Here is a 72,089-nt window from a genome sequence, read left to right as displayed (position 1 = left end):
ACACATAATCCATACGCATAACATGTAGATATAGGAAGAAGGATCAAACATACCATCATATTTCTCAGCTTAATTGAAGAGGCAGAGGAGATCGGTGAGAGGAGAGAGGAGGTGGTCGAATATCGTCATCGGTGGAGGGAGATCACCATTGCTAAGAGAAGAGAGGAGAGACAGAGAGGAAGGTTCTCTGAGACAGCGAGACAGTGGGTATACTACGGATTTTTTCATAAATACCCTTGCAACAAAAAAAAGACAAGGTATAAAGAAAATGGTAAAATCGACTTTTCAACCATTCAGAAAACCCTGTTCATCTTTGGCCGAAGTTATTCTAGCTACCAGAGTTTTTTTTTTAAAAAATCGGAAATGAGCCGCAGCTCGAATCTGATGGTTCGAATTAGCTCGAAAGAGGGAGAGAAGAGAGGAGGAAGAAGCAGAGGAGAAAGAGAGAGAGAAGAGAGAGAAGAGAGGAGAAAGAACAGAGGAGAAAGAGGGAGAGAGGATCGTCGCTGCTCGCCTCGCCACCGCCACCGCCACCGCCATTGCCGTCGCCTCGCTGTCGCCGATCGTCGCAGCACCAGCGATCGCCGGCTCTGCCTCGCCTCCGACCCCCGGCCCCCGCTTCCAGCCCCAAATGTTGGGCCCCCTCCAGTCCCTCCTCCTTCCTCCTCCTCCCTCCCCTGCTTCTGGTTCTGCTTCACCTTCATCTCAAAAACGAGACCGTTTTTGAATTCGAGCCATTTCGAGCCGCTCAGTTTCGAGCTACCTATCACTACCGGAAAAAAATATTCTAAACCAAAAAAACAAAAAAAAATTTGAAAAATTGATCCGCTTTTTAAGTTATTTAAGAAATTAATTTACTTTTTGAAATCATATTTTTAAAATATAATTTTAAATTAAAATTACATTTTTAACATGTAATTTCACTTTGAAATTGCATTTTAAAAATACAATTTTATGATGACATGGATTTCACATTTTTGACATCGATTTCAAGTTAAAATTATATTTTTAAAATGTGATTTCAAAAAGTAGGTTAGTTTCTCTAATAGTTTAAAAAGTGGATTAATTCTCTAAATTGTTTTTTTTAGAATATTAAAAAAAAACTCCTAGTTACAAAGGCTGGTGTTATTACGGTATATTTAAGTTTTATATTTTAATAAATTTTAAAAATGAGAATATTATTTTATAAAATTAAATAGAATAAATCATTAGATATATGATAGAATTATATAAATTGTATTATAAATAATAATAATTAGAAAAAATATAATAAGTCCTATCGTTTTAACATAATTATATTCTTTTCTTTTTTCAGTAAGACTAAATGTGAAGACATAAAGATAAACAAAATAAAGTATATATTTTAGTATAAAAGAGATAAAATAATTTCCCATCTAAAAAAAAAAATGAACTAATAAAAAAACAGAAGAGAATACATATATATACAAATGACCCATTTTATTAATAAATAAATCATACTCGCATAATAAATGATCAATTTTATTAATAAATAAATCCATAAGTCAATTAATAATTTTTAATGATATGAAAAATATTTTCAATTAACCATGTTGTTAATAAATAAAACATTAAATCAATTAACAGTTTTAAATGATATAAGAAATATTTTTCAATGAACAATTTTGATAATTTATTATTGCGTAGGAGAGTAGTTTTTTTTTCTTCTTCTGATTATTGGGTTAAATTAAAATTTAAAATCTCTAGCATTTTTGTAAAAAAAAATTAAACCCTAATTTTTTTCATTATTGTCACTTTACTTGTTATACACTCTATACTCCTCAGCTTGCAAATCAATACTCTCAAAATATCTGTCATATTGCTTTAATATCTAGGTTTATACTCTATTATTCATATCGTTTTCTTATTAGTTTCACAATTTTTGCTTGATTTTGATATGGAAGAATTGCAAACCAATGGAAGTTCAAACTCAAGCAAAAATACGTACAGTGACAGCAAAATCAATGATGAAAATATTAGTTTTTTCGTTTAGTATTTTATTTATTTATTTATTTATTTTTTGCGATTTTTCAGTTGGACCACCAATGTTGATTTTTTTTCATTAAATAAAAGAGAAAAAAAATTCATTCGGAACTTCAGTACCGAAACAACACACAATTTTCGGAACTAAACTATCGAAAACATGGCATCATTTCAGAACTACAGAACCGAAGAAATTCATCAACTTCGTAAACTAATAATCAAGATTTTTATTTATTTTTTTGGGAAGTAATTTGTCAAAATAATACAATTTATTCGGAAGTTATGTTTCGAAATCACTCTATTGTTTCAGAAATCCAGTGCTGAAAGCCCTAAACCGTCACTCACAAGACCGAAATCGAAGGTTTTATACCAATGGAGTGCACATAGATTCGAAAATGATAAATGCAATAACAAAATGATAAATGTAATAAGAAAATGGAAAATTTTCTTACCTTCAACACTATTTTGGAGGATTTATAATGGTCTTCAATAAAAGTTCAATGGAGGTCTTCTATACAAGTCTTCAATGGAGGAAATTTCACTTCAGACCAAAGTCTTTAAGGGCGTGGATGGGTCAATGTGAAAGTAGGGTCAATCAAAAGTGTGTGAAAAGAAAGTTAGTGGTGTATACAATGGTTATGAGCGAAGGGTGTAATTGTAACTTTAAATGTGTAGATTGAGAAAATTAATTGATAATCAAATTAATAGGTGTGTATTAAGAAAAGATGTGTCCTAAGCTAATTAGGTGTGTGAAAATAGAATTTCTCCAAAATAGGCAACCCAAAACAAACATTCTCAACCAAAGCAACCAAAATGTCTTACATAATACCAGAATGCCACCACTCATTGTTTCACCAACCAACTAAAGGGAAAAATAGCAATTTTAAAATAAGCTAAGAGCAAAATAGGAAATGAAATGACAAGCCATAGGAAAAAAAAGCATCTTATATATATATATATATATATATATAGAGAGAGAGAGAGAGAGAGAGAAAGGGATACAATTACATATAATTTAATAAGTGTCCGTTTTTTATATGGGATTCATCACTCTTATCACATCATTATGGATGTATTTATAGGCGCAAAATATAGGTCTCTAGCATTGTTGGTTTGGGTTTTATATATAAAGGATTGAGATTGTATGGAATAAGTTGTTGTATGGTAAGGGTGTGTTTGTTTGGAGGGATTATAGGGGGATTAGACTCAAGTTCGATAGATTCTAATCCCCCTTTATCCAATCCGTCCAATCAAACACGCCCTATGTTTATTGGATCATAGAGTTTATTGTTTGGTTACAAATTAGTAAGTCGGATTAGGAGTCCGGTTGAACTATCAATCCAACATATGCTAGACTATTGTATCCTAGAGGGTATGGTATAGAATTGGTGGGATAACTATTCCATGGGATTAAATAGTAAAATGATATATTTATTTGATTTAATTATGTATTTAAATGGTAAATTTTTATTGACGTTTTATTTAATTTCATTGTTTAATAATTATTATTATTTTTTTATTGATATTTTATTTATTTAATTAAAAAAATAAATTTATTTAATTTTTTAAAAATAAAATAAAATAAAATTTTATTTAATCTAGTCAAAAAGTTTAAAATATTAAAGATGGGTTTAATATTACGATCACTTAATAAATAATTGAAAATAATAAAATAGTCTTTTGAGTACATTTATCCTTTTTCATAATATTTCAATTAAATATTAAATTCAATAGGATAGCTATTTTCAAACATATAAGTCCATGAGAAAACAAACATTGGATACATATTCTTTCTGACCAAATAATCAAGGGACTATGGGAGTGGGCTCCTGTGAGGCCCGTTGAGGGCATGTCCCTAGTCTCTTTCGATAATACAAACCGTTCATATTATAAGGTTCGTCAAGTAGATCATCCATGCAAAAAATCAAGTAAATTGGATATTTATAGCCCGATAATAAGAGCACATTTGTTTTTTAAAAAATAAACGGTTAACAAAATTTTAATAATTTTTTAGAAATAATTTAGTGTGTTTGGTTTCAGTTTTCTGAAAATTGAATTTTTTTATTTTTAGTGAATATTTTTTAAATTTTAAGTAATTTTTTTACTTTTTTAGATGCACCTTACTTAGATGTATCTAAATAGTAAAATATTTGTAAAAAACTATTTAAAAAAATTAATAAATACATAAAAATATGAAAATGTACTGAATTTTCATTTTTTTTTTTGTATTTTTTGGTATTTAGTGTATTTTTTAAAGATTTTTTTCACAAATATTATACTTTTTAAGTGTATTTATGTTATATGTGTCTAAAAATTTTAAAAATACTTAAAATATTAAAAAAATTCATTAAAAACATTAAAATACGAAAAATAAAAAAGTTGAATTTCTGAAAATTGTTTTTTGAAAACTGAAACCAAACAAGGACTTGATCATGGGGTTACCGATATCCGATTAATTTGATTTTTTAAATGAATGATATACTCGACAAACCCTATAATATGAACGGTTCAGATTATCAAAATAAGCCCGAAAAAAAACCTCTAAATGCTCTCACAGTAGGGTTGTTGTGTCATAAGGCATAGCAACAACCCTTATTCCAGGGACTATGTATCCCAAGATTAACAGTCCGATGGATTACAATTCATCCGTATTTATTTCGTCCAAATAAACATGACCTAATGGTATATAAAAATTAAAGGGAAAATTACACTAACCTCCCTTTGAGGTCACTAAAATAACACTAACCTCCTTTCTGCTTTGCTATTTTCTTTCAAATTCACCCCTCCATAAACTTTCTATTAACTTACATTAACACAAAAGGTTGATACATCTATTAATTTTTTGAAAATATCAAATTTGCCCTTATTTATTTAAAATAATAATTTATAAATACTAATACTCTTGTTATATAAATATATTTTGTTATAAATACTAGGGCTTTGTTTAGTTTCATTGAATCAATTTCTTGATTTTTTTTAAAAAAATAAAATTAGCTTGACAAAAATAAATTATATATATATTTAAAATTTAAAAGTTATTTTTTTTAAAAAAAAAATCTTATAAAAATAATGAGTATTTGTGGTTTTTTCACAAAATTAATTTTAATTTAAAAAAAAAATAGATTATGAAATTCAAACTAAACTTGCCTCCATGCTTTCCTCTTTCCTTTATTTATTATTTTACTTTTTTTCCCCCTTTATATTATAGTGTTTCCAATGCTTACTCTTTTCTTTTATCAAATTTAAATTTGATGAAAAAAAAAAAAAATTCCAATTTTGGTGCTCCAATAATAACGTCAAACCAATATTAAATTGAAGATATCTTAAACTTTTCATCAAATTGAGGATGCTTGAAGCGTTTCATCAAATTTGTAGGTGATTGTTGGGCCGGACGTCCGCCCAGATAACCTCTTCCTTGCAAAATTGTCTTGCCGGTTGTGGTCAATTTGCACCAAACTGGTCGACCGTTCAAACATCTGTCCGGTCGTTCTCCCTATCGATAGGTGCTTTAATGAAAATTCAAAATTTTTCGTTGAAACACGCGATATCAGATGAAATTTTTCGTTGCCTTAGGGGTCCTATTGGCTTCGGCACATTGTAATATTGTTATTCTATTGGATGTACCACGTATAATGATTTGAATGATTATTGTTATCGCAATGAAATGATATGATTATTAATCAAATTGTTTTGATCATTGAAATTGATCGTTTTGTGAAAAGAAAGTTATGTTTTGAATCTTACTAGATTTCATTCATCTAAACGCTTTATATTGATATTACTCACTAGGCTCTGGCTCACCCCTCTCTTCTATATATACATATAGGTGAGCAAGTGGAGCATCAAGTTTAAGGCAGTCACAGAGTCTACCCCTGTGAAGCCATTTTTGAGGTGCCTCCATGATGGGGCTTGTTTGGACTCAAGTAGAGCCAAGCTTGGTCAAACCTTTCTTTTTGTTTTGTTTGCTTTGTTATTTTGGAACTTGATATGGATGAATGTTGTATAAGGAGTCTATCTTTGTGTATATGAACACATACAAAGTATAAAGTTTTAAATGTTTATGATCTTGGCATGTATGCATTGCTCAATGGACTATCTTTTATGTTTGATATTGCTTCCGCCATGCCCTGTTAATTATATTATGATTGAATTTGTCATTAAGGCCGTAGGTAATCTGGGATTACTAGCCGGTCATCCTTATGAACCTCTAGGTATGGGTTTGGGTCGTGACAGATATGGTAAGAATGGTGAACCCATATAAAAATCGGACACTTGTCAAATTACATCATTGTGAATTAAATTCTGAAAATTTTATAAGGGTGTCAAATATTTTCCAACCCAAACCCTACCATTCGTATTTCTATTGACTCTAATGTTTGACTAAAATATTATGAAAAATGATAAATACTCAAAAGACTATTTTTACCATTTTCAATTATTTACTAAGTAATAGTAATATTAAACCCATCTTTAATATTTTAAATATTTTTGACTAGATTAAATTAAGTTTTATTTTATTTTATTTTTTAAAAAATTAAATAAATTTATTTTTTTAATTAAATAAATAAAATTTCAATAAAAATAATAATAATTAAAGTATGAAATTAAATAAAATATCAATAAAAATTTACCATTTAAATATAATACATAATTAAATCAAATAAATATATCATTTTACCATTTAATCCCATGGGATAGTTATCCCACCGATTCTATACCATACCCTCTCTAAGATACAATATTCTAACATATGTTGGATTGATAGTCCAACCGGACTCCTAATCCGACCTACTAATTTGTAACCAAAAAATAGACTCTATGACCCAACAAACATGGAGTCCAATCTCCCTCCAATCCCTCCAAACAAACACACTCTTACCATACAACAACTTATTCCATACAATCTCAATCCTTTATATATAAAACCCAAACCAACAATGCTAGAGGCCTATATTTTGCACCTATAAATACATCCATAATGATGTGATAAGAGTGGTGAATCCCATATAAAAAATGGACACTTATCAAATTATACCATTATGATAATTGTGAAAAATTTATGAGATTCTCAAACATTTTCCAACGCAAACCCTATCATTCTTATTTCTATTAACCTATTTTTTTGTACCTTGTAAACAAAAAGCAGCCCCAGGGCGATGTAATTGTATCCTTCCCCTTCTCTCTCTCTCTCTCTATATATATATATATATATATCTTCAAGCAAGCTGAGAAATATGACGGTATGCTAGATCCTTCTTCCTATATCTACATGTTATTCATATGGATTATGTGTTTATTTTTGTATTTCTATAATTAAAATGTTTTTTTTTGGTTTAATAAAAAAAGAGTGAACTTAGGGTTTACTCTTCCCCAAATCTTCTACATAGGTTGAGAAATCTTTCAAAACTTATTTATATTAATTTACTGCTGAACATTTTCATGATAAACACAACTTTAGCTGGAGAAAGATAAATTTTAGGTCAAAATATCGCCATAAGCTACACAAAAGTGACATTTCCCCCCCTAAAGACACCTTTGTTGGGGCATTTATCTTCATTCGAAACAAACAGAATGCGAATTGTCACGACCCAAACCCGCCCCAATAGGTTTAGCGTCGTAACCGACCAATAATCCTTGGATTACCAAAGACTTCTGAACAAAATTATAAAATATAGCGTTAGGATCCTCTGAGTGATCCTCCTAAAGTCATCTCCTAGAGTGAATGAGATGGACCCGACACGTGTCCCACTAATGGAATCAAGGGTTGAGATTATTCCTCACCAAAATGACGTCGTTTTGGTGGAGGAAATTAAAAAAAAAAAAAAAAAAACGAAAAAAGTGAACAGAATGAGAAAGAAGCTTCAGACTATATCATCATCATGGATTTTGATCCGTGAGATCAAAATAAATAAAAAAAGAAGATTAAATTGATTCGATAATAAGATTGATTCAGATCTGTATCATAATCATCATCATCATCATCAAAAGATTGAAGAAAAAATGTGAACAAAATGAGAAAGAGGCTTCAAACTGTATCATTATCATGGATTTTGATCTGTGAGATCTACATAAATAAAAAAGAAGATCAAATCGATTCAATAATAAAATTGATTTAGATATGTATCATCATCATTATCAAAAGATTAAAGAAAAAACGTGAACAAAATGAGAAAGAGGCTTCAAAAGATTAAATCGATTCGTCGATAATAAGACTGATTCAGATTTGTATCACCATCATCATCATCAAAAGATTGATTCATATATGTATTTCTATATGCATATATGTATATTTACATATATCATCATCAAAATCAAAATGAGAGTATATATTTATATATGCATATATGTATACTTACAGATCACATATCATCTTCATCATCAAAATCAAGATGAGCAACAATTAGCAGATCCGGTCAATGAACATGGAGATCGGCGGAGGAGGTCTTTCAGATCTCCGCAGCAGCGGCGAAGCCATGCCTGTAACATGGCTGACTTGAACAAGGGCTATTTTCATTATCATCATCAAGGGCTGACTTGAACAGATCTACCCCCTTCAAGGCCTTATCAGAAAAGTCAACCATCACTACTATTCAACTGTGAGATTTCAAGAGGACATGAAAGAACAAGGAAAGAACAAAACAAAATCAAAGCTTTGGTCCTTTCTCTCTCTCTAACTCTTCCCAGAACAGAGTGAAAGTGAACCCAGATATTTGATTTTTTTTTTTTTTTTGAAATTCCCCCACCAAAATGACGTCGTTTTGGTAAGTGATTGATCTTAACCCTTAGTTCCATTAGTGGGACACATGTCGAGCCCATCTCACTCACTTTAGGGAGATCACTCCAAAGGATCCTAACGCTAAAATATAAGGAGCTGCGGAAGCAAATACTAAATACATAATGTCCATAGAGCTGTGTAGACATACATGGGATAGAAAATTTAAAACTTATATGTATAATGTCAACTTCAGTACTTTATGCATTGCCATTCAGATAATATCTTAAGGGACCTAGCCTAATGTACAAATAGACAAAAACAAAACAAAAACATCTTTCACATGATGCACAAAACTTGACTTGTCAAACGGGAATCTTCCCGAGAGGCACGGTGGCTGGCTGACAAAACTAAACTCTCCAGGCAGCAGCTTAAGCCTGGTCACGCGCCTGTTCATCTACATACATAAACAGTGAACGAAAGCCTAGTGCATAATAATAGAGTAAAGGGTTAAAGGAATGATGTCCCATAACTAATTCAGTAAACAGAAACAGATTCATATGTACATTCTTGTTAGAGACAACCCGAAATTAGAATTCATGCTGAATCTTACATAATACATTCATTAGCGTTAACAGATCACATACAGAGCATCAAGGGTCATACTTGTCAATTCCATATAGGAACCTTCGGCCGAGTATAGATAACTTGTTCGTTCCTCAAAGAAACCTCCGAACTAGGTACGGATAACCTATTAGTTCCATAAAAGAACCTCCGGCCGGGTACAGATAACTTGTCAGTTCCATAAAGGAACCTCCGGACCGAGAACAAATAACATACTTGAGCCACAGAATAGTTACCACAAATACTTGTCAAAAATTGGACAATCATTCATTGTACAAAACATAACATTTCATAGAACAGATCTTATTCCATATACAGAAAATAAATAAAGTTGAACATAACTTTACTAAGTTATTACTCACATATGGCTCTAGAGTTGTCAGACAAAGCAAGCAAATGAAATAGCTTACGGCGCGTGACCTACACAAACATAATAGATACATACTTGAAACACACACCTGAATAATGCTTAACTCATTTCACGTCTTTCTTAGTGTTTTTCTAGCCTTTATCTTCATTCCTATATCTTAACCTTGGCCTAGGAATGTCTAGGATGCAATGAGGATGCTAAAATGCACTTGCAAATACTTAACAAATCTTGCTGAAAATAGGGGTCTCGCTCGAGCAGACGTTCAAAAATGTGAGAGGTCACTCGAGCGTAACTTCCTTCGCTTAAGCGGTCTGTAAACTCAGTAAAAGTACTGGTTGTGTGAATTTTCCTCTCGATGCTTGCTCGAGCGCGAGACTGAGGTCTTTGCTCAAGTGCAACTCTTGTTGCTCGAGCGGTCTGCAAAACATGGAAACTTCTGGGAGCATGCAATTTATGCTCGAGCCAACTTTTGTCGGTTAAGCGGAGGTGCAAAAACAAAGGTGGTCGCTCGAGCGCCGTGTAACGCCCTCAAAATAAACCCATAATTCATACATTCATGATACAAGAAATTGACAATATGTTCAAGAGAATAAAGTGTACATCTATTTATCAGAATATTTATCACAAAAGTATTACATGTTGACAACAAAAGTAAATGCCCTACGGCTTACAACTTTCCAAGCCAACACTTGGTTACAAAAAAAAGAGAGAGTAATAACTCATACACATTAAGCCCTCAGCTTGAATTCACATGTAATACACAAAAAGGTGAACAACAAAAAGGGATCTTCAACCTCTAAGCCTCCCAAGTAGGAATGGCAACGGGGCGGGGCGGGGCCGGGGACTACCCCCCGTCCCCGATCCCCGAAAGTAATACCCCCCTGTCCTCATCCCTGTCCCCGATCCCCGACGGGGACCCATAGCCCGGCTCCATCCCCGCCCCCGATCGGGGATCGGGGATCCCCGACCTCGGAAAATCCCCGGTTTTTTTTTTTTTTTTTTTTTAATGTAAAAATCTGTAAACATCAATAAACATTCTCAATCACCTGTATAAATTTTGGAATTTATCAGTTGGAATATCAACCCTAATAGCTTCATTTTTTTAATTAATTAGAACTTAGCCACAACAAACAAAAAAAAAGAAAAAGAAAGAAAGATAGAAAGATCTTGAAACAACATACAAATTTGAATCCTGTAGCAACATCCATTTAAATCAATAAACATCAAAATTGAATCCTGTATAAACAAAATACAAATTTGAATCAATACACATCAAAATTGGATCCTGTAGCAACATACAAATTTGAATCCTGTATAAACAAAACATCCTGAAGCAACATACAAATTTGAATCCTATAGCAACATCCATTTAAATCAATAAACATCAATAAACATCCTGTAGCAAAACATCAATAAACATCCTGTAGCAACATCCATTTAAATCAATAAATATCAATAAACATTAATAAACATCTTGTAGCAAAACATCAATGAACATCAATAAACATTAATTCAGCAGCCCATACATACACAACCCACACACAAAACATCCTGTAGCAACAAAATAACACAAACAAAACATCTGTCCAGCAGCACACACAAGAAAACTCAACAAGTAGCAAAGAGAATAATTAATCCCAAACACAACCCGCAAGGGATAGGTTACCTAAAAATTGAAATTAAAAAAAAAAAATCCATTACAACATAAAAAAGCAAATCCATTGTTTCTTCAAACCCAAACAAACCACACAATTTCCACCATCTCCTTCAACTTGAATTCCTGTTAAATAACAAAAGGAAAAAAACAAATAATTAATACTAATAATAAAATGTAAAAAATGTTAACAATTAAAACAAAAAAGATGACAACTAACACAAAAGTGGCACATGACTGATCCGACTCGATCTCATCATCATCATATATAGTTGCATAGCCCACCGATTCCAATGTTGAATTTCCTAAAAAGTAAAGAATATAAATTCAATAGTGAAATTATTACATGGTAATATAAATAATAAAAAGTGAAATAATAATATGTAAATTGGATGAAATAATACCTTTCATCTCTTCACCCCACAACCAACTTTGTGCACACATTAATGCTTTTAATGTGTTTGGATGAAGTCTACTACGATGTGGACTCACCAACCTTCCATTAGTACTAAATGCTGACTTAGAAGCAACAGTGGATACAGGAATAGCGAAAATGTCCCTAGCTATTGCCTGTAAGGTCGGATACTTTGGTCCACTAGCTTTCCACCAATTCAAAACATCAAAACCTGAAGTTCTTGGCAAAACATCATCTTCTAGATAATGGTCCAACTCTGATCTTACATTCTTCATTTTTTTACTTCTCTTTCCACTAATAAACAAATCAAATTCTGAAAGGGTCTCTGTAACAATTTCTGGCTGAGCAGAAGAGTCACCAACAACATCGGTCTCCATACCAACTCGGTGCTGATACTCTTGCAACAAATCATAACAAATATGACGAACCCTATCAACTTCATCTTCAACTTTGTCTCCATAAAGTTTTTCAAAATAAAACTCCAATATACTCATCTTATACCTAGGATCAAGTACAACTGCAACCCCAATAACACCATGTATCACTAACCAATATTTATCAAAATTTTCCACCATTTTTGATGCCATTGTTCTGATCACTTCAATTTCACAAGAGAGCCATTGAGACAGTGTCATCCTAATCTCACATAAAGCTGGGAAACAAACATTGGCTGTGGGATACTTTGTACCAGAAAACAACTCAGTGATAGAAAAAAAAATCTTAAACCTCTCACTAATCTCTCTAGCAAACTCCCATTCTTGCTCAGTTGGCACAGTCTTATATAGGGGTTCTCTAATTTTCAACCTAGAAAAGACATCCTTATACAATAAGGCTGTCTGAAGCATCAAGTAGGTTGAATTCCACCTAGTTGCACAATCAAGTCCTAATTTCTTAGTATGTGGAATACGCAATTGGTTGACTGTTTCTTTAAATTTTTCTACTCTTTTTGGTGTTGCTGTCCAATAAGCTACACTCTCTCGAATTTTCTCCACACCAACTCGTATGACATCCAATCCATCTTTCACTATCAAATTCAAAATATGTGCACAACAACGCATATGAAACAAAGTACCACCCAACAAAAGTGATGAATTACTTAACTTATCCATCAACAAGGTAATCATGGCATCATTTGTGGAGCAATTATCAATAGTAACAGTCGAGATTTTTCTATCAATATTCCAATCCATCATACACTCAAGCAAAGTATCACAAAGAACTTCTTTTGTGTGTGGACATGGAACATAAATAAACCTAAAATATGATATTCATAAACAAGTATTAATAACATGCAAATTGAACTGAATAAGATAGAATTTTTAAATGATTTGCAAATTTACAAAAATATACCTCAAAATGCGACTTTGCAATGTCCATGAATCATCAATAAAGTGTGCGGTGATAGCCATGAATCCTTTCTTTTGATTGCTAGCAGTCCACATATCAGTTGTGATTGCCACCCTACATTTATTATGCTCCACCAAACTCAATGTCTTCACCTTCTCATAATCATAAATCTTTAAAATATCACTCTTTATCGTATTTTGAGAAGGCACTTTAAACAATGGTTGAAGTGCTGCTGAATATCGTTTAAAACCAACATGGTCTACGATAGAGAGGGGATATTCATGCAAGATTATGGCATATGACAACTCTTTCCTAGCAAAATCTTGATCAAAGATATAAGAATTCATTTTTGGAATCTCTCTACTAAAGTTGTTAGTTAACACTTTTTGCCTGATGTCCATCACTTTTTTCCTAGTACAACTCTTATGGTGATCATGCAAATGCCTAGTTCCATTTTTTGAATCACCTCCAAGCTGCTTATTACAATAATTACATATTGCCTTCCACACTCCATTGACTTGTTGTTTTTTAAAATGTTCCCATACAACACTTGATTTTCTTTTAGTTCCTCTACAAGTAGTATTAGACTCTTCTAAATCAATAACATGTTGATTAGAGAGGGGAGATGGTGAGTTCGTAGGTGCGTTAGTAGCTGGCGATGAATGTTGTGACGCGTCTATAGCGATTCCGGTTTTACCTTTCTGTATTTATTGTTTTCCGGACTTGGGTTTCGTGATGTTGGTGGTTGTATACCTTGTTGTCATCCTTTAATTCTGCTTAATTGAGTTTTAGGATGTATCGGGCAGAGTTGTTACAGGTTGGTTAGGCTTGGGTTTCAATTCCTTATTGCCCAGTTTTTAGGAGGTCCGCTCGAGCGGGTCTTCTTGCGCTCGAGCGGATATTGCATACTCTCAGTATTTTGGTGCTCTGCAAAACTTCTGTAAGCATATTTTTCACGCTCGAGCGGGTTTCTTTACGCTCGAGCGATCGCGCTCGAACGGGTACTTTGGCACTCAAGCGGGTAGTACATTTTTTGTGTAAGTTCTGGGAGGGGGAAATCTATGCTCGAGCGGACTGGTTTTCGCGCTCGAGCGGATGTACTTTATTCTTGTGTCTTGGAGCTCGAGCGGGACTTCTTGCGCTCGAGCTGACCTAGTTTTTTTGTTCTTGACGCTCGAGCGTTGTGTTTTCCGCTCGAGTGGGAATGTCGTATAACAGAGGGCAACTGGGCACTTTTGAATCATTTTTTTACACTTCCACTCTCTCTCTTACTTTCCCAAAAATGTTTTTGAGAGCCTCTCTCTCTAGAAACTCCCTTCTCTCTAGGGTTTGATCTAGTTAGAGTGCTTCCCTCTCCTTTGGCTTTTGTAAAAATTGTGTTGATCGTCGAGGGCTTCGTTTTGATCCGTGGATCTTGGAGTTTGGAGCATTTTGGTTTTCTTCATCCTCTTCTCTTGGGCTCCGAATTTGAGGTAGAGATTCCTACTCATTCTTATGGTCTTTGACATAGATTTTTGGTTGTTTTGATAAAGTGTTGAAGTTAGGTAAAATTTGGGACTTAGGGTTTCAAAATGTTAAAAGAGGGTTTTGTTATTTTGATTCTAAAATGTGTATTGTGGTTTCAAAATAATGGTATGGTTGTTGGTTTTTGATATATCGACCATTGGGTCAATATTGGGAAATGGGGTAGAAAACCCTAATTGGTTGTATAAATTAATTGGAATGATTAATTTGGGAAATTTGTGGTTATATGGAATTGAGTTGAAAATGATAAAATTGGCTCATTAAATAGTAGAATAGTGGAGTTGGATTTATTAATCGCTCACTTTTTTTGAAAACATTGATATTTTATCTATTGGAGCTTTTATTATCTGTTTAGAAATAATTGCTTGGGCTATCGGTGGAGGGTAGTTTTGATTGTTATGGACAATGCATGATGATTAGGGAAACTAAAACTAATCAATTAGATACGTCATAGAGTATGACGGTTGATAGAATACATTAACGTTATGTATTGATTGATTGTGTATATGACCTATGTGTATATACGTTGTGTGCGTGGGAGGAGATAGGGGATGTACTCCACAGTTTAGGGAAAGATAGGGGATAAACCTCTAAACCGGATGTTGTTTGGGAGGAGATAGGGGATGGACTCCACTGATACAGCTCATATGCTTGTCAGTTAACGTGTTGATATAGCTTATATTCTTATCTATGGAAGTGTTGATACATCTCATATGCTTATCTTTGGAAGTGTTGATATAGCTAATATGCTTATCTGTTGAAATGTGGATACAGCTTGTATGCTTATCTACTGAGATGTTGACACAACTAGTATGTTTATCTATTGAAAAATGGGAAACGTTTAATATGAGTCACTGTCTTATATAAGTGGTTGGCCAGGTTCTGAACTGTTGATATAAATTGTGAAAGTGATAAGAAATGGAGAATGAAATGAAACATGAACACTGTGGTCATGAAATGGAAATGGGTTATGAATTGATTTATGGAAATTGAACATTTATCAATTGCTAATGTCTTAGTTATTACTCATACTGTGTTTAACATATCTCTACTGGGCGTTGGCTTACCCTATATGGGACATTATTTTCAGGTACAGGTAGTATGCCACCTCCAAGGACATAGCTTGGATGATGATGAGAGTTGAAGACTCTTTTTGATTATTTTGTTTGTATTACATGTATATCAAGCCAATGGCTTATTTTGTATAGAGTTAGTACTCCTCTTTTGTATAACCAGGTGTTGACTTGGAAAGCTGTAAGCCCATAGGACATTTGCTTTTGTTGTTAACATGTAATACTGTTATAAGAACTACTCTGATGAATAGAAATGGTTGGTTTTTTTTATATCAATGCATGTCTAAAGTGATGGGTTTTATGTATTTTTTTGAGGGCGTTACAACTTGGTATCAGACCTACCAAGTTAGAATACTTTGGGTACGTGAGAAGTGATTAGTATCACAATGGTTTTGTCTCGCTTGATAGAGACTTAGATGTAGTGTCATATGCTATGTGTTTAATTGATAACATGCTTATGTGACTATGTGGGTATGGAATGTAGTTTCTAGGATGTTGATTGGATCCTTGGGTTTCTGGGAGTCTTGTTGGAAAGGCACTTGATCAATGTTGTTTCTAACCGGAACTCTAGTAACGCCTCAGGACTTTCATTATCCGGAAATGAAATTCGTAGTTGCTTACGTGATTATGTGCTTACGTGGAGTGAATTACAGTTGTCCATGCATTAGGACATGAGTGTTATAGCTTCGACACATTTGTGAATGTGCTAATAGTCTTGGTTACCTTTAATAGGATGTTAGGACGAGGACGTGGTAGGCGCAACAGGCGTGGTAAGCAGGAGATGCCTTTACCGGATGATATTCCGGCACAGTAGGAGGGAGGCCCATGTGGCCGAGCCAGCGGGTCAGCAGACTATGAGTGCCTTGGCCCGAGAGATAGCAGGAACTTTGGGTATTCTCAGAGCTGGGAATCAGGAACAGGCCCACGTTGCTGAGGCAGGGCCTTCCTTCTTGAAAAGGGAGTTCTTCTGGTCTAACCCGGACGAATTTGTTGGGGATCCGAAGGAGCCACTTAAGGCTGACGAGTGGTTGGAACAGATGGAGAAGACGTTCGAGATGCTTGGCATCGAGGGCGGGGCTTTAAAGGTGACCTTGGCATCCTTCCAGCTGAAGGGAGATGCGGGTCAGTGGTGAAAGTACGAGAAGGGCAGTGTTGGTGGTGCATGGGAGGCATTTGTGAATACCTTTTAGGAGAAGTTTTTATCTTCAGCTACTAGGGAGAAGCTGAGGGAACAGTTTTGCCAGCTTAAACAGCAGGGTTTGTCAGTGGCCGAGTTTGAGGCTACTTTTACTAGCTTGTCCAGGTTCGCACCTGAACTTGTGGCGTCTGAGGAACGCCGTTGCTTAGAGTTTGAGCGGAAGTTGAGGCGGGGACTCAAGTTGAGGGTTGGAAGGTCCTTTATCCGAGAGTACAGACGTTTGGTTGATGCTACAGCTCATGTGGAGATTATGATACAGGAGGAGGATGAAGGACAGAGAGGCTCCAAGAGGAGCCAAGATGGTCAGGGTGACGGTAGGAGACAGAGGGGTTCTAACCCTCAGCAGTCTCAGGGTGGTTTAGCTAGATCGACCTTTCCAATGCCAAGTGCGGGCTCTGGAAGAGGTAGTTAGGGAGGTTTGACTTGTTTTGCGTGTGGCCAGTTGGGTCACAAGTCTTTGGTTTGCTCGTAGAAGGGAGGGAGTTAGCGAGCCGCTTCTTATTCAGCTAGACCTCAGGGCCAGAGTTAGGGTAGGGGCCAGCCTTTGTCTTGCTATCAGTGTGGTCAGCCGGGGCACCTGGAGAGGTTTTGCCCGCAGTTGAGTGCCACTTCGGAAGCGTCTGGTTCTAGGCAGACGCAGAGCTATCAGCCAGCTCAGTCTGTGCAGGCCTCGAGGGCCAATCTGGGAGCTTCATCATCCCAGTCAGTGCAGCAGTCTTTTGCTCCTAGAGGTGAGCAGGTGGATCAGGGGCCTATAGGGCGCGTGCATGCTGTTACCGCACAGGACCTAGTACCGGCTTCATCAGTAGTGAGAGGTACCTTTCTGTTTTGCAACTCGGTTGCTAGTGTATTGATTGATACGGGTGCGTCCCATTCTTTTGTATCTGCTACATTTGCATCTGTGTTGGAGTTGGAGTTGGCACTGTTAGCATCTCCTATTTGTGTAATATCACATGTTGAGGGTGAATTGATTTTGAAACACGGATGTAGAGGTTGTGATATAGAGGTCGCCGACCATAGGCTTCCTTTTCCCTTTGTTGTTATGCCCATGAAGGGTTTTGATGTTATTTTGGGTATGGATTGGCTATCGTCATACCGGGCTGTTATTGATTGCTACCACCAGAGGGTCACAGTTTGTACCTTGAGCGGGGAGTGTTTCCATTTCTTGGGGGATCGGGTTAGTAGTGTGCTGCCACCGATGTATGATCTGCGAGGGCAGAATAAGCTTAGTGGTCTACTTGCTAGTTTTATAAGTGGTGAGTGTGATGAGACCCAGATAATATTGCCGAGGGTGGTTTGTGAGTATTCGGATGTTTTTCCCGAGGATCTCGTTAGTTTGCCACCTCACCGAGAGATAGAGTTTTCTATTGATTTAGTGCCCGGCACAGCGCCGATCTTTATGGCACCTAATCGTTTCGCCCCAACCGAGTTGAGTGAGTTGAAGATTCAGCTCCAGGAATTGCTAGATAAGGGTTTTGTTCGCCCTAGTGTTTCGCCGTGGAGAGCACCGGTCCTCTTTGCTAAAAAGAAAGATGGTGCCTTGAGATTGTGTATCGACTACCGAAAGTTGAATCGGGCTACGGTTAAGAATAAGTACCCTATGCCCCGTATAGATGATTTGTTTGACTAGTTGAAGGGTTCCCGTTGTTTCTCTAAGATATACTTGAGATCGGGTTACCACCAGTTGAGGGTCAGGGAGGAGGATATTTCGAAGACGGCATTCCATACGTGGTATAGCCATTATGAGTTTCTGGTGATGCCATTTGGGCTTACCAATGCATTGGCAGTCTTTATGGACTTGATGAACCAGATCTTCCGAGCATTCTTAGATCGATTTGTGGTCATTTTCGTGGACGACATTCTTATCTATTCGCCTTCTGAAGAGGAGCACGAGGAGCACTTGAGAGTGGTGCTTGAATTGCTTAGAGCCCCTAGGCTGTATGCCAAGTTTGGGAAGTGTGAGTTCTGGCTAGGAGAGGTCAAATTCTTAGGCCATGTGGTATCCGGGGAAGGGGTGTCTGTTGATACATCCAAGGTAGAGGCAGTGCAAGACTGGGCACAGCCTAAGAGTGTGTTTGAGATACGCAGTTTTCTGGGATTAGCTAGGTATTACCGTCGGTTTGTGAAAGATTTCTTTAGGCTAGCTTCACCGTTGACTAGATTGACGCGGAAAGGGGTCAAGTTTGTGTGGAGTGAGACTTGCGAAGAGTCGTTCTAGGAGTTGAAAGTTAGATTGACCACCGCTCCGATTTTGATTATTCTGGAGAGAGGGTTGGGTTATGCGATTTATTGTGATGCCTCACGAGAGGGTTTGGGTTGTGTGTTGATGCAAGAGGGGAAAGTGGTAGCTTATGGCTCACGTCAGTTGAAAATACACGAGAAGAATTACCCTACACACGACCTAGAGTTAGCAGCAGTGATCTTCGCCTTGAAGATTTGAAGGCACTACCTTTATGGTGAGAGGTTCGAGGTGTTCTTGGACCACAAGAGTTTGAAGTATCTGTTTACACAGAGAGACTTGAATTTGAGGCAGAGAAGGTGGATGGAGTTCATTGAGGACTATGATTTTGAGTTGCACTATCACCCGGGAAAGGCCAATGTTGTGGTCGATGCCCTTAGTTGGAAATCCATTAGGGATGTAGCTTGTATAGCCATCCGGGAATGGGAGATGTTGGGTGCACTTGGCGAGTTTGACTTGTTTCTGGGCGAATCTGTTGAGGCTGCGGCCGTATTTTCTGTTGTTGCGCAGCCTACACTTGTGACACGAGTGTTAGAGGCATAGAGAGGTGACCTTGAGGTAGAATCCCTCCGAGAGAAGATCTCCAGTGGGAAGGTTGAGAAGGGTTTGACGGTGTATCCCGACCTGAGTGTGAGATACCGAGACCATTTGTTTGTGCCGGTGTCTTGCCGAGAGGAAGTACTCCGAGAGTTCCATCATGCACACCTTGTGGTGCATTCAGGAGGCACTAAGATGTATCGGGATTTGGGTCGCCAGTTTTGGTGGCGGGGTATGAAGAGAGATGTGGCAGCCTTCGTGTCTAAGTGCCTTACTTGTCAGGAAGTGAAGGCCGAACATCAGAGGCCAGCGGGTTTGTTGCAACCCTTGCCTATTGCCGAGTGGAAGTGGGAGCATGTCACTATGGACTTCGTTGTAGGTCTTCTGAGGACTCAGTGGGGTAGTGATGCTATTTGGGTGGTTGTAGACCGGTTGACTAAGTTGGCACACTTTATCCCTATGCGCGTGAGAGATTCGGTAGATCATCTCGCCGACTTATATATTTGGGACATAGTGAGATTGCACGGGGTCCCAGTGACGATCGTCTCAGATAGAGATCCTCGTTTTACTGCTAGGTTGTGGCAGAGTTTGCAGAGTGCCTTGGGCACCAAGTTGACCTTTAGTACGGCTTATCATCCTCAGACTGACGGGCAGTCCGAGCGTACTATCCAGATCCTTGAGGATATGCTTCGAGGTTGTGTCCTTGACTTTAGTGGGACGTGGAAGAGGCACTTGCCCTTGGTGGAGTTTGCCTACAACAACAGTTTTCAGTCTAGCATCGGTATGGCACCGTTTGAGGCCTTGTATGGCCGACCATGTAGGTCTCTAGTGTGTTAGGCCGAGGTGGGTGATGCACCTTTGTTGGGTCCGAAGTTGGTTAGGGAGACGACGGAGAAAGTTGAGCTTATCCGTAGGAGGCTTGTTACAGCCTAGAGTCGCCAAAAAAGTTATGCTGACTGTAGGAGAAGGCCTTTGGCGTTTGAGGTAGGTGATCATGTTTTCTTGAAAATATTACCTAGGCGAGGTTTGATGAGGTTCGGGAAGAGTGGGAAGTTATCCCCTCGATTTATCGGTCCCTTTGAGATCCTTGAGAGGATTGGGAAAGTTGCTTATCGTTTAGCTTTGCCACCGCAGTTGTCCGGAGTGCATGACGTGTTTCATGTGAGTATGCTTCGGAAGTATGAGCCAGATCCGTCCCATGTGTTAGATTGGACCGACTTAGAGGTACATGAGGATGCCTCGTATGAGGAGAGACCAGTTCGAGTCTTGGATAGGCGGGATCAAGTTCTGCGTGGCAAGACGATTCCTTTGGTAAAGGTTTTGTGGAAACATCACGGAGTGGAGGAAGCCCCTTGGGAACGTGAGTTGGAAGTCCACGAGAAATATCCGGACTTGTTTGTTGATGTGTAACCATGCATTGGTAATTTTGTAATATCGTTGAACTTTAAGAGCATCGTATGTGTCTTAAGTTGTAAAACATTGTGAATGTTTTGGTTAATGGAGATTTGTTATAACATTGCATGTGTTCAATGTATTGTAGAAATGGAGATATATCATGAATGTTGAATATGGTATAAAATTGTGAAACATGTATGTGGAAATTATTGAATTTCGAAAAAAGCATGTTGTTAATACATATTGCGATATGTGGTGAATTGCCTCTTGAATAGAGATGGAATAACCGGTAATGGGTCGAGTTGTTGAATTTCGCCTGTAATACTGTTGGGAATTGAGAAAATCTTGTTTTTGAAAAACCTGTATTTAATTTCGGGGACGAAATTCTTTAAGGGGGAAAGGTTATAGCGATTCCGGTTTTACCTTTCTGTATTTATTGTTTTCCGAACTTGGGTTCCGTGATGTTGGTGGTTGTATACCTTGTTGTCATCCTTTAATTCCGCTTGATTGAGTTTTAGGATATATCGGGCAGAGTTGTTACAGGTTGGTTAGGCTTGGGTTTCAATTCCTTGTTGCCCAATTTCTAGGAGGTCTGCTCGAGCGGGTCTTCTTGCGCTCGAGCGGATATTGCACACTCCCAGTATTTTGGTGCTCTGTAAAACTTCTGCAAGCATGTTTTTCACACTCGAGCGGGTTTCTTTACGCTCGAGCGGTCGCGCTCGAGCGAGTGCTCTGGCGCTCGAGCGGGTAGTACATTTTTGGTGTAAGTTCTGAGAGGGGGAAATCTACGCTCGAGCGGAATGGTTTTCGCGCTCGAACGGATGTACTTTATTCTTGTGTCTTGGAGCTCGAGCGGGACATCTTGCGCTCGAGCTGACCTAGTTTTTTTGTTCTTGACGCTCGAGCGTTTTGTTTTCCGCTCGAGCGGGAATGTCGTATAACAGAGGGCAGCTGGGCACTTTTGAATCATTTTCTACACTTCCACTCTCTCTCTTACTTTCCCAAAAACGTTTTTGAGAGCCTCTCTCTCTAGAAACTCCCTTCTCTCTAGGGTTTGATCTAGTTAGAGTGCTTCCCTCTCCTTTGGCCTTTGTAAAAGTTGTGTTGATCGTCGAGGGCTTCGTTTTGATCCGTGGATCTTAGAGTTTGGAGCATTTTGGTTTTCTTCATCCTCTTCTCTTGGGCTTCGAATTTGAGGTAGGGATTCCTACTCACTCTTATGGTCTTTGACATAGATTTTTGGTTGTTTTGATGAAGTGTTGAAGTTGGGTAAAATTTGGGACTTAGGGTTTCAAAATGTTAAAAGAGGGTTTTGTTATTTTGATTCTAAAATATGTATTGTGGTTTCAAAATAATGGTATTGTTGTTGGTTGTTGATATATAGACCATTGGGTCAATATTGGAAAATGGGGTAGAAAACCCTAATTGGTTGTATAAATTAATTGGTATGATTAATTTGGAAAAATTGTGGTTATATGGAATTGAGTTGGAAATGATGAAATTGGCTCATTAAATAGTAGAATAATGGAGTTGGATTTATTAATCGCTCACTTTTTTTGAAAACATTGATATTTTATCTGTTGGAGCTTTTATTATCTGTTTAGAAATAATTGTTTGGGCTACCGGTGGAAGGTAGTTTTGATTGTTGTAGACAATGCATGATGATTAGGCAAACTAAAACTAATCAATTGGATACGTCATAGAGTATGACGGTTGATAGAATACATTAACGTTATGTATTGATTGATTGTGTATATGACCTATGTGTATATACATTGTGTGCGTGAGAGGAGATAGGGGATGTACTCCACGGTTTAGGGGAAAATAGGAGATGGACCTCTAAACCGGATGTTGTTTGGGAGGAGATAGGGGATAGACTCCACTGATACAACTTATATTCTTGTCAGTTAACGTGTTGATATAGCTTATATGCTTATCTATGGAAGTGTTGATACAGCTCATATGCTTATCTTTGGAAGTGTTGATATAGCTAATATGCTTATCTGTTGAAATGTGGATACAGCTTGTATGCTTATCTGTTGAGATGTTGATACAACTAGTATGTTTATCTATTGAAAAATGAAAAACGTTTAATATGAGTCACTGTCTTATATAAGTGGTTGGCCAGGTTCTGAGCCGTTGATGTAAATTGTGAAAGTCATAAGAAATGGAGAATGAAATGAAACATGAACACTGTGGTCATGAAATGGAAATGGGTTATGAATTGATTTATGGAAATTGAACATTTATCAATTGCAAATATCTTAGTTATTGCTCATACTGTGTTTAGCATATCTCTACTGGGCGTTGGCTTACCCTATATGGGACATTATTTTCAGGTACAGGTAGTATGCCACCTCCAAGGACATAGCTTGGATGATGATGAGAGTTTAAGACTCTTTTTTATTATTTTGTTTGTATTACATGTATATCAAGCCAATGGCTTATTTTGTATAGAGTTAGTACTCCTCTTTTGTGTAACCAGGTGTTGACTTGAAAAGCTGTAAGCCCATAGGGCATTTGCTTTTGTTGTTAACATGTAATACTGTTGTAAGAACTACTCTGATGAATAGAAATGGCTGGTTTCTTTTATATCAATGCATGTCTAAAGTGATGGGTTTTATGTATTTTTTTGAGGGCGTTACACGTCACTCTCAAATGGTACTTGAGAGTTAACCGGTGCTTCAGAGTTAACTGGTGCTTCAGAGTTAACATCTAACATTTTTAACCTTTATAAAAATAATATGGATTGAATTAATATAAATAAATTAAGTACTCATCATCTTTTAAACAAATTATGACATGATTGAAACAATTAGAAACAGTAGTCTGATTGAAACAAATTAAGTACTCATCATCTTTCTCTTAGAAACAGTAGTGTGATTAGTGGACAACACACTAAGCAACTGTTATATGAACAATAAGTTATAAATATGCACCATGAGCTATATTCATCACTTTTAACATAGTCAGCTACAGAACATACCAAGAGAAAATGTTTCATAGTCAGCTACAATGTAATCCAACTAACAGTACTAGAATGTTTAGTTCTTAGATTAGATCCATGAGAAGACAGTAAAGGGGATGTGATAGAGTGTTCAACATGCATTACAGAAGATGCAATATGGGTTCTCCGCTAAATAATAGTTGGAGAGACTCCTAATCCAGAAGAAAACTCATTATTTAGGATGCATTTTTCTTTCACATGCATATTTTTAAATATTCTTGATGAAGTAATTTTTTAAATGAAAAGGCCAGATCCTTGTCATCAGTTACAAAAGGGAAAGCAAACAGGTTCTGTCTGTGAACATTGATTATCACTAATGCAGCAAAACATGATTTGTGGCAATAATCATGTTAACAAAATGCAACCAAATTATATCTTCCATTAGTTCAAATAATCACTGTCAAACTATGTCTGATCAATATAAGCTCCACATGCAAGGAAGCAATAGAATCAAAATACCTCCAGTCCGTAGAGTTCAAGCAAGCACTTTGACTACAGGTCCTCTCCTCTGCTTGATGGCAATTCTGGCAAGACTCCAACTTCTGTCATTACCCAAATTCCCAAGACCCAGCAATTTGCATCAAAATACTCCCAAAACCCAACAATTTGCATAAATAATATAGACAGATTATTAATAATATCAACAGATCAAACCTGATGTGAAAGATAATGATTAACAGATTGTCAATAATTCACAAGCACAGATTATCAAGGTCTGAAGATAGATCTGCATAAAAAATACAACTGATTATCAATATAGAATAAATAAATTTAGAGAAAAAAAAACATATCTATATTGTATTTTTTACAGATCTATACTCAGATCTAAACACTCAGATCTAAACACTCAGATATATATATAATATACATATATGTAAACCTAGATCGAAATCCCTAGAGAGAGAGAGAGAGAGAGAGAGAGAGAGATACCTAAACAGAGATGGGAGGCGCGGTGGTGACGGAGGGAGGATCGCCGGTGACAGAGGGAGGATCGCCAGTGACGGAGGGAGGCGCGGCGGTGACGGAGGGAAGAGAAAGGGACAGACCAGTTGTCACGACCCAAACCCGGCCCTATGGGTTTAGCACCGTAACCGGCCAGTAATCCGAGATTACCGAAGGCCTGCTTAACAGTAATACAGTAAAACAGAGTACAGGGCCTGGCGGAAGCCAATACAGTAATTAAACAATGTCCAATGAGCTGTGACAGTCTGTATGCCAAAAAGATTTTTCATGCATTCATACATATACGAACAGTACAGTCTATACAAAATTTACAGTCACACAGTACAGGGACCTAATCCCTTGATAACAGTACAGTTAGCAACTGACAGTCTATACAGTAATCCAAACAGTATAGAGACAGACGGGGGAAACGAACAAAACACCCCAAAGCCATAGCATGGCAACTCGGAACCTCGCAGTGAGGCACAAAGGCTGGCTTGACAAAACTGGAGTTACCCTGACGCTCCTAGCTCCGATCTGGTGCCTGTACACCTACATATATATATGAGCAGTGAGCTAAAGCCCAGTGAATAACATAAAGCGTAAAGGGGTTTAGAATGAATGTCCTTACAGTAATGAAAACAGTTCAATTCAATCAGTATTTCAGTTGTTCAGTACAACAAACAGTCATATGTGGTACATCCATTAGCATAACAGTAACAGTAGGTCTTAATAGACCGAACAGTAATGATGGCCACCAGTCAGTAAACAGTAGTGGTTCCACGAGGGAACCGACAGAGATCTCTGTAACAGTAACAGTAACAGTAACAGTAACAGTAACAGTAAACAGTAGGTACTAAGGATGCCACAGTACAGTTCAGAAATAAAGGACATACATTTATTCAGTAATACCAGTTCAGTAAACAGTTCAGTTCAGTATTCAAAAGATATCAGTTGAACATATCTTTACACAATTGTTACTCACAGAGTTCTGGGCTACAGTATGCTAGAGCGTGTCTCCCCAGTTGCCAACCCTACACAGTTCACAGGTTGAGCACACACTAAGCTACACAGTTGGGAAATATCATAACTTAATCCTTAATTTGCCTTGGTGTGTTCTACAACGATATCCTCATCTAAATGTCTTAAACTAGGCCTAAGAATGCCTAGGATGGGATGAGGATGCAAAAATACACTTAGAAAACATTTCGTAAAGTTTGCTGAAACTAGGAGCCTCGCTCGAGCGGGACTTTCTCCGCTCGAGCGTAAGTCCAAAATCAAAGGCTTCGCTCGAGCGAGTAATCCTTCGCTCGAGCGGTCTGCAAAACAGTAAAAATACTGGATGCTGAGATTTTACGCGCGATGGTCGCTCGATGGTCGCTCGAGCGGAGCCCTGGACAAAGGTGCTCGCTCGAGCGGGGAACCCTTCGCTCGAGCGAGGAAGCCAAATCTGGAATTTCCAGATCTGCCTCCCAAGCTCAAACCAAGCATTCTACCACTCCAAACTCGACCTCTTGGGTCCAAATTCTGGAAAACATAACTAAATTCAATGTATAACAAGTTTCAAAGCTCAATTTATGAATTCAAGCCCCAAAGGTGAGTCAATTAAAACCATATTCAAACCCATTTTCAAGAATATGAAGAACATGCAAACATGCATGGATTCAAACCAAATTCAACCTTCAAAGCTTGTTCAAATGGACTCATTTCTTCAATAACATGATGAATTCATGGAGTATGACCAAAAGATGGACATGCATGTGAGGACACATGGACTTACAACCTCAAAACTTCAATATATGTACATGCATGCAACAATTAAGCTTCAATTCGACAACAATGAACCAATTCATGACTTAGTTCTACAATGAAGCATGAATCATGCAAGAACTAGCTCAATGACATCATTAAGATGATGAATGATCTACCTTAGGTGTAGAATTAGAAGTGAGGGAGCTCAAATTAGTAATCAACCTTCAATTCTTCAAGTAATTCTAGCCAATTCACAATGAAGCAAGTTGAACTCAACTCTTCTAGCTCCTCTCTCTCTCTAAGGTCGGCTAGAGCACCAGGAATGGGCTGAGGAAAATGTTTTTGGCTCAAGTATAATGAGCTCAAGGTATAGAGGTAGTGGCCCACTCAAGGGCAAAACGGTAATTAAGTCCAACTCTTTAATTGGCTTACTTTAATCTAATTTAATCATACCTAATCAGTTTTCAAATAATTATACCATAAAATCACATTAATTATAAGGATCATAAAACACTAATCAATTCCGGATTCGGCCGCCGATAAGGCCTTCAATTAGCAGTTTAAACATATAACACGAACAGGTCAAACAAACAGTCAACAGATAAAATGCAATTCAAACAGATGTATTCATTTAATTCAGTTTAAAGTTCGGTCAGTCAGTTCAGTACTTTAATCAGTTCAATTATCAGTCAGTTATCAGTCATTATCAGTTCCGTTTAGCAGTAATCGGTAATCAATCAGTCATTAATCAGTAAACAGCATGAGGGTTGTTACACCAGTGGCGAGAGAAAGAGAGAGAGGATCGGCGTGTGTGAGAGAGGCTTTGAGTGTGTGTGTCTGTGAAAAACCCTAACAAAGACAAGCATATGCATATATATATATCCAGGGACAAAAGGGTTATTTTACCTCGGGGACCATGCGGGGCGGGGCCGAGGCCGGGGGCCGGGGCCGGGCCGGGTCCAGTTCTGAAACACATATCCCCGTCCCCGGCCCGGATATCATAGGGGATGAATTTTTGAAAACCGTCCCCGGCCCGTAGGGGATATTTTTCGGTGAATAACCGCTGAATTCGGGGTTGGGGGGTCGGGTCACCGTCGGGCCGGTTTTAGATTGCCATCCCTACTCCCAAGCTATGTCCTTGGAGGTGGCATATCACCTAAACCTGAAAATGATGTCCTATATAGGGTGAGCCAATACCTAGCAGAGATATACTATACCAAATATGAGAAATAACTAAAACAATAGCATTTGATATATGGTTGACACTTATAAACCAACTTACAACACTTTTCAATTCAACATCAAATACATCCATTTTTCATTTCAGTTTCCTTCACTTATATAGTTTCGATTCATAATTATAGCTCAGAACCTGGCCAAACAATTCAATGAGGCTATAACACATATTAAAACACTTCTATACTTCACAATTCACATGAGAATATAACTCATATTAAAACACTTCCATACTTCAACACTTCCATATTTCAAGTGATACACAGATTTGCTATATCAGTGGAGTCCATCCCCTATCTTCTCCCAAACAGGTTTGAGAGTCCATCCCCTATCTCCTCTCAAACCATGGAGTACATCTCCCATCTCCTCCCAAACAATATACATATACAATGTATTTAAACACTTATCATATAAAATGATCAATCAATATACACATTTGCTGTATTATTCCAACCGTCATATTCAATGACATATTCAATGTGATTAGTTTCAGTTTTCCCTAATCATTATATAATGTCTACAACAATCAAGACTATCCTCCACCGATAGTGCAAAGCAGTTATCTCTAAACAGATAATAAATTTATCAACAGATAAAATATCGACATTTTCATAGGCGAGTGATTTAATTATCCAACTACACCTTTTACTCCCACAATTTTCCAATTTCATGAATTTCACTTCAATTTCACATTTCCCCAAATTAATTATTCAACATGATTAAGGCATTTTTCCCTTTTTCTCAATATTAGCCCAAAGGCTCAATTTCATCGATTTAACAACAACAATTTCATTTTTCAATGTCTCAAATACACATAGGTTTTAACATTTGAAAACCCCCTTTTTATAACCTCAAATCAAACCCTAACTTTCTTAAAATGACTAAACAACACCATCTAATTAAAATGACCAAAATTTATGTTAAAACTCATAGAATAGAGTAGGATATCCCTACCTTAATTTTCGGAGCTCAAAGGAGAAGAGGGGTGAAACTCAAAGTGCTCCAAATTCACAACCTTTCAGATTAAAGCGAAGCTCTCGTGAAGCTCTACCTTTCTTCCAAAGGGACTAGGGTAGAAGACCACTAGAACTAGATGAAACCCTAGACCACTAGAACTAGATGAAACCCTAGAGAGAAGGTATATAGAGAGAGAAAGAGCAGCTGGTCTAGGGTTTGTATAAAAGAAGATGATGAAAAAGTGACGTGTAACCCGCTGCTGCCAACTGATATATTCGAAGCTCACTCGAGCGAAGTAGTGGTCGCTCGAGCGACCAGACACAAAGAAACCTCGTTCGAGTGTAGAAAACCTCGCTCGAGCCAACAAATTGAAGCTTCAGGTCTGCAACCCAGAAGCATGCTCGAGCGAAGGAAAGCTCGCTCGAGCGAAGAAACCCAAAACATAGACCTCGCTCGCTCGAGCGAAGGAAAGCTCGCTCGAGCGAAGAATTGCAACCTTCAGGTCCAGAACCAGACGCAGACGCAAGCTCAAGCGCAAGACTTCTCGCTCGAGCCACCAGCCACAACACCCAACTCTCGCTCGAGGGAAAGAACCCTGGCTCGAGGGAAGGATCTAAAACACAAATCTCGCTCGAGCGACCAAAGTCTCGCTCGAGCGAAGACACCAAAATCTGGGCAGCAACCATTTGTTTCAAAACACTCCCAACCTGATACAAACCTACCCAACACAACCTAAAATTCAAATATAAGGAATTAAAGGACGGAAATGAAATGAATGCAACAATACTCAACCGCGGAACCAAAGTCCAGAATATTGTACATAAAGGGGAAAACCCGGGATCGCTGTAGCCTGATCTATCGCTCAAATGGATAATAGAATTCTGGAATTTCCAAATTGCTCTTCCCAACTTGAAACTCAAATTCAGAGCATCAAAACACATTCTCTTGGGCCCAAAACTTGAGGAAACACATGCAAACTTGTAAAATATGATGAATCAAGAATCATTTCATGAAATTATGGCCCAAAAGCTTGCCAATTGCCCAAAATTCAACTTGAAGCTTACGAATATGATATAGACATGGCATGCATGAATTGTTATGAACTTAAACTTTCCAAAACATGATCAATGAAGGTCAAATGGTAAGAAATGTGGTGAAAACTCAAAACAAAGTCAAGATAGACACATGCATGTGAGATTTGTTTGAAATCCAAACTCCAAATGTGATGAAAATGCATGCATGCATGGAATTCATCTTCTTAAGCTCAATTCTCAAATTAATTCACCCATCACACTTGATTTCATGTATTAACTAACTAAATTACAAACTAGGAGGTAGAAATTCTTACCTTAGAAGCTTAATTGTGTCTTGGATGTCCAAATGGTCGAGTCCCTTAGTTCAACACCTAGAATTTCTAATAATTCTCCTTTTTCCTTGTTGATCTCACTTGCTCACTTGCTCTCTCGCTCTCTCTCTCTCTCTCTCTCTCTCTCTCTCTCTCTCTCTCTCTCTCTCTCTCTCTCTCTCTCTCTCCACGTTTGAGTCCAAAAGATGAGAATGATAATGTAACTAATAGCCTTAAGTCCTCAAATTGCCTTAGTTTAAGAAGTTTAATTAATAACTAATTAATTGGCATTATTATATTCTAATCATTTGGTTCCAAATCGTATTTTAATTAAACCTACCATAATGTTCTGAAAATTTCAACTAACACATAATTTAAGTCAATTTCGTGATCGAATGCCATAAGGCCTTCAATTCACAAATCGAAATAAAAGCACAAATAAATATTTCTATGATAGACAGATAGAAACACAAATAATGCAATGCACTTGTAAGTAACTCATGATTTCATCTTAATTACTTATTAGTCATACTTAATCATGGCTTATCATGGTTTAACAGTTAATTATAGGTCGGGGTTATTACACAAAATTAAGCTAATGCATTGTAAGGAAAAAGATTGTACCCAGTAATGAAATTAGTATATCTAACCCATAATTTAAATGTTAAATTTTGAGATTTTACTATTTCTTTACTTTTGCTTGCTAGCTTCAGGACACCTAATCACATGGAATGAAGCCTTCTGGAAGGAAAAATAGTTTATTATTATTGTTATATATATAGGGTTTGGCTGTCATCTAAGTTTGTGAGAGTGTTTGGTCTTAGTACGCCCATTCGATAGGTGCATCCCCCCACATAAGTCAAACTAACCACCTATATATGATAAAAGGGTAGTGGAGTATATTACTCAATTATTCCTTCAAAATCGTTATTCTTATAAGTAATAATAAAATGTAATTTCCAAAGAAGGTTTACCTCGTCAATCGAAATACAGAAAGTAATTACTATAGGAAAAAAAGGTATTGACTCTCCCAAGTCGTGGTTATCCTAGAAAAAAAAAAATTGAGTTAGTAATTCACACGAGTTCTAATGCAAAGATGCAAGTATCAAATAGTTAAAATATATATATATATACATGCTATCAAATCATAAATATATGTATATATAAAGGCCATCAATTTGTGTGTAGCACGATGCATAAATTGACCATGAACATGTTTGAGCAAACAAACAAAGAAAAAGTCAAAGATATTCAAAGCATCAGGTTTTAATGATAACATCAACTAAGGTGACATCATGTTCATTTATCAACAAAGACTTGTTGTGCATCCCCACATAAGTCAAACTAACCACCTATATATGCTACACAAAGTACTAGATGGGTATTGATGCATAGGAAAATTATGACAATTTCATCAAACTCGCCTTGCTAGTGCTCTATACCACAACCTGTAATTGCTTTTGGGGTGCCGATCGATTACTGTGCGTGGACTAGATGATGGTGTCTTGTTATAAATAGGATGAGAGGAGTGCTTTGGGACTGCGCAAACCCCAGCAGGCCCTAGCAATACTTGTTGTTACTACCTTCCATATGAGGAGAAAAGACTAATCTTGCATAATCTTAAGGGAAAAAAAAAATCTTTGATCTTCATAATGAAAAAAATCTCCTCTTTTAGTTACATTTAGAGGACCACACACTTCCTTATTTTGGAAACAATGCATGGCTAGCCTTTGCATTTATTCCATAATTAAAATCCTTACCTTGTGAACATGACCAAGCTACTTCAAACCTCACCGTTGATACTAGCAAGCAAGCATCAAACCGGAGTCTTGAAATGGGGGCAACTTGTGGACACTTAAATTTTACGTGTCTTGATTACCATCTGATTAATGGAAATGGGATACCTACTGTGCCTTAAGGCACAACAGGCTGTTGTGAGGCCTAATAGGGGCGTGTCCCGAGTTTTTTTCGATGATTCGAACCGTTCATATTATGAGGTTTGTCGAATAGATCATTCATGAAAAAAATCAAGTGAATTGTACATTTGTAACCCCATAATAAGAGCACATTTGTTTTTCAAAAAATAAATGGCAAACATGATTTTAATAATTTTTTTTAAAACAATTAGGACTTGATCATGGGGTTACATATGTCCGATTAATTTGATTTTTTACATGAATAATATACTCGACAAACCTTACAATATGAAAATTTCAGATCATCAAAATACAGTCAAAAAATGACTCAATGGGACCTCATAGCAAGGCTACTGTGCCTAACCCTCAATCCCTGATTAATCATGAAAAATAAATTTTTCTTAATTAATCAAAATTAAGATGGTTAAAATTTTAAAATGGATGTAGGTCTTACTAAAATTATGAATCTTAATCCATTTTAAATTATGTGTCACACCAAGAGAAAAGTGAACTTATTTTGACAACTAGGTTAACTCAAAGGTATAGCCCATGAAGACATTTTGTCAAAATCTAATGAAATAGTTCAAATTCAAATTTCAATGCAAATTATTTCCGTAAAGTAAGATAAATTTCTACTCTTCTTGGAAATTAAAATCAATTTTGAAACTTCCAAAATTAACTCTTTCCTCCTAAGCCAATAAATAGAGGCTCTTACTATTGAGAGAGAGGACACATTTTTGGCTAAAGGTTTTGCAAGCTCCCAAGCAATCTTGAGACTTTGCTAAATTCTCTTCTTAAAATTCTTTCTAAAGCTCTTCAAACCTAAAAGGGAGGATTATCAAGCACTCCAAATTTGTGTCAATCCTTTCAAGTTACAAATACAAATTTGATCTCTTCTCTCAAAGAGATCATTTCAAACTTGTTCGAGACCAAGCCAATCAAGCCCGAGATCAAGCCTCTTTTCTCCAAGTTTCTCTATTCGAAGACTTAAAGAAATCCATCAACTTGTTCGATTCAATAGCAAACTTTTATAACCATTGGATTGCAACACATTTCGGAGATCGAACAAAAGGATATGCTCTTTTGTAATAGAACAAACCACGGAGGATTGTACCCATTTTTATTTAAATTAATAAAATTAATTAGTTGTGCATTTATTTCTTGTCTTAATTGCAGACACGAAATTTGTGTTTACATATACTAATCCAATTTCAATCATAACTTTTAATTATGTATAGTTGAAAATAAATTAAAAGCATGAGGACATAAATTTTAGAACAAAGGATAGGGCACCTTAATCAAATATCATATGACTTTTTATTTTACTTGTGATTCCAATCCCATGCTAGTTTGAAGATCTATATTGTCAATCATTGATGGATTTAAAACTTTAAAGCATCAATGTTCCAAGAAGCCTGTTGTTGAGTTTATATTCCTAGTTGGCATAAGTGAAATTTATTAATATAACATAAATAAAAATGACATGAAAAGGCAAGGGGTGCATCAATTTCTTTATGTCATTGTTACATCGGATATATCATTTGTGTGTGCTAAAATCTAACTACACAATCAAACTCTGAATCTTTACTAAGATTCTTGGAATAAAGTCGAAGAGCAATGGCACAAGATGCAGACACCACCTGAAAACAAGAATAGAATAACTACCTCAGTTGCTCTCAATCAGGAGGGCACTCCGACGATCAAGTTAATAATCTTTATCTCTCATAGATAATCAAACTAAATCACAATCAAACAATTACTCACCAATTCAAAACGTACCTTTGACTGATGGGCGTGCCTATCTTTATATACTAGTTAGTGCCTTCCTCATCCTAGAAGTCATAATTCACTAGGATTCGTATTCCCTTAAAGAATAATACTTATCTTGGACTTATCTTTCCTAATCAAGTTGGAGTGGATCTCTTGTAAGAGTCCTAACTCTTCTAACTTAGGAATCAGTTTTTTAACAAGGTTCAAGTCCTACTCCAAATATCTCGGATGAGGTAAGAAACATTAACCATCTTCAGCCTATCACTGCCAAACACGTGGCACCTTAGCCGTATAGTTAGCCACGTGGAATACACAAAATATATGTCCCTTAGCTTCTATTACTTCGGAGACCCCAAAGTGATGAGAGCTATTGCTTATTGAATGACCACAACATCGGCCACATCTTCTAGATCCTTTCATTATTTAGTGGTGCAAAGTGAAAGGTAAAAAGATAATAAGCATAACTTCTGTTAACGTTGTTGAGCCAATAACACTGACAGGAGAGGTCAGTGTTATTTTAGAAACCTCAGGGGAAGTCACTGTAATTTACTCAAAATTAAATGATTTGTACACGTTTCAGTTTGATTTTAATCCAGAACTGTGCACTCAAATTCAAAACCGATCTACAAAGATTGATTTCCTACTTTTTCAAATTAGAATTGAACTACAAATTACAAAAATCAAACCAAATCTATCAATTTGATGGTTATACAATTTTCTGAAAATTACATTTTTTGTTTTTCATATATTTTTGTTTTTACTAAATTGTTTTAATATTCTAAGTAATTTTTAAATTTTTTTTTAAATTTACCTAATCTAAATACATTAAAATATTTTTAAAATTCACAAAATATGAAAAAAATACAAAAATTAAGTAAGAGTTTAACAAAATTATTTTTCTAATGAACTCTAACCAAAAAATCCACAACCTAGCATCCCTTTATTTTTTGTATATAATGAACAAACTAGGGGTGCAACTTGGGCGGGCTCAATCCGAGCAACCCGAATCCAGCCCGAATTTTTTTAGGGCTTGGACAAGATATTTTCAAATTCGGTACGGGTTTGGGCAAAAATTCAGAAGCCCGAATTAAATTTGGACGAGCTTAGGCAAAGACATCAAACAATCCGAGCAACCCGAATCCCGAATTATACATATATAGTTATATAAAAAATATTAAATATATATACAAATTATTAGCCATTACATGATATTAAAGTATTTTAGACTATTGAATCATATTGAATATATTATATATATATAAATAACATAAAATCTTACTTTTTATTTTATTTTTATTTTCACTCCTAAATTGTAAAGACTACTATAGCGGCATCTCTCTTACATTATATAAATTATTTGTTTTGATGGTATTAATGATTTTCTATATATAAAAAAAAAAGTAAATAGAGTCAAATTTTAATAATTTAATAATGTAGCTGCAAAAAAAAAAAAAATACAATTCAGGCAATTCGGACAACTCGGGCAATTCAGGTTTAACTCGGGTCGGGCTTGGGCAGGCAACTTCGGGTTACAATTCGGGGCAGATCTCAACACAACTTGAACTGGGCTTGGACAACCTCCCAACCCGACCGAACCCGTCCGAGTTGCACCCCTAGAACAAACCCACCCAAATTTCCCTCTGTATCTATTCCTATCTATTAATAACTATCAAAGCCAATGTGGGACAATTGGTGAGGGAGGTGATAAAGGGCTAAATGAGACGATCGGGAAAGGAGCAGTGGCGGTGGAGATCGGTTTTGGTTTGAGGATGAAATCGTGGGAGATCGGATTCGCAACTATGAAAGGTCAAATCATGGTGGTGGAGATCAATTTTGGGATAAGGTAATGAAGGTGTGAAGGTCATAAACTTAGACCATTGTGGTTGTGTCAACCGTTGGTGGCGTTTGTTGGTGGATTTAGGGTGTTGTTGGTAGATGTAGTAGGGTGAGTGAGTAGCCGATTTAGCAAGGGATATGTAACATGAGATGGTGTGCCTTCTGCTTCAGCAAACCAAACTCTCTTTCAACAATCCCAGTCCTCTCTCTCTAGTTTTTTTTTTCCTCTCTCTTTCTCATCTTTCTTTCCCTAATCAATTTTTAATTTTTTTAACAAGTTTTTCCCAAGACAATTTGCAAGCTTGTTTTTCAACGGATTTGTTTTTATTTTGCTGTGAGGTAAAATAAGGCGATTGGATTATGTCATGGAGTAGGTCTAAAAGGATTGTACTACTGCCATGAAAATGAAAAGAAATATAAGAGTATCTCCAACGTTTATCTTTTTTTTTTCATTAAATTTAAGTAAAAGTTTCATCTGATATCACGCATTTCAACGATTTTTTTTTGAATTTTCATCAAAACACCTGCCGATCGGGAGGACAACTGAATGGATGTCCAAACGGTCAACTGGTTTGATGTAAATTGACCACAACTTGCAAGACAATTTTTCAAGGAAGAGGTTGTCTGGGAGGATGTCCAGCCCAATGGTCACTTACAAATTTGATGAAATGTTCCAAGCAACTTCAATTTGATGAAAAGTTTAAGACATCCTCAATTTGATATTGGTTTGATGTTATGATTGGAGCACCAAAATTGGATTTTTTTTCCCATCAAATTTAAATTTGATAAAAGAAAAGCATAAGCATTGGAAACGCTCATCGTATGCAACCAAGGTCCTCTCAAGATGATGTTGTATGGCGATGGTGTATCGATCACGGTAAACTCTGTCGTTATAGCCTTTGTCCCCTTCTGAATCTCCAAGTTCGTGGTCTTAGAGGCCATGTCAGCGTGCTATTGAATCTGACTATGGGGCTCTCGAACTGTTCTAGATCATCCTTGTGGAGGCCAAGTTCTTTGTAACATCTGACGTACATGATGTCACAGGAGCTGCCTTGATTAGTGAGAATTTTTCTTACCTAGCACCCTCTGATCATCAGGGTTACCACCAAAGCATCGTTATATGGATGCTGGACCACCTCCAAATCTTCATGTGTGAATGCAATCATTGGCCCCCCACATCCCTCTATTTAGGGTTTCTTCTGTTGAACTTGGAACACATACTGCAAATGTTTCACCATCTACATCTCCCCCTAATCTCGTTCGCATTGACGCTCGAGTGGATCACATTGATTACCCATGGTCCTTCTACCTGAGGTGCTGCTGGGGGAGTTGATGCTGCCACCGGTGCTTGGGCAAGCTTTGCTTGTTCTTCCCTCGTCTTCTCCTAATCTATTAGATCCCTTAGGTGCCCTTGTCTGACAAGGTCTTGCAGATACTTCTTCAGAGCCTGACATTCTTGGATCATATGCCGTGCTCATTGTGGTATGCATAAGTTCTCATGGGAAATCTACCCATGGACTCTGTTGGGATTTTTTGCGGAGGCCTGAAATAAGGTTGGTTTCTGGTTCTTTCAAAAATCTTGTAGATCAAGATCTTGAAGACTGTGCTTACCACCTGCATGGCTTTCAACCTTGGCTCCACTGTATTAATGTCCACTCCTCCTCAACTTCATTTTGGTAAGCCGCTTTGCTTCTTCTACTTAATTGTGCCTCCCTTCTTTGATTTCTTGTGTTCCTCTACCTTGGCATACTTCTCAATCCTTGCCATCAGATCCTCCATACTTTTCAAGAATAACTTAACAAGGGATTGCCGAAGTGGGCAGTCATCATCTAAGTCGTTCTTAAAAGAAACGACCACTAACTCCTAATTACATGCTGGAATCTGGTTGTAAGCCTCGTAGTATCTCTTAGCGAAGGCCCTAAGGCTTTTGTCATCTTCAATCTCTAGTGCCAATAAGGAATCAACCCTTAAAGGCTACAATTTGTTGGTCATAAACCTGGTCACAAACATCTCGACCAGACTTTCTCAACTCTTAACTGATCCCTTTGGCAACTTTAGAAACCAGTTCAATGGGATTTCACCGAATGTCGGTGGGTATAGCTTGCACAATAATTATTTGTTCCCACTCCACAAAGACATAGTATTGAAGTATAAACCAACATGAAAGTTAGGGTTAGACTTACCATCATACACCTGAAACCTTGGCATGGAGAATCTCTTTGGTGCTTCAAATGCATCTAGTTCCACCGAGAATGGTGACTTTGGCTGCGCGATGCATGTAACCTTACCACCTTTCCTTTTCCTTTGGAGGTAATCTCGCAAGTCCTCCTTCGATCTTCCTAGGGCTCGGCTGTCGACTGACTTTAGCCTCTTCAGCATGCTACTTCTCGTATTGGGATGTGCTCTCTTAGACTTCTCAACGTCCATCGTCTTTTTGGGACATAGTCCCTGTCTATTCATCTGTCAAGATCCCCTAATTTGGGACCCCGAGAATCGACTCCCTGTGATTCCACTTGCCTGATGTTTTGAGATTACCGAGAGTTTAAACGTCTTATCTCTTTAGCGATGAGTGGGTGGCACCACTGAACCTCCTGTCAGCCCTTCCTATTAGGCACTGACTTCCATGGTGACTGGTGGCATTGTCGATAATGTAGAGCTCAGCTGTCGACTGACTTCAGCCTCTTCAGCATGCTACTTCTCGTATTGGGATGTGCTCTCTTGGACTTCTCAACGTCCATCGTCTTTTCGAGACATAGTCCCTATCTATTTATCTATCAAGATCGCTTGATTTGGGACCCCGAGAATCCGCTCCCCATGATTCCACTTGCCTGATGTTTTGAGATTACCGAGAGTTTGAACGTTTTATCCCTTTAGCGATGAGTGGGTGGCACCACTGAACCTCCTGTCAGCCCTTTCTATTGGGCACTGACTTCCATGGTGGCAGGTGGCATTGTCGATAATGGCAGTGCCGGCTGCATCAATTTGCTCTGCATCATAAAGTTCACCATCGTCTACAGGTCCATCAACTTATTCGCCAAGTCCTTTACCTCGTTATCCCTCTACATGCATTGGTCCTTCCAGACTTGGTACTCGCTCTTTTTATAGTACTCCTCTCAATTGCCCCTCATCGAGCTGTTACAACCCTCGGTGGCATTATTCGTTTCTAGATTTGCATTCTGCACATTGTCGCCAGTTTTTTCTTCTCCGATGTTTGGATCAACATGGTCTTTGTCCTCGCTATGCATGTTACCCTCAATTCTTTCTTCTTGTTCGGCTTTAGCCATCTATGCCTATTAAGTTCCCACAGACGGTGTCAAATAGTGGGTGTTGATTTCCGACCTCACAACCAAATAGATCTCCCTGCTGAAATTTAAGGAACTTAGCCGAAACGCACACGGAAGAATATATTAAGCCAACACAAGAGAGTAATAAATATTACGGTGGCTCGTCCACCTAAGGGCACTCTGACGATCAAGTCTGTAACTTATCACAAAAGATATCGACACAAGTAAACTACTCTCAATTGAAGTATACCTTAGACCCACGGGGGTGCCTTACTTTTATAGCCAGTAGTGCTCTCGTCCCCTAGAACTCTCACTTCCCAAGACTCAAGAATAACACTTATCTTGGACCTTCAGCTAGATAAAAATGATCTCCCTTAAGAGCCTCATCTTCATCCAAATAGAGTGCCTCAACCCACCTAGGACTCTTGTCCCCTATCCGACTATCTCGGATTCCGATATTGCCGCATCACATATTGGCTATATCATAACAACCTCGACAACATGGTTCGTCCACGTGGCACCTTGGCTACGACCTTGGCCACGTGGGCTACCCAAAAAATATGTCCCCACAATTATAATATTAATTTTAACTTATTTGTAATTATTAGTTATGATCAAAATAATTTTTAATTTTGTCTTAAGTAATTTTTGGCAATAGTTTATATGACTAAAAATGACTTAGTTATAGGATAAAGGAAAATTTACCCATAAATTCTATATGGGGAAATGTTGATCCATTTAGTCTTAAAAGTTTTCTTATGAACCAATTAGTCCTTTTTATTTTGGAAAGTTGTATTTATTTGATTTAGTGCCATTTGAATTTAAATGAATGCCCTTTTATGATTCATTTTTCCAATTTTCTTATTCGTTTTTGGGATGGGATGAGATGGGATGGGATGGGAATGGAAAAGGAAATGTGAGGTGTGGAAGATTCTTTTTGGGGGGATTGGTGGCTAAAGTGTTAGTTGTTGTGCATAAAAATTTACATTTCTATTAGTGGAGTTTTTTAATGTTACATTGGAGTATTACATTAAGGTACTACGTTTGGAAAAAGTACACTAAGAAATTTTTGTGTGTTACATTGATTGGAATTTTACGTTTGGAAAAAATATACTAAGGAGTTTTTTTAGAATGTTATGTTGTTACGTTTGAGAACAATACACTAAGGAGTTTTTTAGTGTGTTACATTGGAGTGTTATGTTTGGGAAATGTATACTAAAGAATTTTTGTGTGTCACATTGATTGGAGCGTTACGTTTGGAAAATATATACTAAAGAATTTTTTTGAAATGTTACGTCAGAGTGTTACGTTTGGCAAAAGCACACTAAAGAGTTGTTTTTTAATGTTACGTTGTTATATTTAAGAAAAGTACACTAAGGAATTTTTTAGTGTGTTACATTGGAATATTACGTTTAGTAATTTCAATATTATGAAAAAACCCACATTTGTCCCTCAACACCTAACACACGCGCATTCATACTTGACTCTTTATGTAATTCACACCAGAATGAGACCTTTGGGTCCATAAAAAATAAAAAATAAAAAAATGAAGATCAAATAATTCATAAGATCACTATTTAGGATTTATTGATATTTTACCCTAAGATAAATTGGCATCAAGATTGCAAAATGTCTTAAATTCTCCAAATTATGCCCAAAATAGTAGTATGTATTATAAAATTTTTCAAAACTCAACTCATGGAAAAATTGATGAGAATGGTACACTTATTATATATATATATATATATATATATATATATATATTACCACATTTCATTTACATAGGAAAAGATTGTGAAGGGTTATGCCCTCTGCTTTGGATGCTGTTTGTCTTAAGATTTGAGATTTAAAAAAATATATGTTTAATGGCCCCTTAATATAAAAAGTATGGATGTCATTTTTTTCTCACCTTACATTATCTTCTTATTGTGCACTAGAAAAAAAATCTTTAATCAATCATAAATTGCTTCAATGGTGTTTGATTTATATATCATATTACACACATGTGTGTTGATGAAAATTATTTATTCAAATTTTAACCGGATTTTTGGCCATAACTCCTTCCTAGAGCTCATTTTTCTCGAAAAGGACAAATTCTAATTTTTTGGTTCATAAACTCTTCCAAAATAAAGAAATATTGTAAGAAGGGCAAAAAATTTCAGATTTATATTTTGTGTGACAAATTTACCCCTTCACACACACAGACACACACTCTCTCTTTATCTTTCTCATTTTTCTTTCTCTCTATCAATCTCTCTCTCTCTCTCTTTCTCCCTATCTCTCTCTAAAAGCTCTCTCCACCACTACCACCACTACCGCCGTTTCCATCGCCTCTACCGTCTCAACCACCAGTGTCATGATTGCCACCACCACCATCGGTGCCATTCAATGTCACTATACCACCGATAACCGCCATCATCATCATTTGCCTCCAAGACCTCAGATCCGAGATCTATCATCTCAGATCTATATGCTCTCATTCTCTTTCTCTTTGTCTCCTCATGATGCTCTGTTTTTCAGACAATAAAATTTTACTCTGGTTTGAACCAGATCTGAAGCAATATATGTGCTCTCTCTATTTCTCTATCTTTTTCTCTTTCTCTTTGTATGTATATATTTTTATTTTAGTGTATTTTTTTTTTGTCATTCTTAGTTTGAATAATGATTTTGAGATCTGAAACAAAAATGTTATTTTAGTACGTTTAATAGTGAAATAATAAAATTTTACTCTATGTAAGAGTAAAGTCTTACTATTAACGTTATTAATTCAATATTCTGACTGATTTCTCATTTAATATATATATATATATATATATATGAGTAATGGTAATAATTATAGTAAGTGTGGTGGTTAGTGATAACAATGGCAAAAATTCACTATTTATATGTTTAAAGTAAACAATAAAATTTTGCTGTCCAAATTAACAGAGTAAAATTTTATTGTCTAATAGAGTAAAATTTTACTGTCATCGGAAAATTTTCGCCAATCGATAGTGGTCATCGAAAAATTGTCCCCAGCCGAGGTGATCACTGGTGGCTAATAGTGGTCGGTAAGAGCAGACAATGGTCGGTGGTGGTTGTAGTAATGTAAGAAAATGATAGAAATTGAGGAATTATTGTCATATGTTTTATAATATTTTGAACTTTGTACTTAATGAATTAAATGTTTTTAGCTTATCCTTTTGGCAATAAAGTTTGAAATTGAAGGACTTATTACTAAAAACCCTAATTTTAACCCCTTCAAAAATGAAATCCTATTTTGTCCGTGCTTACGTGTGATTATAATCTATATCTATACAATATATATAAAGCATGGATGCAAATGAACAGTAATTTCAGCCACATATGAGCAATGATTTTTAAATAGTTGAAAAGACGATTTTGGCCTTGTGCTTTATTGCTTATCTTCTTTGAATGCAAGGGTATTGATGGAAAACTAACTTCAAATTGCTTACAGCTGTTTATCAAAGGATCCATATAGGCCCTGTTTGGTAGAGCTGTGGAAAAGTGATCATAGCTTATAACTTAACAGCTTATAGCTTATAACTGTGAACATAACTGATTTTTGAATTAGAAATTAAGCTTCTCCACCCCCACTCAAAGAATAAGTTGATTTTTGACTTACAAAAAGCTATAACCTGTATTGTTAAGCTAAACCAAACACATCAAAATAGCTTAAATTAAGCTAAAAGCTGAAATAAGCTGGAAATAAGCCCTACCAAATAGGGCCATATACCCACTCTCTATAATCTGTCTTAAAGAAGTGTGCATTATTGTTTCCCAATAATATAAACCCCTTACCCTCCGCCGTCTCTCTCTCTCGTTTGTTTGCTTCACTCCCTCACGAAAAACCCCTCTCTCTTCTCGGGTCATCTCTTCCTTGCTTCCATTCATGGAGATCGAAGTCGCAAGGATTGAAGAGACCAGGTATGGCTCTTACAACCCTAAAATTTTCTCCTATTTGCTCCGAATCTATGGTTTCTCTTTCTCTAATTTCTCTGTCCATTCTTTTGCTCTTTATCATCTCTCACTTTCGTCTCTTGATTTTGAAGGGTTCTTTGAGAGCTCTGTCTTCTGTAGTAGCTTATTGGTTCGAAAGAGTTCTCATTGAAGAGGTATGGCCTGAAATCCCTAAAACCCTGATTTTATTAGTCTGAAATTGTGATTTTGGAGACCATCATATAAATTTCCCCTGAGTTGTTCTTTTTAGTATTTTCTATGCACATACATACCAGCAAGCTTTTTTATTCATTTATTTATTTTGCTGTGAAAAGATTGCAAAATTCAATTGGGTCAAACTTTTTCACCTTTAAAAACCCTCAAACAGAGGGCTTAATGTTCTTGATTTCAAATGGGGTTTGAATTTTTCTTGATTTCAAATGAATTGCTCGATGTGATTGAACTTCTTGATGAAATGCTTCACGTATGCCAACAATTGGGGTTGGGTTAGATAAAAGGGTTGGTTTAAGAGTTAAAGTTTAATAACTTATTAATAGTAAATACAACTTTTATTCAATCAAATGATATATATCTATGTTTATCTCTACTACTATAAAAGAGTGAAGGGCTTGATGGTGTTTTCTACATTTTTTTTTTATTCCACAAGATAACCCTTACTTAATGTTATATATACTTGTATATAGCAATCTAAGAGACACGTCTATTGGAATGTAGTTCGGATTTTTCGAAATGCATGTATATAACTACAATCTCAATTTACAAAAATACACTTTCAATAACCCAACTGACACAACTCTTCATTTGTTCCTAATTTTCTCATAGATTTTCTCTCTCCTCTCTCATATGTGTCTCTTCTTTTCTCACATCATCATTATCATTTTCCTTCTTTTTGGTTTTGTGTGTGTATTTTGTTGAATATCATTAGAACTAGCTACAGTAGTTCCATTGATGTGTAGTTGTTCCAGTGATGTGTGGAAATGCTTAGCTTTTGCAATTTGTTTTATAGAACGTAGTGTGTTGAAGTTTTGTGACTATTGCTTGGTAGTGTGTCCAATGCAAGGCTTTACATGGAAAATTGAATTGGGTGATTGAGGAAATTCTGCAATTATGTTATAACTTTTGATGATGTGAAGATCCCTCATGGTGAGTAATAGGTTCTTCAAGAGATGTGGAAGAGAAAAGAGAAGAAGAAAAATAGAGAGGTGAGTAATGGCTCGTAAAGAGTGTGGAAAGAAAAAAGAGTAGAGAAAAAAGAAAAATATATAGGTATGTGATGGTCATAGACATCTCATTTTTGACCGTCCTCAAGGCTTGGACGTCATCGTTTGAACACGCGATGATTATCCATGCTTGTGTTTGTTTTGAGTTTCAAAAAGTCTTGGCTGCGCGCCTTGCCTTAGAATCTCTTAACTTCTCTGTTTTGTGCTTGGTTGCACCAAGAGCTTGTGGATGTGTTCCTGAGGGAAGGGGGGAGCCTGTCGACCAAGTCTCCTGCCCACCGGCCGCCTTGATTTTCAATCGGCCAAATGTGATGGCCGGCCGGCCAATTTGACTGCCGGTCGACCACTTTGATGGCCGGCTGGCCAAATGTGGTTTTCAACAGATATTTCTGTAGATAGCTGGCAGCTGTCATTCTAGGCCATACCCCAGCCCATGCTTGGACGTGGGTGTTCTGAGGAGCTGCAGATTGATACATATCTATATCAATCAAGCTCTCTCACATAGAATAGGAGGAGAAGGAAGAGATATAGAACTTGGAGCAAAAAAATCTCTCTCTCTCTCTCTACATTTTCTGCCTCTCTCTCTAAGGTTTAGGGCTTGTTTGTGCTCAAAAGTGCATTTTCTTTGCACTTTTGCGTACAAACACCTAGTTCTCTACTCCCCTTATTGAGTTGAGATCCTTGAAGGTGATTCTTGGGGTGATTTGAAGCCCTTTTTTTGGTCCAAAAGTTGCTGATTTGCTGCTGTGCTACAAGGGTAAGACTTTTGTCTCTTTTTACCCTTTTTTTGCAAAGCTTTTTAGCCTATCTTGCATCTATTTTTGAGCTTAGAATATAACATAGAAAAGTCTTTTTTTTGAGTGCTCTAAATAGTTTGTTAAGGGTTTTTTAAGCTTTGGGGTTGTTTGACCCCTCTTAAGGCTTGTTTGGCCTTTGTTTTGTGCCATTTCGGTTGAGCTCTGGGACCATTGGGTTTGGGCCTCCTCACCACTGAAATCTTGAAGGATTTCAGAGGTGAGGATGGTGCCTTGAGGTCCTAAGAAGGAGAGGGCCACCCCCTCTCCTTGTTGTCCTTAAAAAGGGCCATTTTTGCCTCTTGAGGGAGCATCTTTTTTAAGTGTATGTTGGCCATGCTTTAACTGATTTTTGTGCTTATTATGTCACAATATGCCTCTGTTTTTAGTTGGTTTTGGTATACCATGCTAGCTTAGCATACATGCCTTGTAATGCCTTATTTTAGCCTTAACATGTCCTATGCTTTGAGCCCTTATTCAAGCATGTTTAGGCCTAGCTTTGTGAAGCTTTTATGTTTGTCTTGCCATGCTTAAGGTCTGTCCTTGGCTGTTTTGGTCAACCAAGACATGCATTGCATAGTCCGTTTGCATCTTAGCCTCAAGTGTGTGAGTGTGTAGTGTGCGTTGCTTGCATCATTTTCAGTGGTTTGGAACCACTTACCATACTATTTCAGCTCACATAACATGCTTGCATGCATGCCTTTGATGCCTCTTTGATACCTTAAAAGCTTGTGTTGAATGCTCCATGTTTGGCCACTTTTGCATGCTTCTATGTTTAAGCCACTTAGATGCCATCTAGGTGTTCCCTTTGCATGGTCTAGGCCTACCTTGAACCTGTTTTAAGCCCTCTTGGCCTTGTGAGGCTTAGTTGGCTTAGCCATGGTTTAAGTCTCCTTGACTAGCTTCAAGTACTTGGACCAATTGTACGCTATGTTTGTCTTGGTTAAGTTGGTTTGGCACCATCATTAGCATGGTTTTCAGAGCTTACATTGCATGCCCTTAGTCCATGTTTAGTCTCTTCCAAGGGTGCTTGAGAGTTGCTTTTTGATGTTTAAATGTTGGCCCATTAACATGTGCATGTGTGTGTGTGTGTTGGTCCTCATGTTTGAGCACTTCGGCCACTGATTTTGGTATGCTTACGAACCATCCTAAATTAGTTTAAGTCCATCCCCTTTGCTTGATTGTGTGCTCACCCTGTATGTTTGCTTGCATACTCGCATATTCGGATTGTATTGCCGTGTTGTATGCTAGTTCACATGCTTAGGATTGCATTGCATGAGTATGCATGCTTGACCTCTTGAAGTGAGTATGATAGAGGTTGAGTTCAATTTGTTTGGTTATGTGCATTGCATTCCATATCAAGATGCACACTTGATTCTTTGGGCTATCATGCATGGAAATGCGCGATTGGTGGTCCGAGAATCGAGGCCCATCCCCCTTTGAGTCATAAACATGATAAGGAGTGTGGTTGGTGCATACATTTGCTTGAAATACATTGCCATGCCTTGCCTGCCCTCTGCTGCTGTCAAACAGGTTTCAGCAGGAAGAATTGGTCGGCCGGCAATGTTGGGTGCCGACCGGCAAAACAGGTTTTGTCGAGAGCATAATTTTGTGGCCGGTGACCATTCTCCATGGCCGGTGGAGTTCTCACTCAGCCGGTAGTGTCCCACAACACCCAGAGAAGCAACCTTGGGAGTTGTGCAATTTTTAGAGAAGCAGAACAGTCAAAGTAGAGGCAAACTTGTGCATGGCATTGGATTTCTGAGCAAACCCAAGCACGCGCATTGGATCCTCTTCCCGAGGCCTTTACTGCTTTTTTAAGCTTAATAAATTTGCTTAATTAATTAGGTGGTCTGTAATAATTAATTAGCTTGTAGGTTAATTAATTTGTATTATTCTTTTGGTCCCTCCGAGCGAGGGTGAATTTGTAATAAGTGTGGGTGCGTGTGTGCATGTCTTCCAACCCCCACTTCTTTCTCCCTTTTACTTACCTGCTTTGATGGTTAGTTTTAGGACATATTTACTTTAGCATACCTTATGCTATGCATGCGTGCATCATTCATTAGTCTTGCATGCACCAAGCTCGGCGCATCATACTAACTGCATAAGTATTTCAAATCTAACTTGAATACGTGCTACTTGTGCATTTTCACATGTCATTTATAGACTAGCCGAGCCTACTCTAGTGACATTCCGTATGCGTTGCATTAGGCATTTAAACATGGACTTGGATCATGCATGATTGCTAACATGTTCTTGTTTTGGCACGGAGTACAAGGTGAGCTCTTTATGCTTTAGCATACCGCATGCGTGTGAGTGTTGCCATAACAGCATGATTACCATGAGGCTAGCTGCTTATGTGATATAACTACTTGAATGCCTGTGGGTGGAGGTTGAATTACCTAAATCGGAATAATGCACTAAAACTGTGAGTTTTAAGCCCACTAGATAGTGACAAAACCATCTTTTCTAAAGCCCACTTGAGGGTGGCAAAATCTGCATTTCAACCTACTTGCGAGTAGCAAACCATTTTCAAAACAAGCATGAAATGCTTTGTTCCAATTTAGGCGATTTGGTCTATACTTGTTTGCCGTGCGCATAACATAGTAATTCTAGGCTAACAAATGGAATAAGAACACATAACGTTTTCAAAAACGGATATCACGGTTAGTAGAGGCCGATCTTCGGATCGGGCGAGAGGGGGTGCTCATAGCTGACCTTCCTCAATCGTACCCAAGCTCTCGAGCCAAAGTAACTTTGGTGATGACGGACATGTGGCCTTTGGCACCGAGTCAGGGTTTCCTAAATTCCCCATAAAAATATTTAGGTGGCGACTTTGTATCTGGCAAAGCAGTCCATGTTTGGCACTTCTTTTCAAAAATTTGTTTCTCAAAACGATTTGCCAGATTTGGACTCTTTGGTTCAGATTAAGGACCATGACTATTTGAGAATCCTGAACTGTAGTAGACCCGCAAAATGAATAGAACGGGACCTCATCCTCCCGGGGCGTTCGGGGACGTCTACAGTTTCTGGCGACTCTGCTGGGGATTTAGAGAGCTTGACTCGAACTCGTGATATCCTGTTTTGATTTCATTTATGTGTCTCTTTGCATTGCATGTGCATTGGTGCGCCTAGGACACCGTGTTTGCCATCTGCCATTCCTGAACGGTTTGCCGGAGGCTTGACTTTGTCAAAGCATGCCATAAGGCTGACCGATTGTGGGCTCTGACAGTATGGGAACACAAACCCCGGTTTTACCGGGGCACCCTTTTCGACCATTCGACCTAGTGCATATCGGAATCCATAGTGACCATTCCAAACTAGGACAGGTTGCTTACCTGATGTTAGGTTGTTTGAAAACTGCTGCGTGCATAGTGAAACCCTAGCTCTTGACAAAAATAGAACAGGGAAACCCTACCCCTCCATAGGGGTGTTTTGGCTCTATTTACTTGCTATGTGCTTTTAGAATGCATCTCTACAGGGAACATACATATCAGTTTGCAAGTTTGAGTATCAGACCTGAGGGCACCAGTATCAGTTTATGAGAATCAGTTATATCTGTGGATATCCGATTCAGTATTTTGGGGGCAGTGATTTTGGACAAGAGTGATCAGTAGTAGAGTACAGTTATCCAGCTAAACAAGCGTCTGTTCTGATTGGTCCGAAATGCTGTATGTTTTCTCTTTCAGTTCAGAGAGTTGATACAGAATAGCCAGTGTTCCCCTTGCTGAAACAAGACAAATATCTGATCCGTCAGTCACCGTTCAGTACATCGGGCTTATCATGATGCAGAATTCAGAGGAGATTGTGGTTATGACGGCCGCATCAGATCAAGAAATCACTCTGCAAAGCCAGACCAATGTCGATGTACCACATCCACCCAGGTCGCCTGTCGCGCACCCGGTCTGGACCCCCCAGTTGTATCAGGCTCGTGAGCCCACCACATTCGAATTGATGGGAATGATAAGTGACCTCCAGAGATCCGTGGCCGATCTGGCCTATAGAATGTTGGCTTCACCGCCAGCTGCACCGTATGCCGGGAATTTCATACCACAGGAGCCCCCACTACTGGGGCGGATTGTGATCGAGCTTAGCCAACCAGAGGTTGCCTCCAGCTACGGCAACGACGTGTCAGCAACAACTGGGCTTCGCTCTGATGTAGTAACCCAAACCCCTGATCAGGCTGAGGCCAGAAACAAGAACAAAATGAAGGCAGATGCCGATCCCATTGAACAACTGTTGTGGGCAGCCGAGGCTTTGAAAGCTAGGGGGATGAATAAGCAACAAGTATTCGCAGTCATGACTAAAGCTGTGGATGATGCTTTCCCCACTCTAACCGAAGGCGGTTCAAGCCGGGCGGAAAATCGGGATGGGCCCCATTATGCCAAGACAGTCCCTGTCATCCCTAACCCTGTACCAGGAAAAGATCAGAAAGCCAAGGTAGTGCCTGCCGACCTTTTCGCTAGTGCGTCTAGCAAGAACCCTCAGACTTCAAAGTACCTGCCTCGAGGGCGCAGAACCTTTCATGCCCTCTACATGCCTCTGTCTAGGGCATTTCAAATATTGGCTAAAAAGGGGCATCTTAAACCCCTCGAGCCTCGGTCCCTCCCGAAGAATCTCCCTCTCTCGCATGATGCTACCTTGTACTACGCGTACCACCAACAGTCCGGTCACAGTATCGATGGTTGTTTCCGCCTTCGTCATGAAGTGCAAGATTTGATCGACAATGAGGTCATCCTCCCGCCTACCTCAGCAAAGTCTGTTACCACTGAGCTATTGGATTTCGAGGATACTGCAAATTTGTGATCAGGGGTTAGACCACCTGCAGGCGGCGCTCGGCGTATTTTGGATATGGCGTCTGGTACGCATTTTTGGAAGCATCTGCGAATGCTAGTTTTGTAAATTCTGGCTTGGGTGTCAAGTCAGTCTTTTGTTTTGTTTTGATTCTGTCTCATTGTCTTGAGTCAGTCCTTTTGCTTATGGGTCTGTCTTGTTGTAGCGAGTCAGTCCCCTTTTTATAGAATGTCGGGTGATCCCGGAGCTGTTGCTTCGAACACCGTTTTGTTTTGTAATTATCCTTTTGTTTTTCTTTTGAGTCTGTCTCTATCGTGGAGCCAGTTGCAACCAGAGAATCTGAATGAAACAGCTGCGGCTATCATGTTTCCATGCTTACTACTATTCTGAATTAGTTGTGCTAGGGGACTCGAATGGAACAGCAGTACATTCCACCTGTTCTCTTGTGCCCTGAAAATCATTGTATTGACCTAAGTTTTTCTAAACTTTTTGAACACTGCAGTGAAAACAAAGAGGAAGGAATTCCTCGGGTTTTGCAAACTTTGATCAAATTGAGAGAAAGAGAGGCATGCTAAGCCTTTAATGAATCGAAATCATGCTTGTCAGCGTGAGTACTGAGAAGGACCCTGACTTGATCCAGACTGGTTCCACACTATCTTCAGCGCGAGCGATTTGTCGTTTCTTTAAAAACTTTCAAAAACAAAATGTTTTCCGCAGTACTGCGAAGACCTGTGTGGAATCACTCTTGAGATTGTGCAGCTTAGGATCGCTCTCAGCCTCAAGACTCGAGCCCTTGTTTTAAAGCCTTGAACCACAATTCGGAGTGTCCAACGATCGACCATCAAGAGAGGCCTGTGTGGCCAGATTGGAAGCAGCCCTCGAACAAGAGGCGCCAAGGCCAGATCAAGAAGATCAGATTTCATCAAAAGAAGCCTGTAAAGCTAGAACAGAAGCACCTCTCCAAACTAGGGACAAAAATGTCCGATTTGCTCGAAGAGCCGAAGATGGGTCATTCAGTAAGTCAATGCAACAGCCACTCTCCTAGATACGGATGGCTTCAAAACCCTAAAACCATTTGGCATGGACTTGTTACACTTTTACCCTTCGAGCGGCTCGCTGGGCCGAAAACCCGAAAGGGCGACCCAGGCAAAAGTTAGAACAAAAGAAAATATACAAAAGAGAGAAAAATACAGAAAAAAATATATACAAAAGAGAGAAAAATACAAAAAAAGAAAAAATAATAATATACAAAAGAGAGAAAAAAGAAAGGGAAGAAAGAAAAATGAAAGAAAAGCTCGCAAGGTCGAAAACCCGCATCGGGCGCCTTGGCAAAAGTTAGAGCCTAAAAGGTGAAGGTTAAAATACCCGAGTGTACCTTAATCGGAACTACGTAAGGCTTGATTTCCATGTTTGGGATACGTAGGCAACTTCATCCTGGACAACTTTCCGTTGCCATGAGTCGTCGTTTAAACCAGGGGCAACTTTCCGTTGCCATGCAACGTCCTTCGAATAAAGGGCAATTTTCCATTGCTTCCGAACCGAGGTTGCGCATCTCGAGGGTAAGTTCCGTGCTTGTTTAGCACCGACCGTTTGCGAAAATAGTTTTTGAAAATTTTTACCGAGGTTGACTGTTTTCTCGAAAACTATTTCATTTCTCCAAAACTTAGACCGTTTTGGACCCAAAAAAGGAAAATTTTCAGTGCTCATAGCCTGACTTGCATGATTTCAAATCAAAAATCGAACAAGTGTGTTAATCTAACTCTCATATTGGTCAAAATTGTTTTAGTAGAAAACCAAAACAAAAATGGTCATAATAATGAACTAGGGGCACAGTTGAGTCAGGCTTTCTGTTTTTCCCCCATCGCCAACATACTTGCCAAGAAGGGCACAACTCGAGTTATTATTAAAAGGCTGAAAGCTCTCTCAGCCTCCGAGCAACGAGATATCAAACCAAGTGCAAAGCCTGAATCTGAAGGGATCAAGGTACTCCGTTCCCTTACCTGGGGCATCGACCAAGCGCCACCGGAAGAAACAGCCGTGAGCTAACCATATTGGGCATGAACCCACAACTTCCTATTCATCCATTAAACACCCCAGGGAGGGATATAAAAAAATGAGAGAATAAAGAATAGAGAGGTGTAAGTTGAGAGAAATAGTGAGCAAAAAGGGTTTTGAGAGAAAAACCGAGCTTGAGTGCCAGAGGGATGTGAGGATCACAAATAAGAAAGGGTGGAAAACAATACCCAGAGAAACTGGCTCCTCGTGATCTTAGGTCCCCCATCTTTGTTAACGCGTCTGTATGTCGTGTCTTTTTTGTCTTGTTTACTTCAACCTTTGTTTCGAGTCTTTTCCGAGTGCGTCTCGTTGTGCTTAGGTTGTTTACCTTTTTTTGTCTCCGTTGTTGAGTCTTTTTTCGCTGAGTTCAGTTGTAGGCTCAATACCCCGGTTTGAAGAACCCTTTTTTTTAATTTCAAAAATTAATCGTTTTGTGCTCAGAATGCTGTGACATTCTCCACATTTGTGCAAAAACACGATTTGGTTGTTTCATACAAATGCAGGGACCACCCCCGATAAGTGTGAATAGGAAAACCTGGGCCTCTTTGAAGCTTTTGGGTTTCAGATCGCATCTGAGTGTGCTTCAACTTCAGTAGATTCAACCTTCATGGTCCGTCTTGTCAGATTTGGGCTGTTTGTTCAGGACCCGCTGTGTGCAAAATGAACCAAGCGCTGTGTTATGAGCTGTATGCAGATTAATCCCCAGTAGAGTATGAGCCGAGTGTTCAGGATGTGCAGTGGTTTGTATGGGTTGTTTTGCTGTTGGCTGGTTCGTCATCTGATTATTACAATGCAAGTGTTCAATTTTCAGACAACGGATCAATTTCATTTACATTAAGGTGCAACATGATGCAATGCGATGCAATATATGAAATGCACAAATACAACACTTTTTCAGACAAAAAGTTTGTTTCATTTCATCATCTTTTTCAAGTACATGGTTTTGGAAACAAAAATCTGCCTGCGGCAGTACAAAGGTACTCTAGCTACCAGCAAAAGGTACAAAAGAGAAAGAAAAAAAAAAAACAGCAAAAATCTGGGTCAATGACAAAGGATCTCAGGCCTGGGAGTCTGTCCTAGTCCTCTTCCTGAACAAAGGTCCAGGAGCATCATCAGCGCTATCATCTGAGTCCGAGTCCGAGCCGTCTCCGGTCTCCTCCGACGACGACTCCGCCTCCGCCTCCGCCTCCGACTCCTCGTCATCGTCATCAGGGACTGGAGCCCGCGAGCTACTCCCGACGTGAGTGCGCCCCACCTTGGTGCGGGGGAATACTCTGCCCTCCCCATCTCCTCCGGCAGGAACAGAAGGCCTGGCTGGGACACCTCCTACGGCAGGAATCTGGAAATGAGGCTGATAAAAAAAAAAAAAAAACACAAAAGGCAAATGCATTAGAATACTGTGAGCAGTGTATCAGTGTAGAATGCAGTGTATGAGTACAGTGTGCGAATACCGTGAGCAGTTTATCAGTGCAGAATGCAGTGTATGAGTACAATGTGCAAATGCCGTGAGTAGTTTATCAGTGCAGAATGCAGTGTATGAGTACAGTGTGCGAATGCCGTGAGCAGTTTATCAGTGCAGAATGCAGTGTATGAGTACAGTGGATGAATGCCGTGAGTAGCTTATCAAGTGTTGTGTTGTGCACCAGATTATGTAAAGCAGCTTATGAGTATGGTTTGAGGCCGTGATCAGAAGAACATACCGGAATGCTGTAGAGGGCCAAGAGGTTGAAAGTCCGCTGCAACATCCCCATCATGGAGGCATTCAGCTCCAAGGACTGCCGGGTATACTCGGAAGAAGCCTGTAAAAGTATCAAATGCATCAGTATTCTGCGGAATATCAAAATAAACTGAAATGAAATGCCAATACAAGATGCATAAAATGTAGTAATACATACCGGAGGCAAGTCATGGAAACCGACCAACTCGTGGTTAACCGGAGGAGAAGCAAAGGGGATCTGGTAGGTCGCCCCACCCTGCCCTCGGTATGTCATCATCGTGGGTAGCGTTGGCCAGCTAACCCCTCGACCCCTCCGAGCTCCGATCCTGCCACGGACACGAGCTGTCCTCGACATCCCTGCCCCTGCCCCTGCCCCTGCTCCAGCTACTGGCGCTGCAGCTCCCCCTCTCTCAGCTCGACGGCCACCGCTCAGAGGCCGCATAATGTAGATCTGGATGTACTCTTTGTAGTCGCCCTCGCCCCTGAAGCCCTTCACGTCCCAGCCGATCGTGTAATCGGCCATCTCCTCGGCAGTGAACCTCTCGGTGTCCCTCATGTGGGTAGGAGGCGGACCCGGAACTATTTGCTCTGGCAAGCCCAAGGTCTGGCATAGGAAACGCTCACCCAAGTACCAAGCCCGACAGATCGGGCCCTCCAGCAAAATCCGGAAACGTGCAGTCTCCTCTGCGCCAGCAAACCGATCTCGAGTCACGGCTGGCAGTGGAGCCCAAGGCTGCCAGATGATCTGAAAATGAAATACAGATTGTTATCTACTATTATTGGCAATACAGTGTAAAGCGAAGCTTAAATGAACCGCAAGTAAAACATACCTCTGCGGGGGTAATAGTGTCGAAGTAGCGGCGGAAAAAGATGAATGTCTCTCGGGGCCTCCGCACGCACCTCACGTCAAAGCGACACAAAAATGGGACGACGAGAGGGGTCTCTACGTCTGGCACTGGGGCGAGTCTCGGGAAGTAGGCGTAGACCCACAACTGCAGAGCCAATACCAGAAGGGTTATCAGATAAAGCAGAACACAAAATAAAGTAGAAATTGCAGGACCGTGTATTGTGCAGTGTGCGCAGTGTACAGTCAGTGTAAAGCCGGGTATATGTGTGTGTCGTGTGTGCAGTATACGATCAGCATGAAATAGAGAGTACAGTGTGTGCAGTGTACAGAGTACAGAAAATGTAAAGTAGAAATGTAAAGCAGAAAAAGAAAAAATGTACCTCCCAAGCGCGCCAATAGCCTCCAAACAACTACCCACTGCCACGGGAGGCTGAGCTCATATACCCATAAAGAGTGGCCAGAGCGGCGCCGCCCCAGTCGTAGTGCAGGATCTGCCTGACATCCACTAGTGCACTAAGCAGGCAGAGAGGCACAGTGTTCGCCCGGTCGGCGAAAATGGTAGTCCCAAACAGGAACATGAGAAAGCCGCGTGCGTATCTCTCCACAGCCTCCTGAGTCATCGGAGCCTCCTCGGTCAAAGCTGGCTGGACCCTAAATTGGACCTCGAACCATGAATATCGAACGAAGCCGGGACGCGTAAGAGGCAGCACCTCGCCAAGCAGATGGATTTGAGCAGCCGTCCACTCATCCATATCAGTATCGAAGGGGATCGGATCACCCCCTACCCCGATGCCTGTGAGCATCGAGAAATCGTAAGGAGTCATCGTCATGTCTCCCATGGCAGAAAGGTGGAACGAGTCGGTGGTGTTCCACCACCTCTCCACTAAAGCAGCAAGAAGAGGCCTGCTCATTGTCAGTCTGGAAAGCCCCCTGCAGAATGCGCCAAATCCGGCCTGGTCAACAATGTGACGAACTGCGTCCGGTAACTCCGTGTACCAATCCCGGGCGGCAACATTCCCATACCCGCGGACAGTATGGGAATCTCCCTGTTTTCAAGCAGACAATGGCGAAGAAACGCTAAAGTACAGTTTTGAAAAGCATTCAGATTTGGTAGTGAACTACAACATGTGATGTGTCAGTGTGTTTACATGGTTCGGTGTAGATACAATATGTGTGCATATTTTCCAGATTCAAACAGATATAGGGTACCGGTGTGCTTGTAGTGAACTACAGTGACTGATGTGTCAGTGTATTCGAGTGGTTCAGGGCAAGTGCAGTGTGTGTGCACGCGTTCAGATTCAAACAAATAACAGTTGCAAGTGTGTTCACGGTCGATTACAGTGTACAGTGCCTCAGTGCATTTGGGCTAAGCAGTTAAAGAGCATAATCAGTTATGGCAGCTAAGTGTTCTACATTGCGGAAAGTAAAGCAGAGGGAAGAATGTTACCTCGGAAGCGCCGAAGGACAAATGAGATGTAGGCTCGCGCAAGAGAAGCTCTGGAGGCACGCCCCTCTCGAAGCTCCTGAACTGGCGCAGTCCATCAGGAGGCAGGATGTGAATCGCCGGCCGGTAGGTCGCTGGGTCGAACGGGCGGACGCTCAAGGGGAGGAGCTCGGCCCGGGGTCCATCTCGTGGTCCGGGGGAGTCCCGCCTTGTGGAATATCGTCGTCCATATCAAAAGTGACGAGGGAACTGGTCGGAAAAGGAAAACAAAGCTAGAATGCGAAGGGTCAACGAAAAGTCAACCCCTGGGAGGGCGGAAAATGGCCAGAAAAGCCGAAATGTGGAAAATATACGGAAATCAAGAAAAACTTGGGGGAAACAAACCCCAAGAGGCAAAAATCGAAAAAACTACACTGAAACGAAGTTTCGATCGGATGAAAGTCTTCGAAACGCGATGAACTTCGCGGATCAAACGTCGAAAAGGGCGCGAAAATCAAGGAAAATGAGGAAATGAAGAGAAGAAAATACTCTAGAGAGAGGGAGGAGAGAATTTCGGCTAAGAGGAAGTAAGAAAAATAGGGTTTGGAACCCTATTTTAAAAGACCCGAGCCAAAAAGACAAAACTGTCCCGATTCAGGCATTTTTGGCCGGTCGGCCAAATATTTGGCCGGTGAGTTGTTTCGATAGCCGGTGGACAGCCGGTGACTTCCCCTTTTGGCCGGTGAGCCTCCTACAGCCTTGTTTGGGTCAAATAAGTGGTTTGGGACCTTCATTGCTCAAGTCAATGCAAGAACAGTGTATTTCCAAAGCTCGACCAGCCTCTATTTCAATCTCGGACCATGTCTTCTGTGCGTGGCACCCGAATTTGTGCAAGCTGTATTCTTTTGGTATCATTTTTTATCTCTTACAAGGTTCGAAAGTTGCCTCATGTGGGTTACATTACAAAGCTCTATCATGAACGCGCGCTGATTTTGCATCATTTCTGTCACGTCGTTGCACACACATCTTGCATTCTCATGCGCATGTCATAATCATGCATAATCATGCATTCAGAATAACAAAATTCATGTATTTGCCCAGTCTGGCGAGACCTTAAACCCGCTCGGTTGCATTGTCATGCATTTCAAAACGACGCGCGTGGTTGCGCATTCGGGTTCACATGCATTGTCATGCATATTGAAAGACATGCGTTGTCATGCACTTACACAAACATGCATTGTCATACATCTCAAAAGCCGCACGTTGTCGCGTATTTCATAATCATGCATACTCATGCATTGAAAATAACAAAATTCATGTATTTGCCCGGCCTGGCGAGACCTTAAACCCGCTCGGTTTCATTGTCTTGCATTTCAAACGACGCGCGTGGTTGCGCATTCGGGTTCACATGCATTGTCATGCATATCGAAAGACATGCGTTGTCACGCACTTACACAAACATGCATTGTCATACATCTCAAAAGCCGCACGTTGTCGCACATTTCATAATCATGCATACTCATGCATTCAAAATAACAAAATTCATGTATTTGCTCGGTCTGGCGAGACCTTAAACCCGCTCGGTTGCATTGTCATGCATGTCGAACGACGCGCGTGGTTGCGCATTCGGGTTCACATGCATTGTCATGCATATAAAAAGACGTGCGTGGTCGCGCACTTACATCAACATGCATTGCCATGCATCTCAAAAGCCGCGCGTTGTCGCGCGTTTCAAAATCATGCATTATCATGCCTTTTCAAAAGAAAAACAAAAAAAGAGAGCAACATGCATCGCTACGGTCTGGCGAGACCTTAAATACGCTCGGTCTAGGAGACCTTAAATCCTCTGAAGGTGTGAGTCCTTCGGTGCTTGTCGTGCCCGAACGATTTTTGATAAGTTGCATCATACATGTAGTTCAAGCGACTCGCGTCATCGCATACTCAAGTTCACGTGCATTCCAACAGCCGCACGTTGTCGTCCATTTCAAGATCATCTGCATTGACGTGCATCTCAAAAGTCGCACGTTGTTGCGCATTTCAAAATCATGCATCATTGTAAAAAAGTGCATATGTCATGCATCATTGTAAATAGTGCATATGTCATGCATACCACTGTAAATAATGCATATGTCATGCATCTTACCGTAAATATTACATTTAAGCCCATCCATTGCATATTGTAGATATTGCATTGTAGCTGGCATGCATTCACTATATCACTTCCATCTAGGGTTTGCGCCTTTCCTTGTTGAGCTTGGTCTGGTATGTGCTCATACTTTTCACGTCTATACACTCATAGTTCTGTATGACCGTTCTATGTTAGACGTGATTTGTTCGTGTCCATGCCTTTCCTAGGCAAGATATGGCTTGGCCGTAGGCCTTATTCCATTGTATCCATTCCATTGCATATTTGTAAATAGTGCATTGTAGCTTGCATGCGTCGACTGCATCCCCCCCATCTATGGCTTACGCCTTTCCATGTTGAACTTGGTCTGGTTTGTGCCCATACCTTTCATGTCTATACACTCATAGTTCTGAATGACCGTTTTATGTTAGACGTGGTTTGTGTGTGTCCATGCCTTTCCTAGGCAAGATTTGGTTTGGCTGCTTGCCATATCCATTGTATATATATTACATTGTAGTGTAATTTTCGCATCCAGCATTAGGATCATTGGTCTTTCTTCAGCGAGTCATTTCCCCACCTATGTCATTCCACCCAATTGCTTGTTCTTGTATCCGTCTACATCACTCATAGTTCTGCATGTGTACGCGCCTATTCCACGTTGGTATGTTGGTTTGAGGGTTGCGGCACCTTTTCTATAGTAGACGGACTTTGTATCTCCATCAATCTATTTGACATTTGTGTGGTTTTGAACCGCTCATGATTTGATCATAATTCAATTGCATTGCATTTTCATTTGCATTATTATACATAGTTTTGTATATATCGCATATCATTTTGCATTCATTTTGCATGTTGTGCATATTGCTAACGATATTTGTACCTGTTAAGTTTGCTTTCTTTTCAGGCACGATATTGTATGTACGGTTCATTTGAGGCTGGTGCAACCAGACGAACCGCATAGGTATTGTATTCTCCGAGTGAGACGTATCGAGAATTACATAATTCTCTTTCATCCTTTCTGCATTGTAGTGTAGTTTGGTGTATGCTAGCTTAAAACTGTCGCATGTTATGCTTCGTTACAGCTTTCTTCGCATGATCATAAGTTATATTTGGCTCCTTGCATTGTCAGTTGCATTTTGCCCCTGCCTTCGGGCGTATATCTTTGCTTGTCTTGCATGTTTGTCTAAGTCTTCGGCCTTGTCAAAAATGGGTCATCTCTGGGCTTTGACATTCACTCCCATCATTGTTATGACTTTCGAGTTCTGTCAAAGAGGGGCAACTGTAGACACCCCATTTTTGACCGTCCTCAAGGCTTGGACGTCATCGTTTGAACACGCGATGATTATCCATGCTTGTGTTTGTTTTGAGTTTCGAAAAGTCTTGGCTGCGCGCCTTGCCTTAGAATCTCTTAACTTCTCTGTTTTGCGCTTGGTTGCACCAAGAGCTTGTGGATGTGTTCCTGAGGGAAGGGGGGAGCTTGTCGACCAAGTCTCCTGCCCACCGGTCGCCTTGATTTTCAATCGGCGAAATGTGATGGCCGGCCGGCCAATTTGATTGCCGGTCGACCACTTTGATGGCCGGCCGGCCAAATGTGGTTTTCAACAGATATTTCTGTAGACAGCTGGCAGCTGTCATTCTAGGCCATACCCCAGCCCATGCTTGGACGTAGGTGTTCTGAGGAGCTGCAGATTGATACATATCTATATCAATCAAGCTCTCTCACATAGAATAGGAGGAGAAGGAAGAGATATAGAACTTGGAGCAAATCTCTCTCTCTCTCTCTCTCTCTACATTTTCTGCCTCTCTCTCTAAGGTTTAGGGCTTGTTTGTGCTCAAAAGTGCATTTTCTTTGCACTTTTGCATACAAACACCTAGTTCTCTACTCCCCTTATTGAGTTGAGATCCTTGAAGGTGATTCTTGGGGTGATTTGAAGCCCTTTTTTTGGTCCAAAAGTTGCTGATTTGCTGCTGTGCTACAAGGGTAAGACTTTTGTCCCTTTTTACCCCTTTTTTGCAAAGCTTTTTAGCCTATCTTGCATCTATTTTTGAGCTTAGCATATAACATAGAAAAGTCTTGTTTTTGAGTGCTCTAAATAGTTTGTTAAGGGTGTTTTAAGCTTTGGGGTTGTTTGACCCCTCTTAAGGCTTGTTTGGCCTTTGTTTTGTGCCATTTCGGTTGAGTTCCGGGACCATTGTGTTTGGGCCTCCTCACCACTGAAATCTTAAGGGATTTCAGAGGTGAGGATGGTGCCTTGAGGTCCTAAGAAGGAGAGGGCCACCCCCTCTCCTTGTTGTCCTTGAAAAGGGCCATTTTTGCCTCTTGAGGGAGCATCTTGTTTAAGTGTATGTTGGCCATGCTTTAACTGATTTTTGTGCTTATTATGTCATAATATGCCTCTGTTTTTATTTGGTTTTGGTGCACCATGCTTGCTTAGCATACATGCCTTGTAATGCCTTGTTTTAGCCTTAACATGTCCTATGCTTTGAGCCCTTATTCAAGCATGTTTAGGCCTAGCTTTGTGAAACTTTTATGTTTGTCTTGCCATGCTTAAGGTCTGTCCTTGGCTGTTTTGGTCAACCAAGACATGCATTGCATAGTCCCTTTGCATCTTGGATTGTTAGCCTCAAGTGTGTGAGTGTGTAGTGTGCGTTGCTTGCATCATTTTCAGTGGTTTGGAACCACTTACCATACTATTTCAGTTCACATAACATGCTTGCATGCATGCCTTTGATGCCTCTTTGATACCTTAAAAGCTTGTGTTGAATGCTCCATGTTTGGCCACTTTTGCATGCTTCTATGTTTAAGCCACTTAGATGCCATCTAGGTGTTCCCTTTGCATGGTCTAGGCCTACCTTGAACTTGTTTTAAGCCCTCTTGGCCTTGTGAGGCTTAGTTGGCTTAGCCATGGTTTAAGTCTCCTTGACTAGCTTCAAGTACTTGGACCAATTGTACGCTATGTTTATCTTGGTTAAGTTGGTTTGGCACCATCCTTAGCATGGTTTTCAGAGCTTACATTGCATGCCCTTAGTCCATGTTTAGTCTCTTCCAAGGGTGCTTGAGAGTTGCTTTTTGATGTTTAAATGTTGGCCCATTAACATGTGCATGTGTGTGTGTGTGTGTTGGTCCTCATGTTTGAGCACTTCGGCCACTGATTTTGGCATGCTTGCGAACCATCCTAAATTAGTTTAAGTCCATCCCCTTTGCTTGATTGTGTGCTCACCCTGTATGTTTGCTTGCATACTCGCATATTCGCATTGCATTTCCATGTTGTATGCTAGTTCACATGCTTAGGATTGCATTGCATGAGTATGCATGCTTGACCTCTTAAAGTGAGTATGATAGAGGTTGAGTTCAATTTGTTTGGTTATGTGCATTGCATTCCATATCAAGATGCACACTTGATTCTTTGGGCTATCATGCATGGAAATGCGCGATTGGTGGTCCGAGAATCGAGGCCCATCCCCCTTTGAGTCATAAACATGATAAGGAGTGTGGTTGGTGCATACATTTGCTTGAAATACATTGCCATGTCTTGCCTGCCCTCTGCTGCTGTCAAACAGGTTTCAGCAGGAAGAATTAGCCGGCCGGCAATGTTGGGTGCCGATTGGCAAAACAGGTTTGGCCGAGAGCATAATTTTGTGGCAGGTGACCATTCTCCATGGCCGATGGAGTTCTCACTCAGCCGGTAGTGTCCCACAACACCCAGAGCAGCAACCTTGGGAGTTGTGCAATTTTCAGAGAAGCAGAACAGTCAAAGTAGAGGCAAACTTGTGCATGGCATTGGATTTCCGAGCAAACCTGAGCACGCGCATTGGATCCTCTTCCCGAGGCCTTTACTGCTTTCTTAAGCTTAGTAAATTTGCTTAATTAATTAGGTGGTCTGTAATAATTAATTAGCTTGTAGGTTAATTAATTTGTATTGTTCTTTGGTCCCTCTGAGCGAGGGTGAATTTGTAATAAGTGTGGGTGCGTGTGTGCATGTCTTCCAACCCCCACTTCTTTCTCCCTTTTACTTACCTACTTTGATGGTTAGTATTAGGACATATTTACTTTAGCATACCTTATGCTATGCATGTGTGCATCATTCATTAGTCTTGCATGCACCAGGCTCGGCGCATCATACTAACTGCATAAGTATTTCAAATCTAACTCGAATACGTGCTACTTGTGCATTTTCACATGTCATTTATAGAATAGCCGAGCCTACTCTAGTGACATTCCGTATGCGTTACATTAGGCATTTAAACATGGACTTGGATCATGCATGATTGCTAACATGTTCTTGTTTTGGCACGGAGTACTAGGTGAGCTCTTTATGCTTTAGCATACCGCATGCGTGTGAGTGTTGCCATAACATCATGATTACCATGAGGCTAGCTGCTTATGTGATATAACTGCTTGAATGCCTGTGGATGGAGGTTGAATTACCTAAATTGGAATAATGCATTAAAACTGTGAGTTTTAAGCCCACTAGATAGTGGCAAAATCATCTTTTATAAAGCCCACTTGAGGGTGGCAAAATCTACATTTCAACCTGCTTGCGAGTAGCAAACCATTTTCAAAACAAGCATGAAATGTTTTGTTCCAATTTAGGCGATTTGGTCTATACTTGTTTGCCGTACGCATAACATAGTAATTCTAGGCTAACAAATGGAATAAGAACACATAACGTTTTCAAAAACGGATATCACGGTTAGTAGAGGCCGATCTTCGGATCGGGCGAGAGGGGGTGCTCATAGCTGACCTTCTCCAATCGTACCCAAGCTCCCGAGCCAAGGCAACTTTGGTGATGACAGACACGTGGCCTTTGGCACCGAGTCAGGGTTTCCTAAATTCCCCATAAAAATATTTAGGTGGCAACTCTGTATCTGGCAAAGCAGTCCATGTTTGGCACTTCTTTTCAAAAATCTGTTTCTCAAAACGATTTGCCAGATTTGGACTCTTTGGTTCAGATTAAGGACCGTGACAATTTGAGAATCCTAAACTGTAGTAGACCCGCAAAACGAACAGAACGGGACCTCATCCTCCTGGGGCGTTCGGGGACGTCTACACTGTAGAGAAAGATAGAGTAGAGAGAGAAGATCAGAATGTAAAATAGAGACCATGGATCATAGTGATCGATTGATGGGTGAAATGAATACCAGTGAAAGTAGAGAAGATTTTTTGGTAATCCAAACAAAATTTTTATTTGAAGGATAAATATTAAAATATTAGATTTTTCTTTAGGGACAAATCAATTCAATGCCAAAACTTGAATTATTAGCTAAAGTAGTAGAGCACACCACTTTTGTGTCTCTTTTGGGATTGTATGATGAGTGTAGGTGTGGAGTAATGCTTTAAGACCACCAAATAATTTCTTGTAAAGATGTCGTTTTGTGTAAATATGTGTGGCGCCATCATTTTTATTTGTGGCATTATCGCCAAAATATTATTTTTTTCTTCATGAAAATGTATGTATTTAATGACACTCCCATTTGATTACGGCTCTTCTTTTTAGTAAATGGGTTCAAACGAATTGAGTTGAATTAGGTACAAGTTGAATAAATGAACACGATTAATAAAAGCACAAATAACATTAGGTGATGGTGGTGGAGTTGCAGCGGTTATGGTAGAGTGGTGGTGCTAATCAATTGTTGGCCCATAGTTTTCTTCTAGGAGCTCTTTATCTTGGTCATTAGATAACTTACAAGGTGGAACAAGAGAGCAAACATAGAAACTTTGACAATCACATATGGCGAGATATATTGGGTTTGCAAATTTTTTGTTTGGAGAGAGAAAAGAATCCAACGACATGATAATTGTTAACTTCTTCATCTGTATTTGTAAAGTGTTTTAATTTTCTTTAGTTCTGTTAATTTGTTAAGGTTTTGTTCTTTTTATTATTGTTTGCATGATGTTTTAATAAATGCATTCCCACATGATAAAAGACACGACAAGTTATGTCACATTGACGAGAAATTATTCAATGTTTCGGGAGTAATATTTCATGTCCTTTACTAAATAGTACATTTCAAGTTGTCTCTTAAAATTCTAAAACAAAAGTTATAAGTTTTATAATTTTTGTTGATAGCTATTAATTTAGAGTACCACCTAAATTTGCTCCAAGAGAACTTAATAATTTGAAAAAGTTTAAAAAGTTTAGGAACACATAAATCGATGACAGAATCGGAAACAACTCTCTGAAATGAGGAAAGTTTTATCTTTTGTGAGTCCACACCCATATAAGAGAATTGTGTCTACTTATATAATCAATTTTATATTTCTAAAATAACTAAATAATTTATCCATACTAATGTCCCACCCCTACTTACAACTCGATTTTTACACTACTATGTGTATATTTTGTGGCTTATTCATTTTGGGTAAAAGAGGGTTTCAAATATTTTAACTCAAATAATAATTTCTCACAAACACTAATATCAAAATAAACTGATGCAGGTGCATTCAAAATCAAGAAGTCATTCGAACTTTACCTTCTCCACTTGAAACTCATGTTCGAAACATCACAACTCCAAGTCCTAAAGTAGATAAAATCATTTCCATCTGCAGCATTCCATCTTCTCCGAATGCAGTAAACTTCATACACATTCTTCTTCTTTTTAAGCATCTTAAATATATCATTAGTAACCACTGCTAATCACTTGTTACTAGAAAATGTACTGGGTCAAAGCAACTATGTCCATCACCTCGCTTGATCAATCTTTTTGGTACATGAGCTGCAACAATTGCTACAAATCTATAAATGCAAAATATCAAATTGTTTTTGACTATTTCCATTGTAAAAAAAAAAAAAAAAAAAAGAAGTTATTGCAAAGCCGAGGTAACAACAAACTAACCCTACACCTTTTAATATAACTAATGTTTTATATTTGATAAAACTAACATATAATTTACTACAAACAAACATAGTCAAATTCCAAGTTGAACTCAAAGATAATTCAGGTTCAATAATGGCAACAATATTCCAGGATAATGCAGAAAAGTTCTTTTCAATTTCATCTACTGACCTAATGAAGGATACAATGCAGGTAAAATAAATTAACATGCTTCATCTTCAAATTCACTATTTTTGTTTCCAATTTTTAAAATATTCTACATATATTACGCAGGATGGAAAAGTTTCAAATGAAACCCTTCCAAAATTGAATTTTCCAGAATAGCACATTATTCAACTAAAGCCTCGCCAATATCAGTTTTGTGGACAAGTAATGCTTCAACATGTCACCACATCATTGAACAATGATGATGCAGAACCCTCTATCATAACTCTTGCTTCGAAACTACATCAACAATTTGTCCAAATAGAACCCAAAGCAAAGAAAGAACTATTTTCATCAACTGTTGGTACAAATGTTGCTTCTGATATTTCAACTGCTGCTGTTGGTACAAATTCTGCTTCTGATATTTTTGCTACAACAAGTGTACCCTCTACAAAATCTCTCTAGAAAGAACACTCTACACAATAATATTTTTGTAACAGGTTACGACAATATGACATATTTTTGGTTTGGTTTGGTATGGCTCAGGTGGTTTGGTTTGTAACATATTTTTGTTGTTACTTGTTTGGAACTACAATGTGCAAGACTTTTGTAACATATCTTACTGTTTGTGCAAGTAAATTATCCAATATTACTTATAATGGGTACTAACCCACTTACTGCTGCAACTCCCATCCTCTTCCTGCATGAATAGTTTGGACTTAATTTTTATAGTACTATTCTCAAAATCAAAAAAAATATGATTTGTGTTGATTGTTTTTACAGATCACAAACTTGAAGTTTTTGTTGTATTTCAAAAGCTATTGAACTTTCCACATGTTCATTTCATGCAGACCTCAAAACATGCTAAGTTCTCGTCTTCCTCCCATAGTTGCAGATTTATACAAATAAATAACATGAATGCAAGATGTCTCTCATTTGTTGTCACATTTAATAGTCCATAATGTTTTTCATTTAATTCCATTTCCTTTTTTCCATCTATGGTTCATCCATTCATTCAAAAAACCAAATTTGTTAGCAAAATTATATTATTATCTCCTTTCATTAATGGGCATTAGCTAGCGTGCTTTGCATGCAGCTCCCTCACTAGTATTAATTTAAAGGATTCAACCACATGTATATTATAAACAGACTAGCCATAACATGATAAATAAAATACAACAGAAAAATATAATGAATGTAAATATAGCATTCTTGGGGATTGATTTTCCAAAAACTCATATAATTTAATTGAACTAGACCTGACCCACTTCACTTTTTAGATTAGCCAAACAGGCTCTAAGAAAATTATATGAAATTATGGTCAACTGGCACAAACTACGTACGAAAATTGATTAGTGGTGAGCCACCACTCCATTTCATTGATTTCTCGGCGTTCACAGCTCATAATTCCATTAGCCACAAGTTATTAAAAACGTGTGGAAAGTGTATTAACACTATGTTTGGATGAAGAAAGCAACATTTTCTTACAAAGAAATATTGCTTGTTGGTTAACTCGATAAAATCCATACATTGTGAAAGTCCAATGTTGTCATTATGACAACATCCATCATCCATTACATATGGCTTCAAAGATTTTTGATAGTCCGTTTGGATAGATAAAAATAAAATAAAATAAAAAAAAATAAAAAAATTACGATAAATTATAAATACTCCTTTGTTAAAAATTTTTAAAAATAGAATAAATTAGAAATATTTTTTTTTTAAATATAGATTATCCTCTATAATTTTAAAAATTATAAATACCTTTGTTAGAATTTTTTATTTAATAGAATTAACATAAATAACAAAATTTTCAACTATTCTTCTGTACAATAATAAATTTATCTGAATTATTAATTAAAATATGTTTATATTATTATTAAAAATTATTAATTGATTTCATAATTTATTAATAAAAGGGGTCATTTGTTATGTAATTAAAAACTTAAAATTCAAGGGCTTATTTTGTAAATTTATTTTACAAAATAATAGAAAAAAAAAATTGAGATAGAAAAAAATATATTGGTAAGATTCTTATAACTAAGAAGAGAATTCTCAGTATGATTTTAAATAATTAATTTTATATAGTTATTTCAAATCCGTTAAAATCAAGTTATTTAACTCAATTTTGATATCCAACAGAAATTTAAATTATTGTTATCAATTGATCAAAATCGAATCCCTTAATTTAAAATTTACATCTATTCGAAACATATCCTGAAATTATCAAGCTACAAAGTTGACCTACAAGGTTGATTACTGTCATTCATTTTTGCATTTCCCTTACTCTAGGTCATAGTAGGAATTTCTAAAGGAAAATTACAGTACAGTGGAACAAATTAAAAACATGTGAGTTGTAAATAATTCTATGATAGGGGTGCAAGTGGCCCCTTCATATTTGTGTAAAAAAAACTTTTTTGTCCCACTAAGACAATAATTCCCCCAATTTCTAATGTCAAAAAAAAAAAAAAGAAAAAAAAATCATAACTTAGCATCATATTTGAGTTGTGAGTGATTCTACTTACACCACTAATTTTTCTCTTTACACCCTCCATTTCATTATACCACTAAAAAAAATGTGATTCTCATTGCATTCATTATACTACTAAAACTGACCCCTAAACTAAATACTCTTCAAAACCCTTTCAGTTTTGTCTCTTTACACAGATAGATTTTGGTAATACAATGCTAAAGAATTTGAATTACTCCAGTGCTATGTTACCAGGCAAACGAGCTTTTTCCAGCCATTTGTTATCATTCAATTGGATTATTTTACTTTACTTTAACAAGAAATTAGTTGTAAATCTTTTGTGAAGTGCCTGTTCGGTGATACATTACTGTACAAATTAGATTACTCCAATGTTATGTTGCTGAACTAAAATCAATTTGTCCAGCCACTTGTCACTTTGCTTGCATTGTAGATTGTCTTCATTGTTGTCACATTAAAAACATCTTTTTGTTTCACTGTAATCAATATCTCTTTTGTTCGCACCATACTCTTTGACATATCAACTAATAAGGATGTTACCTCCTCAGATAATCTACTAACAAATGAGTACCTTTCAAGATGTTCAGCAGCCGAATGATTGTACTTGTATTACTGCAATAAATAGAAGCATAATCCTTCCAAGCAACAAAAAAAAAAAAAAGTAGAAATGCACGGTAATGAGTAACTGAACAAATTAAAAATGTTCAGCCTTGGCTTCCTAGAAATGTATCTTTTATTCGGAAGTGGGTCACCAAATATATATATTTTTTATTCGGCAATGTAATTCCAAACAATTTTATTTTGTTCGATTTTGACATACCTAACAAAAGTCGAAGAATTCTAAAAAAAACGAAATGAAAATGTATCAAACAAATGAAAAAACTCGCAATTTCACTTTTTGATGGTTCTTTACCACCATTTCTTCATCTATTGTTTTCTTCTATGATGAAAACACTATGATTCTCACTTTTTGAAAAGAGATACATAGCAGAGAAGAAAAACTGAGAAGTGAAGAAGATGAGTAGGAATTGAAGAGTAATGGATGTAAGGAGATAATAAAATATATTTTTATTTAGTCTTTTATCCTTAAAAGTAATGTACACATGGTAAAAAAAATTTTTTTTTGGGGGGGGGGGGTTTTGGGGAATCTCATGTAAAGGGTATAAAGAGATAAACTAATGGTATAAGTATAATCACTCTTAAGTTTTAACTGTGAAGCTAAAGTGTCATTTTTATTTATTTATTTATTTATTTATTTTATCATGAATTATATATATAGTATTTTCGACAAAAATTCTAAGTTTATGTACTCTAGGGGATCTGTGTATAGAATTGTGTTGCTTGAGTGAATCGCACAATAGTTGTTAACATCCTCTCAAGTAGGGTAAGAGGGGTGATCCAACCCCGTACCATTTTAAAACCACCATTTATATATTAGTATTAATTATTTTTAAATATTATAGATTTGCTACTTTTAAATTTTAAAAAAATTAAAAATAATTACAAAAAAAAGTTAAGGTTTGACCTTTATAACAAAATAAATCATAAGTTTTTAATTTTATTAATTTAAATTCTAATATTTTTATTTGTTTTCAATTAAAACTATTTGCCTATCTTCATTAAGTAAAGCTGATGAAAAAAATGGTATTTTAGTTATTAAACTTAACGAAGATGTACATAAAATGTCTAAAATATTATTTTTTATTGAGTTTAATGACTAAAATGTCTTACTAAATTTTTACTTAACAAAAATATGAAAATGATTTAAATTGAAAACAAATATAAAAAAACATTAGGGTCTAAATTGTCAAAATTAAAAATTAAAAATTTATTTTGTTATAAGGATCAAATTCTGGATTTTTTTTTTATAATTTTTTCAAAAATGGAAGTGGTTCCTTGACCTACACCTTTTGATCAATGAAACATAGTGTTCAAAGTATAAAATTTATCAATTTTGACAAAATATTGCAACAAAAGTTGGTTTCTCACAACTAGTATTGATAGATTATCTTACAATTACCAAACCAAACACTACAACAAAAAGGGTCTTTAGAGACGAAAACTAATGGCGAAAATAAATTTTGTCACGAAAGACGTACCTTTTAATGAAGAAAATAATATTTCATCTCCAAATGTACCATTTTTAGAGAGAAAAATAAAATTTCGTATCTACATACATATTAAAAAAATTAGGTGACAAAATTATTTTTTGTCATTATTGTTATTTTTTTGTCACCGAAGATTTTCCTGCTAATTTTTTTGGATGGCGCCAAGCCTTAAGTCCTATAAAATGGGGTCAGCTGTATAAATCCTTCTTCTCCACTCAACTCTATCTAAGGTCATTTCGTTAGTCAAATTAAGGAGATTCATATCTCTATTTACTACACCAATCCACATCAATCTAGGCCTACCCCCTTCCCTTAACATTACCATCTATCGTCACTGTATTGCATCTTTTCACTACTGCCTCTGTTGGTCTTTGTTGTATATGACCAAACCATCTCAATCTATTCTCTCTCATTTTTTATCGGTACTACTCCTACCCATTCTCGAATATACTCATTCCTAACTCTATCTTTTCTAGTCTTGTCATCTATCTTAGCATCCTCATCTCAGCAATACTCATCTTATCTAGATGTTGTTTCTTAGTTGCCCAACATTTCGTCTCATACAACATCGCTGGTCTAACAGTCGTTCTATAGAACTTTCCTTTTAGTCTAATGGATACTCGTTTACCGCACAGTATTCCAGACGTATTCCTCCACTTAAGCCACCTCGCCTTGATTCTGTGAACCACATTCGTTCCAATGTCTCCAGCCATTGAGATAATTGATCCTAAATAATGAAAATGTTCATTCTTAGGTAGTTCGTAGTTCTTGGTTCTCAATCTTCACTTCTTCTACACTTCTATTGTGACTGTTACTAAAATTACACTTGTAGACGTCCCCGAACGCCCCGGGAGGACGAGTCCCCCCCCCCCCCGTTCTGTTCGTTTTGGGTTCACTACAGTTCAGGACTCTCAAATTGTCACGGTTCTTAATCTAAACCAAAGAGTCCAAATCTAGCAAATCGTTTTGAAAAAACAGATTTTTAGAAAAGAAGTGCCAAACATGGACTGCTTTGCCAGATACAGAGTCGCCACCTAAATATTTTATTTTGGGGGAATTTACGAAACCCTGACTCGGTGCCAAAGGCCACGTGCCCGTCATCACCAAAGTTGCCTCGGCTAGGGAACTTGGCTACGATTGGGGAAGGTCAGCTATGAGCACCCCCTCTCGCCCGATCCGAAGATCGGCCTCTACTAACCATGATATCCAGTTTTGAAAACGTTATGTGTTCTTATTTCATTTATTAGCCTAGAATTACTATGTTATGCGCGTAGCAAACAAGTATAGACCAAATCTCCTAAATTGGAACAAAACATTGCATGTTCGTTTTGAAAATGGTTTGCTACTCGCAAGTAGGCTAAAATGCAGGTTTTGCCACCCTCGAGTGGGCTTTTAGAAAAGATGGTTTTGCCGCTATCTAGTGGGCTTAAAACTCACAGTTTTAATGCATTATTCCAATTTAGGTAATTCAACCTCCATCCACAGGCATTCAAGCAGTTATATCACATAAGCAGCTAGCATCATGGTAATCATGATGTTATGGCAACACTCACACGCATGCGGTATGCTAAAGCATAAATGCTTACCGAGTACTCCAAGCCAAAACAGAAACTAGTTAGTAATCATATGCATGATCCTAGTTTAAGATGGCTAATGCAACACATGCGAAATGCAACTAGAAATGGGCTCGGCTATTCTAAACATGGCATGTGAAATGCTACAACTAACACGTATTCAATTTGGAATTGAAACACAATGCAGTTAGCATGATGTGCCGAGCCTGGTGCATGCAAGACAAATGTATGAATGCACGCATGCATAGCATAAGGTATGCTAATTTAAATATGCCCTAGTCTACCATCATAAGCGGGTAAATAAAAGGGAAGAAAAATGTGGGGTTGGAAGACATACACACACCCACGCACACTTATTACACAATTGCCCTCGCTCGGAGGGTCCAAAAGAATAATACAGTCCGAATAATGAATCAACTATCCTAGCTAATTAATTATTACAGACCCTCTAATTAATTAACAAATTAATAACAAAAGAAGGTGGCCACAGCCCCGCCTCGGGATGCGTGAATGATGCATTCTTGACTCGTCTCGCCCGAAAACTCATTGCCATAGCACTGCTGCCTCTGTTTTTCACTGCCCTGCTCCTCTGAGGACTGCCAAAGTCCAAGGGCATGCTCTCTGGATGTTGGGGAATACCACCGACCAAGTAGAAACACCACCGGCCTAACAGGATGATCACCGGCCGCCTTTTAACTTGTCGGCCACAGATTACTGGCCGGTCGGCACTGTATTTAGCCGACCGGCCAAAGCTTCCTGCAGAACCAGCAATTGACAGCAACAGAGGGCAAGCAGTGCATGGCATGGAATTTTTAGGCAAATGTATTCATGGCCACACCCCCTATCATGCAATGGACTCAAGGGAGCAT

At 38.3% G+C, this 72,089-nt stretch overlaps 1 protein-coding gene and 2 long non-coding RNA genes across 12 annotated transcripts in view; 1 reads left to right on the top strand and 2 right to left on the bottom strand.

The window, feature by feature from the left end:
- Positions 1 to 207, bottom strand: part of LOC145789348 (uncharacterized) — a 10,632-nt gene extending 10,425 nt beyond the window's left edge. For all 10 annotated transcript variants that reach the window (XM_082924693.1, XM_082924689.1, XM_082924687.1 and 7 more), the window contains exon 1: positions 54 to 207. Coding sequence is in view for 6 of the 10 variants with exons in the window: in XM_082924689.1 (XP_082780815.1) it covers positions 54 to 59 (6 nt within the window). In the remaining 4 variants the exon portion in view is untranslated. The remainder of the gene's footprint in view (positions 1 to 53) is intronic.
- A 27,430-nt stretch (positions 208 to 27,637) lies between these two features.
- Positions 27,638 to 34,177, bottom strand: LOC145823312 (uncharacterized). Its single transcript, XR_014365599.1, has 3 exons — positions 34,024 to 34,177; positions 31,303 to 31,374; positions 27,638 to 27,952 (listed from the first exon to the last, which is right to left on the bottom strand). It is a non-coding gene; the product is annotated as an uncharacterized LOC145823312 (long non-coding RNA).
- An 8,783-nt stretch (positions 34,178 to 42,960) lies between these two features.
- On the top strand, positions 42,961 to 65,168 carry LOC145823311 (uncharacterized). The gene is made up of 3 exons (XR_014365598.1): positions 42,961 to 43,061; positions 43,187 to 43,249; positions 64,509 to 65,168. It is a non-coding gene; the product is annotated as an uncharacterized LOC145823311 (long non-coding RNA).
- The last annotated feature ends 6,921 nt before the right edge of the window (positions 65,169 to 72,089 follow it).

The sequence above is a fragment of the Camellia sinensis genome, chromosome 4 (genome assembly GCF_055761805.1).
Source record: "Camellia sinensis isolate YWXY chromosome 4, ASM5576180v1, whole genome shotgun sequence".
In the NCBI taxonomy this organism is placed as follows: domain Eukaryota; kingdom Viridiplantae; phylum Streptophyta; class Magnoliopsida; order Ericales; family Theaceae; genus Camellia; species Camellia sinensis.
This window is presented reverse-complemented; position numbering and strand designations above follow the sequence as displayed.